The 60,000-nt window shown below is 49.4% G+C and overlaps 2 protein-coding genes across 4 annotated transcripts in view; one reads left to right on the top strand and one right to left on the bottom strand.

Moving 5' to 3' along the window:
- The first annotated feature begins 12,449 nt into the window (after positions 1-12,449).
- On the top strand, positions 12,450-48,848 carry LOC123743371 (tRNA-dihydrouridine(16/17) synthase [NAD(P)(+)]-like). The gene is made up of 14 exons (XM_045719609.2): positions 12,450-12,548; positions 13,852-14,113; positions 14,604-14,712; positions 14,853-14,903; positions 17,402-17,514; positions 19,174-19,256; positions 22,304-22,407; positions 22,615-22,762; positions 22,838-22,934; positions 42,401-42,489; positions 42,758-42,924; positions 43,494-43,531; positions 46,462-46,537; positions 46,629-48,848. Exons 2-14 carry the CDS (start codon positions 13,874-13,876, stop codon positions 46,784-46,786), a joined length of 1,473 nt encoding a protein of 490 aa, XP_045575565.2. The 5' UTR covers positions 12,450-12,548; positions 13,852-13,873; the 3' UTR covers positions 46,787-48,848.
- Positions 48,849-58,950: 10,102 nt separating this feature from the next.
- LOC106606204 (COP9 signalosome complex subunit 1) overlaps positions 58,951-60,000 on the bottom strand; it is a 30,095-nt gene continuing 29,045 nt past the window's right edge. For all 3 annotated transcript variants that reach the window (XM_045719607.2, XM_045719604.2, XM_045719606.2), the window contains exon 14: positions 58,951-59,815. In XM_045719607.2, coding sequence (XP_045575563.1) covers positions 59,738-59,815 — 78 coding nt within the window. In that variant the 3' untranslated portion in view covers positions 58,951-59,737. The remainder of the gene's footprint in view (positions 59,816-60,000) is intronic.

Raw genomic sequence — 60,000 nt, 5'->3', positions numbered from 1 at the left:
AGTAGTAGTAGTATTGGTAGTAGTAGTAGTAGTAGTAGTAGTAGTGGTAGTAGTAGTAGTAGTGGTAGTAGTCGTGGTGGTAGTAGTAGTAGTAGCAGTAGTAGTAGTAGTAGTAGCAGTAGTTGTAGTAGTAGTAGCAGTAGGGGTAGTAGCAGTAGTAGTAGCAGTAGTAGTAGTAGTAGTGGTAGTAGTGGTAGTGGTAGTAGTAGTAGTAGTAGTAGTAGTAGCAGTAGTAGCAATAGTAGCAGTAGCAGCAGCAGTAGTAGTATAAGTAGTAGTAGTAGTGGTAGTAGTTGTAGTGGTAGTAGTTGTAGTGGTAGTAGTTGTAGTGGTAGTAGTGGTAGTATTGGTAGTGGTAGTAGTAGTGGTAGATTTGGTAGTATTGGTAGTGGTAGCTGTAGTGGAAGTAGTGGTAGTGGTATTAAACTCAGCAATAAAAGAAACATCCTCTCACTGTCAACTGCGTTTATTTTAAGCAAATTTAACATGTGTAAATATTTGTATGAACATAAGATTCAACAACTGAGACATAAACTAAACAAGTTCCAAAATGGAATAATGTGTCCGTTGTCGTGTCTTTGGGGTACCATTAAACTGAAGACATGTTTATCAATTAACTCCCTGTAATTATTATCACGCGATTAAACTGATTAATCGTTTAATTGTAATTAACTAGGAGATCGGGGCACCAAGGAAAATATTCAGATTACAAAGTTATAATTTTCCTAATATAACTTTCCTATATTATAACATTATATATTATATTCTATTATAGTATAGGCCGATTATCTTCTGGTTTAAATGGTGTATTTTACCTCGCGTCCAGTCTCATTCCAAACGTCGTAAATTGTTGTATCTGCACGAACCCAGTCTTTACTAAGAGTCATCCATACATCAATTGTCTTAAAATCATTTATTTACTAAACTAAGTAATTCACATAAAGTATACAAACAGTAATTATCATCACAAAGAATTGGTAGAGTAATGTGCCCTAGTGGTCTAAAACAGGCATGGCTGGTGTCTTGTAGAACAATGGGTCATAAAATGTTCAGCTGAGGAGGTACACAGAGTTCATTAATATTAACAATTGACAATTGAACGCTCACTCATTCGGGAACAATTGCAATCAATATATATTTACGCTCAGTGTGTCGTCGGGATCCTTGTTGAAGCGTCGTTCGGTTGGAGAGTTCTCTCTCTCTCTCTCTCTCTCTCTCTCTCTCTCTCTCTCTCTCTCTCTCTCTCTCTCTCTCTCTCGGTTAGAATGGATCTTTCAAAGCGACATTCATTAATGTCGTCATAGAATGGATGTTTCGTTGGTCTTCACGTTCAATGATATAATTTACTTAGCTGCAGACTAATAATTAATATCAAAGACTTGTTCTTATTCTGTCAGTATCAATAGTCTAAAAGTTAACCACGTGGTATGGTTCACTTTCCGTAGAGTACTTGGATGGTCAAACCTATTGGCCAACTCACAATGGAGTGGAGGCCGGGTCTGAAGAAAGTAGCTCAGGCTATGGTTTTATAGTGAACATGTCACATGACGCCTGGTCCTGTCTGTGTCCCTGGGGGCGTGCCGATGACTGAGTTAAGCTTGGTACAGAAATATAATTCTATCACATTAACATCAGTACATAGCATCTCAATGTATTACAAATAGCTTTATCCTTATTAATACATTCTATACAACCATGTGGATGCAAGTCTCAAGGCTGAGGCTATTATATAAACCGTTTTATGGTAATATGGCTATATTCTCTCTTCTGAGTATCACAAAATTGTACCAAGCGGACCAGTTCGTAGCTGGATTCTTCCCCAATCTTTCATACCTTCTCCAGAACACAAATGTCGCTTGGCTCCCCAATTCTGTGAGTTGGAAGAATTTCCTGTGTCTCTCTATGGGTCATGTGGCAAGAGATTCTCCTCTTAGAGTTTTTACAACCCTTTCACACAGGGCCTGGGTGGGGGAAGGTAGGTTGGAGGATGGTGCAAGGGGGGGAGGGGGTCAACTGTCCTCCCTGTACTCAAAGAGGCCAACGTCATGACATACCCCCCCTGGTGGTTTGGATCTTGTTTATCCTGCAAGTTACAAATCAACATAAAATCATGACCACGTGATGTCCCGTTGGTAGATCATCGTTGCAGTCCCCTCTGGTGGTTGAACTGTTATAGGCTCTCTGGAAGCGGAGCAGTCCACCACAAGGATGGGCAGTTGATGTCCGGTTGGTGGTCGCCGTTGCGGTCTCCTCTAGTGGTGTACCTTGGTAGGTTCCCTGGAAGCTGCAAAGTACCCCAGGAAGGGCCAGGGGATGTCCTGGTTGGTGATCGCCGTTGCGGTCCCCCCCTCTGGTGGTTTACCTTGGTAGGCTCTCTGACAGCGGGCATGCCGCCACAAGGATAGGCCTTGGGTGTCCGGATTTGGTGTCGCCGTTCCGGACCCGTCGTCCAGACTGGAAGATCTGGGCAGTAACTTAGGCAGATGTTAACAACGCACACACACTCATGAAATATATATAATTACATTCATTCCCCAATGAGCGGCGTTGTGGCACTAAGTGATGGTTGTATGGGGACTTTGTTTATGGCTCTATCACTTCCTAAGTGTCAAAGGAACTGAACCGAAAAGGAATGAAAGCATAAACAAAACAAAAAATATACAAAATATAGTTCTCACACAAAAAAAATCATCTAATTGGACTGTATTCTATATACGTTCAATGTTCTGGCAAAATGATTATCATGGCATTGTCTCTAATGCCATATCTAGGGTTTTTCCTACTTGGTGTGTTACTTAGGCGCTATCCTAAGTTGATAACTATATGATAAGTCTACAGCTGTAATCCACCAGTTTTGGGCAGTCTACAGGGATGACCTATGGACTTCTGGGAAGAAAACTGGTGAGTGCTGTAGAGTCAAAGGCCTAGAAGTAAATGTTCAACTTTACTAAGGCTGGTATTTTGCTTGGGCCCTTAAGTGGTCCTAGCATAAATCCTAATTGGATGTTCCGTTGTGCATGTGCGCTTATGCTTACACAAGCGCGCATGTCAAGGGAAGAAAACCAAGTGTCCGGGCAGATTACAACTTGTTCAGAATGAGTCTGACGTAGTCAGGTAATTTTCAGGTCAATGCCTGGAGGTCAGTCAGAATTGGTGTCAAGGGAGTCTGTAGTGGTTTTACTACCAGTCACTGTCTTCCACTATTGTAGTGGCGATAGGTATGAAGTCTATTCCATAGCTATGTTATCCACGGAGGAGCTAACCTCATGACGGAAGTACTCTTTAAGTATTGGACCAGTCATACGTGGTGTGATCATGGTTCATGACTTCTAATAATTTTACTCCTGAATGGAGGGTCCTATTTATTAGTGACATGTGTGTTAACCATTGGAAGAGGGCACTGGAGATTCCCCTCCACGTGTTGCACTCTGAGTGACTCCTATGTCGCTGTTGTCAATGGTAATTTGATTGGTTAAATCTCTAACCTTCTTACTGATTGTAGCTGGACTGACTGTTGCTAGTATTGGTACTGGTACTCAAGGGGACCAGTTATCCGACCGATTTATTCAGAAATATTATCTACCGGAACACATGATTGGAGCATATTACAAGTTGTATTGTAGTTGAACCTACACATGGCAAAGAATGATTACTGATGCCATTTGTTTTGGAGGTGGACAAGTCCACTGGACTTCCTTTACGACCAGTGTGGTACACCTCAGTACTATCTTTGATGTGTTCTAAGATAATCCCCGTCTAGGGGCCTGTCTGCTCCTCACTGTTCTCATAGGGGAGTTTACAACTAGATTTGATTTATGCTCTGGCGGCCTCGTACGGTGTTGTCCGTAGTCTTGACCCCCCCACCGGCCTCGATGAGGCTCATCATGGGTCTGGGCTACTATTCCCCCCCTTTGTGCCTCGGGACCCCCCCACCAGCGGGTGGTGTTGGTGTCTGATGCGCAAACGAGAAGATCGGACCCTATGTACGAGTTGTCAGCGGCCGCGTTGTTATGAGAATGGCTGTAACCTTTCAACCAAATCTCCTGGTGTTTGTGCTTCAAAACGCTCAGTGGCTGTCGAGGCATGTCAGTCACCACCGCGTCCGTGTGTGGCAACCTCTTCATTACCTGCGAACTGAGACGAGGATATCGGTCTGTGATATCGCAAAGTGTTTCACCAGTGGGAGTCATCGGGTCAGTTGCTGGACTGATGCCATTAGTGTCATTGTAAGGGGTGACAGTCCCCAACAAAGCGGAAGGTGTATCATCGGAAGCAGAGTATACTCTGTGCATCAATGTTTTACTTGCTGAGACGGCCGCAGTGCTTGCGGAAGTGTCCGAAGGGCAAGAGAAGTTCATCTCAACTATCGTATTGCACAACTGTAAGGAGGAGGGAAGTTGCTTATTCACAGAGACAGCTGGCTCGAAATCATGAAAAGAATGGTCAATCAGGTTGGCTGATGGAATGTGTCGAGATATCGTACTATCTCCGTGGATCGGATTTTGTACCAAGAGGTTTCTAAACGTCTTTTTCCCAAGGGGTGCTTTCGACAGATACCTCTCGTGAAGGACTGCGTTGCAGCTAGCGTTAGGGGGAGACAGTGTGGTCAGTGGAGAAGGCACTGTGACCTGTGACCATACCTGGTTGGTTTTCCAATCCATCAATGGGAGTAACCGATCCATCAAGTCTGCTCCAAGTAGCAGGGTTACAGTTTTGAGGCTGGTAACATACACAGGGTGAACGAGCGATACGTCCTGGAAGTGTAGTTTCAGCATGACTCTCAATGTGAGAGGCGAGGTAGTCTGAGTGACCCCTCGAAGTGTAGTGTCGCATCGTTCCACTTTTAACCAACGTTTAGTTGGCTTCAAAGCCCTTTTGAGATCATCAAACAATGTTTGAGAGATGAGTCATATTGTCGCACCCGAATCAATTAGCACATGACAAGCTAAGCAGTCCTCCAGGACTGTTTCCAGGTATGGCCGTTTAGATTCGTGGTTAGTGGACATATTCCCCACAAAGTGGAGTGGTCGTTCGCAACGACGTGATGTGCCATGTCTGTTCAAGATGGAAGCAGATTGACTTTTCCGATTTTGAGTGGGCTTGGCTTTAACGAAGCGTTTGACCTTTTTCTTCGCAACTTTTGTATCAGAGTCTATAGACAAAGCCCGGGGGCTTGTTTCTTGATCAAGCGGGCCCTGGATAGGGTCTTGAATGAGAGCGGGAGAAATTTGAACTTTAACGTCCTTGCTATGGGTGTTAATTCCTGCGGACCTGGTGTCCGGTAATTCCCCGTCTAGTCCTTGTGACTTATCTTTTACCCTTTTCTCAAATTGTTCTCGCTTAAGTTCTTCCCGTAGTGGGACTTCTGGAGAACATTGGTCTACGTTTTGATCGTCCTTCAACCCTTTGTTACCCTTGTGCTCTGACACTTTTTGTGGGTTGGGTGCAGGAACGTAGCGAACGGGTCGATTGTAGCGGTAGTCATGTTGATGGCTACGTACTTTACAGTTATTTCGACCGCGGAGATTATTGGAACCATGGTTTCGTGGTAGAAAATGTTGTTGTTGTGCGTCATCTCTCGACGCTCCAATACCTGATAATGCACCCTCTAACTGGAGTGAGTGCTCCTGGTCAAACTTCAAAACCGAGTGGTCAGGGATCTTAGCATTGTGAACATTTGATGCCTCAAAAGCTGTGCTTGCAAGCTCTCTGAGTTGTAAGATAGGGAAGCCAACGTGGGCGGCAGGGCCCAAGTAGGTAATGAAGGTGGGATACATGTTCGACAGAAACATTTGTTTGAATGGTAACAGCTCTTCCATTCCTGTTTCTGTGAGTAGGCCAAAGTAAGCTGAACGAAGCCTATGATAGAAAGCTTGTGGGTGTTCGTTCCGAGCTTGTTTGACGGTGTTAGCCAGTGAGCTATCGTGTTTGCGAGTCGCAGAACCACTGAATTCTAATTTCAAAGCTGTGGCAAGTTTAGCGTAGTCATTTAGCACGTGTTGCTGTTGTAGACGAATGAACCTCGTCACATGTCTATTCGACGTTCGCTTCAACAGGTAAACCCTGTCAGAACCCGTAGCGTTCGGGTAGCCATCCAACGCGTCCTCTATGTCAGCTAGGAACGTCCCAGTATCGTTTGGCTGACCTGGAACGGGGTCAAAGGTGGGGAGATTCTTGACGAGTTTGTCAAGGTATTCCGCGCCAAGCGGGCGGAGAGGGTTGGCTTCATCCTGTGGAGAGATTGGGGCCGAAAGGCCAAGAGAAGAAGCCAAGCCTTGTTGTTGTTGGCCAAGAGGCGCCATATTACTCAGTGCCGAAGGGCCAAGAGGAGAAGACTGAGGGACACATGAGGGAGGCAAGGTCTGAAACCTATTGTCTTCACTCCTGTGAGTACAGGGCTCCGGTTGCTTGGATGGGTAGTCGCGCTGTAGAGCGTGACCATTCTGGATTTCCTCCAGATGGTACCTAAGGGTGGAATTCTGCTGCATTGCAGAGTCCACTTGAGCGCTTAGAGTACTGATTTTGGACACGTGAGTGTCACACCTGCTCCTTTCGGTCTCAAACTTATCTGTCATGGTTTGCAGATAGAGGTCTTGAGTACGGAGCGAGAGATTCAGTGATGAGATTTCCTTTGCTTGCTTAGAAATCAATATTTCCATCCTCATCACCTGAGTTCTCTCATCATTCATTTGGTCAGCGACTTCAATAAGTTCTGCTGATTTATCATCCAACTTTGTCATTGTGTTCATTAACTGATCGTCTTTGGTCTGCAGCGCTTTGAGGAGCACCGTGTTATTTTGAGTAACATTCAACAAAACAGCATGCATGTTGTCAAGTTGAGCGCCCCTGTTTTGTAGATAACTCTTCAGATTTATCTAATTTGGCGTGGACATCATCGTATTTAGTTTTGGCTAAATCGAGTTGTTCCTGTAGCATATGATTTTGTTCCTGTAGAAAACGATTTTGTTGAAGAGCTTGTGCTTGTTCATCGTCATACGGATTTGCAATTACATTTAATTGTTCCGTTTTCGAACGCAGTTCCATAGCTAGCAGAATTTTTCCCTTGTCTGCATTGGTCATTGGTTTCCCGGTTCTCTCCACCTGTCCCTTTATGTCTACCGTTACCTGCTCGTGCTTCAGCTGTGCACTGCGGTATTGGACAGATGGCAATCTCGGATGGCAAGACATCAGGGCTAGACTGGAGAGAACCTTTACGAGGCCTGCGCCCGATGGTTGATTTTGGAAAACATTGTTGTCTGCTTTTCCACTAATGGCATAATTAGGGTTGTTATCGCTGCTGAGGTCAGAGATCAATCCATTTACGGGTGGAGGTTCACTAATTAGTGGGCGAGTGGGGACCACCCCCTCTGATAGCTTGCACATTGTTAGAACATTTGAAAGGAAAAAATGTTTTTCCTAATTTTCCAAAATTTGGTTTTGGAATGTGGGGAGCTGCAAAGACGATTTTAATCTATTTATAGACGTTAATGAACCATCAGTACTGTACAGTACTGTGGAAGTTGGACGTGAATGAATTTGCAAAAGCAAATTGAATTAATCAATGCCAATGATTAATCCTACCTGTATAGGCTATCTGGGAATTAACTTTGAATTACCTGAGAGGTTGCTTCATCCAGGTTAATATGCAAAGTTTAAGTTGTCTCATTTAATTGGAGAACCTAGAAAGGTATGTTCGACAGTTTAACTTATTAAATTGAATGAGACGATAATCCATACAATCTCCATTGATTGGATATCATAAGTGTAAACCGTAGGTCAGATGTTGGGACCCTTCACCACTAGGGTACGCTCCTCCCTGGGGCTGAAGCCACATGGGATTCACTCCCGTGAGTAATGGGTTTTACTGAATGTGCTTTGCTAAAGCAGATTTTACTGATTAATCTATTTATGATAAATCAAACCCGTATAGGCTATCTGGGAATTAACTTTCAATTAACCTGAGAGCTTTGCTTCATCTAAGTTAAGTTTGGAAAAAGTTAATCATGTCTCATTGTAGAAACTCATCAATTTGGATATTATTTAAAAGATCCACTTGAAAAGGTAAATCTGGCAATTTCACTTGTTAGTTAAATTGAATGAGACGTCATATCCAGTCAATTGTGATTGTCTGGATATTTTACCGTGATCCACGTTTGGATTTCCCCTAGAGATGTACTGGCAATTCTTCACCACCAGGGTATAGAATGCTGGAATTAAACGTAAGTACAAAGGTCGGGACTTCCGTCGCGCTAGCGGACGTGGTACGGGGAGGGTAAAATGTTCCCTCTCTGTTAGCTTGCAGTAATGCTAAGCTCTTCCTAACTTTGTTCAGGAGTATCACTTCCAAGCACCAAAATAGGGTCCTCTCACAATGGAAAGGATGGGTTTTCTAGTGACGTCTCACCTTACCCCCATTCAGCATATTCTGCTGGCGTTTATGCTGACCGGAGCGACACGGTACTTAAATACAGATACGCATACGGTCTGCCCACACTGTCTTAGTGCGGTAGGCAAATTATTCGGCTCGGTTACCGGACAGTTAACTTCTAATTTCTAACCTTACTCTAGAAGTTAATATTGACCGACAGAAATAGTACCGTTTGGCCTAACGGACTAAATCTGGAATTTATCCCTCACTGCTATCGACATAAGACCGGAGCCACTGTAAATAGCTTCTCCCAATGGAAAATACACAATCACTTTGTTTAGATAGCAGGCTGTTTGTACAATTGATATATAGAATTTCACAGCAAAGTCTGTTTGCACAATTGATATATAGAATTTCACAGCAAAGTCTAATTCTATCTTAGATTCCTCGCACGGGGGCTCCATATATGTATTATCAAAATGACCCAACGTGCGTTTTAGTTTGAGTCCTCACAGGGGGCACCATATATGTCGTGTCTTTGGGGTACCATTAAACTGAAGATCATCATCATCATTAACTTGAAGACATGTTTATCAATTAACTCCCTGTAATTATTATCACGTGATTAAACTGATTAATCGTTTAATTGTAATTAACTAGGAGATCGGGGCACCAAGGAAAATATTCAGATTACAAAGTTATAATTTTCCTAATATAACTTTCCTATATTATAACATTATATATTATATTCTATTATTGTATAGGCCGATTATCTTCTGGTTTAAATGGTGTATTTTACCTCGCGTCCAGTCTCATTCCAAACGTCGTAAATTGTTGTATCTGCACGAACCCAGTCTTTACTAAGAGTCATCCATACATCAATTGTCTTAAAATCATTTATTTACTAAACTAAGTAATTCACATAAAGTATACTAACAGTAATTATCATCACAAAGAATTGGTAGAGTAATGTGCCCTAGTGGTCTAAAACAGGCATGGCTGGTGTCTTGTAGAACAATGGGTCATAAAATGTTCAGCTGAGGAGGTACACAGAGTTCATTAATATTAACAATTGACAATTGAACGCTCACTCATTCGGGAACAATTGCAATCAATATATATTTACGCTCAGTGTGTCGTCGGGATCCTTGTTGAAGCGTCGTTCGGTTGGAGAGTTCTCTCTCTCTCTCTCTCTCTCTCTCTCTCTCTCTCTCTCTCTCTCTCGGTTAGAATGGATCTTTCAAAGCGACATTCATTAATGTCGTCATAGAATGGATGTTTCGTTGGTCTTCACGTTCAATGATATAATTTACTTAGCTGCAGACTAATAATTAATATCAAAGACTTGTTCTTATTCTGTCGGTATCAATAGTCTAAAAGTTAACCACGTGGTATAGTTCACTTTCAGTAGAGTACTTGGATGGTCAAACCTATTGGCCAACTCGCAATGGAGTGGAGGCCGGGTCTGAAGAAAGTAGCTCAGGCTATGGTTTTATAGTGAACATGTCACATGACGCCTGGTCCTGTCTGTGTCCCTGGGGGCGTGCCGATGACTGAGTTAAGCTTGTTACAGAAATATAATTCTATCACATTAACATCAGTACATAGCATCTCAATGTATTACAAATAGCTTTATCCTTATTAATACATTCTATACAACCATGTGGATGCAAGTCTCAAGGCTGAGGCAATTATATAAACCGTTTTATGGTAATATGGCTATATTGTCTCTTCTGAGTATCACAAAATTGTACCAAGCGGACCAGTTCGTAGCTGGATTCTTCCCCAATCTTTCATACCTTCTCCAGAACACAAATGTCGCTTGGCTCCCCAATTCTGTGAGTTGGAAGAATTTCCTGTGTCTCTCTATGGGCCATGTGGCAAGAGATTCTCCTCTTAGAGTTTTTACAACCCTTTCACACAGGGCCTGGGTGGGGGAAGGTAGGTTGGGGGATGGTGCAAGGGGGGGAGGGGGTCAACTGTCCTCCCTGTACTCAAAGAGGCCAACGTCATGACACCGTGAACAAGGGGGAGGGGGGGGGGGGGGGGGGGGGGTGTAAAGCTCATTCATTCAATGATAAACGCGAATCTGACCATCACCTCTAGTGAGACAAAACCGCGACTCATCAGTGAAGAGCACTTTTTGCCAGTCCTGTCTGGTCCAGCGACGGTGGGTTTGTGCCCATAGGGCGACGTTGTTGCTGGTGATGTCTGGTGAGGACCTGCCTTACAACAGGCCTACAAGCCCTCAGTCCAGCCTCTCTCAGCCTATTGCGGACAGTCTGAGCACTGATGGAGGGATTGTGCGTTCCTGGTGTAACTCGGGCAGTTGTTGTTGCCATCCTGTACCTGTCCCACCGGTCTGATGTTCGGATGTACCGATCCTGAGCAGGTGTTGTTACACGTGGTCTGCCACTGTGAGGACGATCAGCTGTCTGTCCTGTCTCCCTGTAGCGCTGCCTTAAGCGTCTCACAGTACGGACATTGCATTTTATTGCCCTGGCCACATCTGCAGTCCTCATGCCTCCTTGCAACATGCCTAAGGCACGTTCATGCAGATGAGCAGGGACCCTGGGCATCTTTCTGTTGGGGTTTTTCAGTCAGTAGAAAGCCCTCTTTAGTGTCCTAAGTTTTCATAACTGTGACCTTAATTGCCTACCGTCTGTAAGCTGTTAGTGTCTTAACAACCGTTCCACAGGTGCATGTTCATTAATTGTTTATGGTTCATTGAACAAGCATGGGAAACAGCGGTTAAACCCTTCACAATTAAGATCTGTGAAGTTAATTGGATTTTTACAAATTATCTTTGAAAGACAGGGTCCTGAGTGTAGTAGTGTAGTAGTGGTGGTAGTAGTGGTAGTGGTGGTAGTAGTGGTGGTCGTTGTAGTAGTGGTGGTAGTAGTAGTGGTAGTGGTGGCAGTAGTAGTAGTAGTAGTGGTAGTGGTAGTGGTGGTAGTAGCGGTAGTAGTAGTGGTGGTAGTAGTAGTAGTAGTAGGGGTGGTAGTAGTAGTAGTGGTGGTGGTACTAGTAGTAGTAGTAGTAGTAGTAGTAGTAGGGGTGGTAGTAGTAGTAGTAGTGGTAGTAGTGGTGGTGGTACTAGTAGTAGTAGTAGTAGTAGTAGTAGTAGTAGTAGGGGTGGTAGTAGTAGTAGTGGTGGTGGTACTAGTAGTAGTAGTAGTAGTAGTAGTAGTAGTAGGGGTGGTAGTAGTAGTAGTAGTGGTAGTAGTGGTGGTGGTAGTAGTAGTAGTAGTAGTAGTAGTAGTAGTAGTAGTAGTAGTAGTAGTAGGGGTGGTAGTAGTAGTAGTGGTGGTGGTACTAGTAGTAGTAGTAGTAGTAGTAGTAGTAGTAGTAGGGGTGGTAGTAGTAGTAGTAGTGGTAGTAGTGGTGGTGGTACTAGTAGTAGTAGTAGTAGTAGTAGTAGTAGGGGTGGTAGTAGTAGTAGTAACAGTATTGGTAATAGTAGTAGTAGCAGTAGTGGTAATAGTAGTGGTAGTAGTGGGGGTGGTGGTAGTACTACTACTAGTAGTAGTGGGGGTGGTGGTAGTAGTGGTGGTGGTAGTAGTAGTAGTAGTAGTAGTAGTAGTAGCAGCAGTAGTGGTAATAGTAGTTGTAGTAGTGGTAGTAGTGAGGGTGGTGGTAGTAGTGGTGGTGGTACTAGTAGTTGTAGTAGTGGGGGTGGTGGTAGTAGTGGTGGTGGTACTAGTAGTAGTAGTAGGGGTGGTAGTAGTAGTAGTAGTAATAGTGGCAGTAGTAGTAGTAGCATTGACAAAACGTGGGTGAATGATGCATCTTGCCATAGAGATCTGTCATTTACAAAATTACACTGATTGGCCCAATGGGGGCTCTGCATCATTCGTGGGGGACAACATGTTTCCTGTTGCCTTGTTTTTTCTGGTATCGATTATTTCCTGCTTGATACACAATTATTATGCTAGTTGAGGAACTAATCCTGGGACTAACATCATTACAACTAACTATAGAGAGAGCTCACAACTCCAACAAGTAGCTTAAATGGAAATATGTGCTCAGCAATGTTCAAAAGCAGAGTTACTGAAACCAGGCGGAACCAACCGCCACTTATCGTTTCCCCTCGGTCATATTTGACTGTTACACTGGTTTGGCACATGAATCACTGTTGAGAACAGCCTGGAGTACATTTTACTAAGTGTTTCTCATACAGGTAAATGTTATTTTGTGTTATCAAGCATTTTGATGAAATGTTAGATATGTCTACTAGCGTGTCATCAACATGTTTTGTTTTGGACTCTATTTAAATGAAATCCACCGGAATTGTACTAGCTACTGTGCTAACGTTAGCTGGCTGGGTAACCAAGAGTCATGTGCACCCAGTGGCTGTATAACTAGCTAGAGTATGTGTGCACCACTTCTGACACGCGATCGCTAAAATTGGTGGATCTCGGGACTCTGCTGCTTTGTAAAGTGTTTTAGATATGTCCGTATTAACATTAATGAAATTGTCCTTGTCACATCCAGAGCATCATGCTTGCGGGGAGATGAGGACGTATATAATAACTACCATATGAAACTGTCCAGAGATTTAATCAGTTTTAATCAGTCCCATAAGTCCTACAGATATACTATCTCACTATAAGTCCTACAGATATACTATGTCGCTATAAGTCCTACAGATATACTATGTCACTATAAAGTCCTACAGATATACTATGTCGCTATAACTCCTACAGATATACTATGTCGCTATAACGCCTACAGATATACTATGTCGCTATAAGTCCTACAGATATACTATGTCGCTATAAGTCCTACAGATATACTATCTCGCTATAAGTCCTACAGATATACTATGTCGCTATAAGTCCTACAGATATACTATGTCTCTATAACTCCTACAGATATACTATGTCGCTATAACGCCTACAGATATACTATGTCGCTATAAGTCCTACAGATATACTATGTCGCTATAAGTCCTACAGATATACTATGTCGCTATAAGTCCTACAGATATACTATGTCGCTATAAGTCCTACAGATATACTATCTCGCTATAAGTCCTACAGATATACTATGTCGCTATAAGTCCTACAGAGATGGCTTTATTATTTATTTTATTTAATTTAACCTTTATTTAACTAGGCATGTCAGTTAAGAGCAAATTCTTATTTACAATGACGGCCACCCCGGTCAAACCCGGACGACGCTGGGCCAATTGTGTGCCGCCCTATGGGACTCCCAATCATGGCCGGATGTGATACAGCCTGGATTCGAACCAGGGACTGTGGTGACGCCTCTTGCATTGAGATGCAGTGCCTTAGACCACTCCTTCACTCGGGAGCCAGTTCATATCCAAGAAAGACCATGACCCATTTAGGTGCTCAGTGGCCCAACGGGAATCCTCTTCCTACTTTAGTTCTACCCAGTACCCTCTTATTTTGACAGTATTGGCCTCCTATGCTCAAAACAACTTAATTTTCTCTCTCATTCCCCTCTCCCTCTGTCAGGTCAAACTGCGAGGTTGCTGTGATGGCGGTGAAGCTGCAAGGCTTTGAGTTCTGGAAGACTACGCTGAGGGGAGCGCGTTACGTCGTTGCACCCATGGTGGACCAGAGCGAGCTGGCCTGGCGTCTACTGAGCCGTCGCCATGGCGCCGAGCTTTGCTACACGCCCATGCTGCACGCACAGGTGTTTGTGCGCGACGCCAACTACAGGAAAGATAACCTGTACAGCGAAGTCTGCCCCGAAGACAGGCCGCTTATTACACAGGTGAGAGAGAGAGACACACAAACACATGCTGACAGAGGAATGGAGTGTCACAGGTAGTATTATTCAACTACAGCTATTAGCAAACCTCTGTTTTACCATCACCTCTCACCCCGTTTCAGCTAGCCTCTGTGCTTTACCATCACCTCTCACCCCGTTTCAGCTAGCCTCTGTGTTTTACAATCACCTCACACCCCGTTTCAGCTAGCCTCTGTGTTTTACCATCACCTCACACCCCGTTTCAGCTAGCCTCTGTGTTTTACCATCACCTCACACCCCGTTTCAGCTAGCCTCTGTGTTTTACCATCACTTTACACCCCGTTTCAGCTAGCCTCTGTGTTTTACAGTCACCCCGATTCTTGTGTTATGGTCTCAGTTCTGTGCCAATAACTCAGAGGTGTTTGTAATGCACTTTCTCTGCTTTCTTTTTGTGTGTGTGTGTGTGTGTGTGTGTGTGTGTGTGTGTGTGTGTGTGTGTGTGTGTGTGTGTCAGTTCTGTGCCAACGACCCAGAGGTGTTTGTCCAGGCATGTCTACTGGCTCAGGACTACTGTGATGCTATCGATCTCAACCTGGGATGCCCACAGATGATCGCCAAGAGAGGTACTAACTAACAAACCCTGAAACCCCACTCAGAGAAAGAGAGAGAAACCCTGATTAAAAAAAACTGTGGTTTTCAATTAGGCTAAGCGTGCTGAATGTATGAGGTCAATTTGTTTCTAACTGGCTTATTTCTGACGAAGGGCACTACGGAGTCTTCCTACAGGATGAGTGGGAGCTGCTGGAGAAGATGGGTGAGTTTGAACAGATAGAGAAAAGAGGGAGAGAGTTGGAGAGGTAGAAATAAAATATAGTATGCTGTGTTTTACCTGTCTGGAATGGTGTCATGCTATGTTTTACCTGTCTGGAATGGTGTCATGCTATGTTTTACCTGTCTGGAATGGTGTCATACGGTGTTTACCTGTCTGGAATGGTGTCATGCTATGTTTTACCTGTCTGGAATGGTGTCATGCGGTGTTTACCTGTCTGGAATGGTGTCATGCTGCATTTTACCTGTCTGGAATGGTGTCATGCTATGTTTTACCTGTCTGGAATGGTGTCATGCTGCATTTTACCTGTCTGGAATGTTCTGTACATCATAAGCACTCAGTCTTTACTAGATAATTAGTAGAAACATTTTTGGGGGAGTTTAGGGTTCTATATGTTTTCAGAAGATGGGCAGGGACTCTGCTATCCTAGTTTCAGGGGGAAGTTTGTTCCACCATTGGGGTGCCAGGAGAGAGAAGAGCTTTGACTGGGCTGAGAGGGAGCTGTGGGGTGGGTAGGGTCAAGAGACCAGAGGTGGCAGAACGGAGTACTCCGGTTGGGGTGTAGAGTTTGAGCATAGCCTGAAGGTAGTGAGGGGCAGTTCCTCTTGCTGTTCCGTAGGCAAACACCAGGGTCTTGAAGAGAATGCGTGCTTCGACTGGAAGCCATTGGAGTGTGCGGAGGAGCGGGCTGCGGCATTCTGGAGAAGTTGCAGGGGTTTGATGGCACAAGCTGGGAGGCCAGCCAACAGAGAGTTGCAGTGGTCCAGACGGGAGATGACAAGTGCCTGGATTAGGACCTGTGCTATTTCCTGTGTGAGGAAGGGTTGTACTCTATAGAGCTTGACCCTGCAGGACAGAGTCACTGCTTTGATGTTTGCAGAAAACAACAGGGTGTTGTCTAGTGTCCTGCCAAGGTTCTTTGCACTCTGGGATGGGAACACCATGGAGTTGTCAAATGTGATGGAGAGGTCTTGGAGCAGGCAGGCCTTTCCCGGGAGGAAGAGCAGCTCCGTCTTGTTGAGCTTGAGGTGGTGGGCCGACATCCAAGCTGAGATATCTGCCAGGCATGCAGAGATGTGTGTCGCAAAATTAGTGTCAGAAGGGTGAAGGTGAAAAGTAGTTGAGTGTCATCCACATAGTATTGATAAGAGAGACCATGTGAGGATATGACGGAGCTGAGTGACTTGGTGTATAGAGAGAAGAGGAGAGGGCCTAGAACGGCGCCCTGGGGGACACCAGTAGTAAGAGTATATGGTGCAGACACAGATCCTCTCCACGTCACCTGGTCTCAATGTTTTTAGCTCTTAGGAAACTTTGCAGTATTTTATGTATTATTTCTTACATTGTTAGCCCAGAAAATGTTTTGTGTTATTACATACAGCCGGGCCATATATATTTTTTAATTGCTTTACTTAGATGTGTGTGTATTGGGTATATTTTGTGGAATTGTTAGATATTACTTGTTAGATATTACTGCACTGTCGGAGCTAGAAGCTCAAGCATTTCGCTACACCCGCAATAACATCTGCTAAACACGTGTATGTGACCAATAACATTTAATTTGATTTAAGCTAGCCAGACTTTTCTCTCTGTTTCTCCATCGTGAAGCTAGCCAGTATTTTGTCTGTTTCTCCATCGTGAAGCTAGCCAGTATTTTCTCTCTGTTTCTCCATCGTGAAGCTAGCCAGACTTTTCTCTCTGTTTCTCCATCGTGAAGCTAGCCAGTATTTTCTCTCTGTTTCTCCATCGTGAAGCTAGCCAGTATTCTCTCTGTTTCTCCATCGTGAAGCTAGCCAGTATTCTCTCTGTTTCTCCATCGTGAAGCTAGCCAGTATTTTCTCTCTGTTTCTCCATCGTGAAGCTAGCCAGACTTTTCTCTCTGTTTTTCCATCGTGAAGCTAGCCAGACTTTTCTCTCTGTTTCTCCATCGTGAAGCTAGCCAGTATTTTCTCTCTGTTTCTCCATCGTGAAGCTAGCCAGTATTTTCTCTCTGTTTCTCCATCGTGAAGCTAGCCAGTATTTTCTCTCTGTTTCTCCATCGTGAAGCTAGCCAGACCTTTCTCTCTGTTTCTCCATCGTGAAGCTAGCCAGTATTTTCTCTCTGTTTCTCCATCGTGAAGCTAGCCAGTATTCTCTCTGTTTCTCCATCGTGAAGCTAGCCAGTATTTTCTCTCTGTTTCTCCATCGTGAAGCTAGCCAGTATTTTCTCTCTGTTTCTCCATCGTGAAGCTAGCCAGACTTTTCTCTCTGTTTTTCCATCGTGAAGCTAGCCAGACTTTTCTCTCTGTTTCTCCATCGTGAAGCTAGCCAGTATTTTCTCTCTGTTTCTCCATCGTGAAGCTAGCCAGTATTTTCTCTCTGTTTCTCCATCGTGAAGCTAGCCAGTCTTTTCTCTCTGTTTCTCCTTAGTGAAGCTAGCCAGTATTTTCTCTCTGTTTCCCCTTAGTGAAGCTAGCCAGTATTTTCTCTCTGTTTCTCCTTAGTGAAGCTAGCCAATGAGAAGATCTCTGTTCCCATCACCTGTAAGATCCGTGTGTTTAACAAGATGGAGGAGACTGTTCAGTACGCTCAGATGCTGGAGAAGGCTGGCTGCCAGGTAGGAAACATCACACACAAGTATTTTATTTTGATCTTCTATGAAACATTACCTAAAATAAACCAGATTATATTTGGAGGTGCTTGGTCTATCTGGGTGATGTTTTCTCTCTCTCCTGAAATGATCTGAATCTAGGATTACAGGGACTCTCCGCAACTATATTCAATGTGCGGGACAAAATTGAGGCTATGATTAAGAAGTTGGAGCTCTTCTCTGTCTGCGTTAACAAGGACAACACACAGGTCTTTCCATCATTGTATGACATTTTTTTTTGTGTGTTCAAATGAACTCAAGCTTACGGACAATGTCAATTTTTATTATTTATTTATTTTCTTTTTATTTCACCTTTATTTAACCAGGTAGGCTAGTTGAGAACAAGTTCTCATTTACAACTGAGACCTGGCCAAGATAAAGCATAGCAGTGTGACACAAACAACAACACAGAGTTACACATGGAATAAACAATAAACAAGTCAATGACACAGTAGAGAGAAAAAATAAAGTCTATATACAGTGTGTGCAAAAGGCATGAGGAGGTAGGCAATAAATAGGCCATAGTAGCGAATAATTACAATTTAGCAGATTAACACTGGAGTGATAAATGAGCAGATGATGATGTGCAAGTAGTGATACTGGTGTGCAAAAGAGCAGAAAAGTTAATAAAAACAATATGGGGATGAAGTAGGTAGATTGGATGGGATATTTACAGATGGGCTATGTACAGCTGCAGCGATCGGTTAGCTGCTCAGATAGCTGATGTTTAAAATTGGTGAGGGAAATAAGTCTCCAGCTTCAGCGATTTTTTGCGATTCGTTCCGGTCACTGGCAGCAGAGAACTGGAAGGAAAGGCGGCCAAATGAGGTGTTGGCTTTGGGGATGACCAGTGAGATATACCTGCTGGAACATGTGCTATGGGTGGGTGTTGTTATGGTGAACTGAGATAAGGCGGAGCTTTACCTAGCATAGACTTATAGATGACCTGGAGCCAGTGGGTCTGGCGACGAATATGTAGCGAGGGCCAGCCGACTAGAGCATACAGGTCACAGTGGTGGGTGATATAAGGTGATTTGGTAACAAAACGGATGGCACTGTGGTAGACTGCATCCAGTTTGCTGAGTAGAGTATTTGAAGCTATTTTGTAGATGACATCGCCGAAGTCGAGGATCGGTAGGATGGTCAGTTTTACGAGGATAAGTTTGGCGGCGTGAGTGAAGGATGCTTTGTTGTGAAATAGAAAGCCGAGTCTAGATTTGATTTTGGATTGGAGATGTTTAACGTGAGTCTGGAAGGAGAGTTTACAGTCTAACCAGACACCTAGGTATTTGTAGTTGTCCACATATTCTAGGTCAGAACCGTCCAGGGTGGTGATGCTAGTCGGGCGGTGTGATATAGAGAAGCACCTGAGTGAGTTGAGTGTGTAATTACACAGGTACTTTCCCGAAACGGATGACAAACAACTGGATTGGTTATCCCTATTATGCCCTGCCTCCAGTCCACTTACCCATATCTGAACAAGAGAACCTCATCGAATGTTCCTCGTAGTACTGCAGTGTCACCCGTGCTGTCTCTCCATAGCAACACAGACACACTCATTTCATTTCATTTGAATTTAACCAGGTAGGCAGTCTTTTCATTCAGACCTCTCCATCTCTGTCTCAGCTGCTGACCGTTCACGGTCGGACCAAGGACCAGAAAGGACCCGCGACAGGCATCGCTAGCTGGGAACACATCAAGGCTGTACGGTACGCAGACTACACTGCAGTTCTCTACAGTTAAATAAAGACTACAGAGAAGAACCAATATTATGTTTCTCCAACAAACATTGAGATTGTCAGTTGGAGACTGACAACTGTTTGTGTAGACAGTTTGTGTAGTCTAGTAGGTCTCTGCTGGGTAGTTGGAGGTAGTTTGTGTAGTCTAGTAGTCTCTGCTGGGTAGTTGGAGGTAGTTTGTGTAGTCTAGTAGGTCTCTGCTGTGTAGTTGGAGGTAGTTTGTGTAGTCTAGTAGGTCTCTGCTGGGTAGTTGGAGGTAGTTTGTGTAGTCTAGTAGGTCTCTGCTGGGTAGTTGGAGGTAGTTTGTGTAGTCTAGTAGTCTCTGCTGGGTAGTTGGAGGTAGTTTGTGTAGTCTAGTAGGTCTCTGCTGGGTAGTTGGAGGTAGTTTGTGTAGTCTAGTAGGTCTCTGCTGGGTAGTTGGAGGTAGTTTGTGTAGTCTAGTAGGTCTCTGCTGTGTAGTTGGAGGTAGTTTGTGTAGTCTAGTAGGTCTCTGCTGGGTAGTTGGAGGTAGTTTGTGTAGTCTAGTAGGTCTCTGCTGGGTAGTTGGAGGTAGTTTGTGTAGTCTAGTAGGTCTCTGCTGGGTAGTTGGAGGTAGTTTGTGTAGTCTAGTAGGTCTCTGCTGGGTAGTTGGAGGTAGTTTGTGTAGTCTAGTAGGTCTCTGCTGGGTAGTTGGAGGTAGTTTGTGTAGTCTAGTAGGTCTCTGCTGGGTAGTTGGAGGTAGTTTGTGTAGTCTAGTAGGTCTCTGCTGGGTAGTTGGAGGTAGTTTGTGTAGTCTAGTAGGTCTCTGCTGGGTAGTTGGAGGTAGTTTGTGTAGTCTAGTAGGTCTCTGCTGTGTAGTTGGAGGTAGTTTGTGTAGTCTAGTAGGTCTCTGCTGGGTAGTTGGAGGTAGTTTGTGTAGTCTAGTAGGTCTCTGCTGTGTAGTTGGAGGTAGTTTGTGTAGTCTAGTAGGTCTCTGCTGTGTAGTTGGAGGTAGTTTGTGTAGTCTAGTAGGTCTCTGCTGTGTAGTTGGAGGTAGTTTGTGTAGTCTAGTAGGTCTCTGCTGGGTAGTTGGAGGTAGTTTGTGTAGTCTAGTAGGTCTCTGCTGTGTAGTTGGAGGTAGTTTGTGTAGTCTAGTAGGTCTCTGCTGTGTAGTTGGAGGTAGTTTGTGTAGTCTAGTAGGTCTCTGCTGGGTAGTTGGAGGTAGTTTGTGTAGTCTAGTAGGTCTCTGCTGGGTAGTTGGAGGTAGTTTGTGTAGTCTAGTAGGTCTCTGCTGGGTAGTTGGAGGTAGTTTGTGTAGTCTAGTAGGTCTCTGCTGTGTAGTTGGAGGTAGTTTGTGTAGTCTAGTAGTCTCTGCTGTGTAGTTGGAGGTAGTTTGTGTAGTCTAGTAGGTCTCTGCTGGGTAGTTGGAGGTAGTTTGTGTAGTCTAGTAGGTCTCTGCTGGGTAGTTGGAGGTAGTTTGTGTAGTCTAGTAGGTCTCTGCTGGGTAGTTGGAGGTAGTTTGTGTAGTCTAGTAGGTCTCTGCTGTGTAGTTGGAGGTAGTTTGTGTAGTCTAGTAGTCTCTGCTGTGTAGTTGGAGGTAGTTTGTGTAGTCTAGTAGGTCTCTGCTGGGTAGTTGGAGGTAGTTTGTGTAGTCTAGTAGGTCTCTGCTGGGTAGTTGGAGGTAGTTTGTGTAGTCTAGTAGGTCTCTGCTGGGTAGTTGGAGGTAGTTTGTGTAGTCTAGTAGGTCTCTGCTGTGTAGTTGGAGGTAGTTTGTGTAGTCTAGTAGGTCTCTGCTGGGTAGTTGGAGGTAGTTTGTGTAGTCTAGTAGGTCTCTGCTGGGTAGTTGGAGGTAGTTTGTGTAGTCTAGTAGGTCTCTGCTGTGTAGTTGGAGGTAGTTTGTGTAGTCTAGTAGTCTCTGCTGGGTAGTTGGAGGTAGTTTGTGTAGTCTAGTAGGTCTCTGCTGGGTAGTTGGAGGTAGTTTGTGTAGTCTAGTAGGTCTCTGCTGGGTAGTTGGAGGTAGTTTGTGTAGTCTAGTAGGTCTCTGCTGGGTAGTTGGAGGTAGTTTGTGTAGTCTAGTAGGTCTCTGCTGTGTAGTTGGAGGTAGTTTGTGTAGTCTAGTAGTCTCTGCTGGGTAGTTGGAGGTAGTTTGTGTAGTCTAGTAGGTCTCTGCTGGGTAGTTGGAGGTAGTTTGTGTAGTCTAGTAGGTCTCTGCTGGGTAGTTGGAGGTAGTTTGTGTAGTCTAGTAGGTCTCTGCTGGGTAGTTGGAGGTAGTTTGTGTAGTCTAGTAGGTCTCTGCTGTGTAGTTGGAGGTAGTTTGTGTAGTCTAGTAGGTCTCTGCTGGGTAGTTGGAGGTAGTTTGTGTAGTCTAGTAGGTCTCTGCTGGGTAGTTGGAGGTAGTTTGTGTAGTCTAGTAGGTCTCTGCTGTGTAGTTGGAGGTAGTTTGTGTAGTCTAGTAGTCTCTGCTGGGTAGTTGGAGGTAGTTTGTGTAGTCTAGTAGGTCTCTGCTGGGTAGTTGGAGGTAGTTTGTGTAGTCTAGTAGGTCTCTGCTGGGTAGTTGGAGGTAGTTTGTGTAGTCTAGTAGGTCTCTGCTGGGTAGTTGGAGGTAGTTTGTGTAGTCTAGTAGGTCTCTGCTGGGTAGTTGGAGGTAGTTTGTGTAGTCTAGTAGGTCTCTGCTGGGTAGTTGGAGGTAGTTTGTGTAGTCTAGTAGGTCTCTGCTGGGTAGTTGGAGGTAGTTTGTGTAGTCTAGTAGGTCTCTGCTGGGTAGTTGGAGGTAGTTTGTGTAGTCTAGTAGGTCTCTGCTGGGTAGTTGGAGGTAGTTTGTGTAGTCTAGTAGGTCTCTGCTGGGTAGTTGGAGGTAGTTTGTGTAGTCTAGTAGGTCTCTGCTGGGTAGTTGGAGGTAGTTTGTGTAGTCTAGTAGGTCTCCAAGAAGTTCCTTCACAGGAAAACATTCTATTATACTCTACTGTACAGTACTCTCTTCTGTTGTCACATAGCTGATCATGTGATTGTACTGGGTTTATTAAGTAGTCTCTCTCTCTTTCTGTTTGTTGTTGCTATAGGAACGCTGTTAACATCCCTGTGTTCGCTAACGGTAACATCCAACACCTGAGTGATGTGGAGCAGTGTATGGAGGAGACTGGAGTACAGGGGGTGATGAGTGCAGGTACACACACACACCTCCGCCGCACCTTGAGTAAATAGTCACCCAACAGTCATAACACCTACTAATTTGTGTTTATCACTTTCTCTCTCTCTCATGTGTCTGTGTGTATGGTTATCTCTGTGTGTGTGTGTGGTTCTTTCTGTGTGTGTGTGTGTGTGTGTGTGTGGTTCTGCGTGTTTCTCTCTTTCTCTGTGTGTGTGTTTCCAGAGGGGAACCTCCATAACCCAGCTCTGTTTGAGGGTCTCAGCCCTCCTGTATGGGAGATGGCTGAGGAGTATCTAGAGGTGGTCAGTCAGTACCCTCCCTGTACCCTGTCCTATGTCAGAGCACACCTCTTCAAGCTCTGGCACCACACGTATGTAACACACACACTCAGTACTTCACTATCGCCACAATCTGTGTGTGAGTTTATTTGTTAGTGTTTCTCCAGACTGCAGATCCACAAGGACCTGAGAGAGGAGCTGGCTAAGGTGAAGAACCTGCAGGGGCTGACAGAGGTCAGCAGACAACTCAGACTACGCTGCCAGGTACCAAGGGTTAGGGTTAGCTACACTGTCAGGTACCAAGGGTTAGGGTTAGCTACACTGTCAGGTACCAAGGGTTAGGGTTAGCTACACTGCCAGGTACCAAGGGTTAGGGTTAGCTACGCTGCCAGGTACCAAGGGTTAGGGTTAGCTACACTGTCAGGTACCAAGGGTTAGGGTTAGCTACGCTGTCAGGTATCAAGGGTTAGGGTTAGCTACACTGTCAGGTACCAAGGGTTAGGGTTAGCTACGCTGCCAGGTACCAAGGGTTAGGGTTAGCTACACTGTCAGGTACCAAGGGTTAGGGTTAGCTACACTGTCAGGTACCAAGGGTTAGGGTTAGCTACACTGTCAGGTACCAAGGGTTAGGGTTAGCTACACTGTCAGGTACCAAGGGTTAGGGTTAGCTACACTGTCAGGTACCAAGGGTTAGGGTTAGCTACACTGCCAGGTACCAAGGGTTAGGGTTAGCTACACTGTCAGGTACCAAGGGTTAGGGTTAGCTACACTGCCAGGTACCAAGGGTTAGGGTTAGCTACACTGCCAGGTACCAAGGGTTAGGGTTAGCTACGCTGTCAGGTACCAAGGGTTAGGGTTAGCTACGCTGCCAGGTACCAAGGGTTAGGGTTAGCTACGCTGTCAGGTACCAAGGGTTAGGGTTAGCTACGCTGTCAGGTACCAAGGGTTAGGGTTAGCTACACTGCCAGGTACCAAGGGTTAGGGTTAGCTACGCTGTCAGGTACCAAGGGTTAGGGTTAGCTACACTGCCAGGTACCAAGGGTTAGCTACACTGCCAGGTACCAAGGGTTAGGGTTAGCTACACTGTCAGGTACCAAGGGTTAGGGTTAGCTACACTGCCAGGTACCAAGGGTTAGGGTTAGCTACGCTGTCAGGTACCAAGGGTTAGGGTTAGCTACACTGCCAGGTACCAAGGGTTAGCTACACTGCCAGGTACCAAGGGTTAGGGTTAGCTACACTGTCAGGTACCAAGGGTTAGGGTTAGCTACACTGCCAGGTACCAAGGGTTAGGTTTAGCTACACTGCCAGGTACCAAGGGTTAGGGTTAGCTACACTGTCAGGTACCAAGGGTTAGGGTTAGCTACACTGCCAGGTACCAAGGGTTAGGGTTAGCTACACTGCCAGGTACCAAGGGTTAGGGTTAGCTACGCTGTCAGGTACCAAGGGTTAGGGTTAGCTACGCTGTCAGGTACCAAGGGTTAGGGTTAGCTACGCTGCCAGGTACCAAGGGTTAGGGTTAGCTACGCTGTCAGGTACCAAGGGTTAGGGTTAGCTACGCTGCCAGGTACCAAGGGTTAGGGTTAGCTACGCTGCCAGGTACCAAGGGTTAGGGTTAGCTACGCTGCCAGGTACCAAGGGTTAGGGTTAGCTACGCTGCCAGGTACCAAGGGTTAGGGTTAGCTACGCTGCCAGGTACCAAGGGTTAGGGTTAGCTACGCTGCCAGGTACCAAGGGTTAGGGTTAGCTACGCTGCCAGGTACCAAGGGTTAGGGTTAGCTACGCTGCCAGGTACCAAGGGTTAGGGTTAGCTACGCTGCCAGGTACCAAGGGTTAGGGTTAGCTACGCTGTCAGGTACCAAGGGTTAGGGTTAGCTACGCTGTCAGGTACCAAGGGTTAGGGTTAGCTACACTGCCAGGTACCAAGGGTTAGGGTTAGCTACACTGCCAGGTACCAAGGGTTAGGGTTAGCTACACTGCCAGGTACCAAGGGTTAGGGTTAGCTACACTGCCAGGTACCAAGGGTTAGGGTTAGCTACACTGCCAGGTACCAAGGGTTAGGGTTAGCTACACTGCCAGGTACCAAGGGTTAGGGTTAGCTACACTGCCAGGTACCAAGGGTTAGGGTTAGCTACACTGCCAGGTACCAAGGGTTAGCTACACTGCCAGGTACCAAGGGTTGGGGTTAGCTACGCTGCCAGGTACCAAGGGTTAGGGTTAGCTACACTGCCAGGTACCAAGGGTTAGGGTTAGCTACGCTGTCAGGTACCAAGGGTTAGGGTTAGCTACGCTGTCAGGTACCAAGGGTTAGGGTTAGCTACACTGCCAGGTACCAAGGGTTAGGGTTAGCTACACTGTCAGGTACCAAGGGTTAGGGTTAGCTACACTGCCAGGTACCAAGGGTTAGGGTTAGCTACACTGCCAGGTACCAAGGGTTAGGGTTAGCTACACTGCCAGGTACCAAGGGTTAGGGTTAGCTACACTGCCAGGTACCAAGGGTTAGGGTTAGCTACACTGTCAGGTACCAAGGGTTAGGGTTAGCTACGCTGCCAGGTACCAAGGGTTAGGGTTAGCTACGCTGTCAGGTACCAAGGGTTAGGGTTAGCGATGCTGTCAGGTACCAAGGGTTAGGGTTAGCTACGCTGTCAGGTACCAAGGGTTAGGGTTAGGGTTAGGGTTAGCTACGCTGTCAGGTACCAAGGGTTAGGGTTAGCTACACTGTCAGGTACCAAGGGTTAGGGTTAGCTACACTGCCAGGTACCAAGGGTTAGGGTTAGCTACGCTGTCAGGTACCAAGGGTTAGGGTTAGCTACACTGTCAGGTACCAAGGGTTAGGGTTAGCTACACTGTCAGGTACCAAGGGTTAGGGTTAGCTACGCTGTCAGGTACCAAGGGTTAGGGTTAGCTACACTGCCAGGTACCAAGGGTTAGCTACACTGCCAGGTACCAAGGGTTAGCTACACTGCCAGGTACCAAGGGTTAGCTACACTGCCAGGTACCAAGGGTTAGCTACACTGCCAGGTACCAAGGGTTAGCTACACTGCCAGGTACCAAGGGTTAGCTACACTGCCAGGTACCAAGGGTTAGCTACACTGCCAGGTACCAAGGGTTAGCTACACTGCCAGGTACCAAGGGTTAGCTACACTGCCAGGTACCAAGGGTTAGCTACACTGCCAGGTACCAAGGGTTAGCTACACTGCCAGGTACCAAGGGTTAGGGTTAGCTACACTGCCAGGTACCAAGGGTTAGGGTTAGCTACACTGCCAGGTACCAAGGGTTAGGGTTAGCTACACTGTCAGGTACCAAGGGTTAGCTACACTGCCAGGTACCAAGGGTTAGGGTTAGCTACACTGCCAGGTACCAAGGGTTGGGGTTAGCTACACTGTCAGGTACCAAGGGTTAGGGTTAGCTACACTGTCAGGTACCAAGGGTTAGGGTTAGCTACACTGCCAGGTACCAAGGGTTAGGGTTAGCTACGCTGCCAGGTACCAAGGGTTAGGGTTAGCTACACTGTCAGGTACCAAGGGTTAGGGTTAGCTACACTGTCAGGTACCAAGGGTTAGGGTTAGCTACACTGTCAGGTACCAAGGGTTAGGGTTAGCTACGCTGCCAGGTACCAAGGGTTAGGGTTAGCTACACTGTCAGGTACCAAGGGTTAGGGTTAGCTACACTGTCAGGTACCAAGGGTTAGGGTTAGCTACACTGTCAGGTACCAAGGGTTAGGGTTAGCTACACTGTCAGGTACCAAGGGTTAGGGTTAGCTACACTGTCAGGTACCAAGGGTTAGGGTTAGCTACACTGCCAGGTACCAAGGGTTAGGGTTAGCTACACTGCCAGGTACCAAGGGTTAGGGTTAGCTACACTGCCAGGTACCAAGGGTTAGGGTTAGCTACACTGCCAGGTACCAAGGGTTAGGGTTAGCTACGCTGTCAGGTACCAAGGGTTAGGGTTAGCTACGCTGCCAGGTACCAAGGGTTAGTGTTAGCTACACTGCCAGGTACCAAGGGTTAGGGTTAGCTACGCTGTCAGGTACCAAGGGTTAGGGTTAGCTACACTGCCAGGTACCAAGGGTTAGGGTTAGCTACACTGCCAGGTACCAAGGGTTAGCTACACTGCCAGGTACCAAGGGTTAGGGTTAGCTACACTGTCAGGTACCAAGGGTTAGGGTTAGCTACGCTGCCAGGTACCAAGGGTTAGGGTTAGCTACGCTGTCAGGTACCAAGGGTTAGGGTTAGCTACACTGCCAGGTACCAAGGGTTAGCTACACTGCCAGGTACCAAGGGTTAGGGTTAGCTACACTGTCAGGTACCAAGTGTTAGGGTTAGCTACACTGCCAGGTACCAAGGGTTAGGTTTAGCTACACTGCCAGGTACCAAGGGTTAGGGTTAGCTACACTGTCAGGTACCAAGGGTTAGGGTTAGCTACACTGCCAGGTACCAAGGGTTAGGGTTAGCTACGCTGTCAGGTACCAAGGGTTAGGGTTAGCTACACTGCCAGGTACCAAGGGTTAGGGTTAGCTACACTGCCAGGTACCAAGGGTTAGCTACACTGCCAGGTACCAAGGGTTAGGGTTAGCTACACTGTCAGGTACCAAGGGTTAGGGTTAGCTACGCTGCCAGGTACCAAGGGTTAGGGTTAGCTACGCTGTCAGGTACCAAGGGTTAGGGTTAGCTACACTGCCAGGTACCAAGGGTTAGCTACACTGCCAGGTACCAAGGGTTAGGGTTAGCTACACTGTCAGGTACCAAGTGTTAGGGTTAGCTACACTGCCAGGTACCAAGGGTTAGGTTTAGCTACACTGCCAGGTACCAAGGGTTAGGGTTAGCTACACTGTCAGGTACCAAGGGTTAGGGTTAGCTACACTGCCAGGTACCAAGGGTTAGGGTTAGCTACACTGCCAGGTACCAAGGGTTAGGGTTAGCTACGCTGCCAGGTACCAAGGGTTAGGGTTAGCTACGCTGTCAGGTACCAAGGGTTAGGGTTAGCTACGCTGTCAGGTACCAAGGGTTAGGGTTAGCTACGCTGCCAGGTACCAAGGGTTAGGGTTAGCTACGCTGCCAGGTAGCAAGGGTTAGGGTTAGCTACGCTGCCAGGTACCAAGGGTTAGGGTTAGCTACGCTGCCAGGTACCAAGGGTTAGGGTTAGCTACGCTGCCAGGTACCAAGGGTTAGGGTTAGCTACGCTGCCAGGTACCAAGGGTTAGGGTTAGCTACGCTGCCAGGTACCAAGGGTTAGGGTTAGCTACGCTGCCAGGTACCAAGGGTTAGGGTTAGCTACGCTGCCAGGTACCAAGGGTTAGGGTTAGCTACGCTGCCAGGTACCAAGGGTTAGGGTTAGCTACGCTGTCAGGTACCAAGGGTTAGGGTTAGCTACACTGCCAGGTACCAAGGGTTAGGGTTAGCTACACTGCCAGGTACCAAGGGTTAGGGTTAGCTACACTGCCAGGTACCAAGGGTTAGGGTTAGCTACACTGCCAGGTACCAAGGGTTAGGGTTAGCTACACTGCCAGGTACCAAGGGTTAGGGTTAGCTACACTGCCAGGTACCAAGGGTTAGGGTTAGCTACACTGCCAGGTACCAAGGGTTAGGGTTAGCTACACTGCCAGGTACCAAGGGTTAGGGTTAGCTACACTGTCAGGTACCAAGGGTTAGGGTTAGCTACGCTGCCAGGTACCAAGGGTTAGGGTTAGCTACGCTGTCAGGTACCAAGGGTTAGGGTTAGCGATGCTGTCAGGTACCAAGGGTTAGTGTTAGCTACACTGCCAGGTACCAAGGGTTAGGGTTAGCTACACTGTCAGGTACCAAGGGTTAGGGTTAGCTACACTGCCAGGTACCAAGGGTTAGCTACACTGCCAGGTACCAAGGGTTAGCTACACTGCCAGGTATCAAGGGTTAGCTACACTGCCAGGTAACAAGGGTTAGCTACACTGCCAGGTACCAAGGGTTAGCTACACTGCCAGGTACCAAGGGTTAGCTACACTGCCAGGTACCAAGGGTTAGCTACACTGCCAGGTACCAAGGGTTAGCTACACTGCCAGGTACCAAGGGTTAGCTACACTGCCAGGTACCAAGGGTTAGCTACACTGCCAGGTACCAAGGGTTAGCTACACTGCCAGGTACCAAGGGTTAGCTACACTGCCAGGTACCAAGGGTTAGCTACACTGCCAGGTACCAAGGGTTAGCTACACTGCCAGGTACCAAGGGTTAGCTACACTGCCAGGTACCAAGGGTTAGGGTTAGCTACACTGCCAGGTACCAAGGGTTAGGGTTAGCTACACTGCCAGGTACCAAGGGTTAGCTACACTGCCAGGTACCAAGGGTTGGGGTTAGCTACGCTGCCAGGTACCAAGGGTTGGGGTTAGCTACGCTGCCAGGTACCAAGGGTTGGGGTTAGCTACACTGCCAGGTACCAAGGGTTAGGGTTAGCTACACTGCCAGGTACCAAGGGTTAGGGTTAGCTACACTGCCAGGTACCAAGGGTTAGGGTTAGCTACACTGTCAGGTACCAAGGGTTAGGGTTAGCTACGCTGCCAGGTACCAAGGGTTAGGGTTAGCGATGCTGTCAGGTACCAAGGGTTAGTGTTAGCTACACTGCCAGGTACCAAGGGTTAGGGTTAGGTACACTGTCAGGTACCAAGGGTTAGGGTTAGCTACGCTGTCAGGTACCAAGGGTTAGGGTTAGCTACACTGCCAGGTACCAAGGGTTAGCTACACTGCCAGGTACCAAGGGTTAGCTACACTGCCAGGTATCAAGGGTTAGCTACACTGCCAGGTACCAAGGGTTAGCTACACTGCCAGGTACCAAGGGTTAGCTACACTGCCAGGTACCAAGGGTTAGCTACACTGCCAGGTACCAAGGGTTAGCTACACTGCCAGGTACCAAGGGTTAGCTACACTGCCAGGTACCAAGGGTTAGCTACACTGCCAGGTACCAAGGGTTAGCTACACTGCCAGGTACCAAGGGTTAGCTACACTGCCAGGTACCAAGGGTTAGCTACACTGCCAGGTACCAAGGGTTAGCTACACTGCCAGGTACCAAGGGTTAGCTACACTGCCAGGTACCAAGGGTTAGCTACACTGCCAGGTACCAAGGGTTAGGGTTAGCTACACTGCCAGGTACCAAGGGTTAGGGTTAGCTACACTGCCAGGTACCAAGGGTTAGCTACACTGCCAGGTACCAAGGGTTAGCTACACTGCCAGGTACCAAGGGTTGGGGTTAGCTACGCTGCCAGGTACCAAGGGTTAGGGTTAGCTACACTGCCAGGTACCAAGGGTTAGGGTTAGCTACGCTGTCAGGTACCAAGGGTTAGGGTTAGCTACGCTGTCAGGTACCAAGGGTTAGGGTTAGCTACGCTGCCAGGTACCAAGGGTTAGGGTTAGCTACGCTGTCAGGTACCAAGGGTTAGGGTTAGCTACACTGCCAGGTACCAAGGGTTAGGGTTAGCTACACTGCCAGGTACAAAGGGTTAGGGTTAGCTACACTGCCAGGTACCAAGGGTTAGGGTTAGCTACACTGCCAGGTACCAAGGGTTAGGGTTAGCTACACTGTCAGGTACCAAGGGTTAGGGTTAGCTACGCTGCCAGGTACCAAGGGTTAGGGTTAGCTACGCTGTCAGGTACCAAGGGTTAGGGTTAGCGATGCTGTCAGGTACCAAGGGTTAGGGTTAGCTACGCTGTCAGGTACCAAGGGTTAGGGTTAGGGTTAGGGTTAGCTACGCTGTCAGGTACCAAGGGTTAGGGTTAGCTACACTGTCAGGTACCAAGGGTTAGGGTTAGCTACACTGCCAGGTACCAAGGGTTAGGGTTAGCTACGCTGTCAGGTACCAAGGGTTAGGGTTAGCTACGCTGCCAGGTACCAAGGGTTAGGGTTAGCTACACTGCCAGGTACCAAGGGTTAGGGTTAGCTACACTGCCAGGTACCAAGGGTTAGGGTTAGCTACACTGTCAGGTACCAAGGGTTAGGGTTAGCTACGCTGTCAGGTACCAAGGGTTAGGGTTAGCTACACTGCCAGGTACCAAGGGTTAGGGTTAGCTACACTGCCAGGTACCAAGGGTTAGCTACACTGCCAGGTACCAAGGGTTAGCTACACTGCCAGGTACCAAGGGTTAGCTACACTGCCAGGTACCAAGGGTTAGCTACACTGCCAGGTACCAAGGGTTAGCTACACTGCCAGGTACCAAGGGTTAGCTACACTGCCAGGTACCAAGGGTTAGCTACACTGCCAGGTACCAAGGGTTAGCTACACTGCCAGGTACCAAGGGTTAGCTACACTGCCAGGTACCAAGGGTTAGCTACACTGCCAGGTACCAAGGGTTAGCTACACTGCCAGGTACAAAGGGTTAGCTACACTGCCAGGTACCAAGGGTTAGCTACACTGCCAGGTACCAAGGGTTAGCTACACTGCCAGGTACCAAGGGTTAGGGTTAGCTACACTGCCAGGTACCAAGGGTTAGGGTTAGCTACACTGCCAGGTACCAAGGGTTAGGGTTAGCTACACTGCCAGGTACCAAGGGTTAGGGTTAGCTACACTGCCAGGTACCAAGGGTTAGGGTTAGCTACACTGTTAGGTACCAAGGGTTAGGGTTAGCTACACTGCCAGGTACCAAGGGTTAGGGTTAGCTACACTGCCAGGTACCAAGGGTTAGGGTTAGCTACACTGCCAGGTACCAAGGGTTAGGGTTAGCTACACTGTTAGGTACCAAGGGTTAGGGTTAGCTACACTGCCAGGTACCAAGGGTTAGGGTTAGCTACACTGCCAGGTACCAAGGGTTAGGGTTAGCTACACTGTCAGGTACCAAGGGTTAGCTACACTGCCAGGTACCAAGGGTTAGGGTTAGCTACACTGCCAGGTACCAAGGGTTAGGGTTAGCTACACTGCCAGGTACCAAGGGTTAGGGTTAGCTACACTGCCAGGTACCAAGGGTTAGGGTTAGCTACACTGCCAGGTACCAAGGGTTAGGGTTAGCTACACTGCCAGGTACCAAGGGTTAGGGTTAGCTACACTGTCAGGTACCAAGGGTTAGGGTTAGCTACACTGCCAAGTACCAAGGGTTAGGGTTAGCTACGCTGCCAGGTACCAAGGGTTAGGGTTAGCTACGCTGCCAGGTACCAAGAGTTAGGGTTAGCTACGCTGCCAGGTACCAAGGGTTAGGGTTAGCTACGCTGCCAGGTACCAAGGGTTAGGGTTAGCTACGCTGCCAGGTACCAAGGGTTAGGGTTAGCTACGCTGCCAGGTACCACGGGTTAGCTACACTTTCAGGTACCAAGGGTTAGGGTTAGCTACACTGCCAAGTACCAAGGGTTAGGTTTAGCTACACTGCCAGGTACCAAGGGTTAGGGTTAGCTACACTGCCAGGTACCAAGGGTTAGGGTTAGCTACGCTGTCAGGTACCAAGGGTTAGGGTTAGCTACGCTGCCAGGTACCAAGGGTTAGGGTTAGCTACACTGTCAGGTACCAAGGGTTAGCTACGCTGCCAGGTACCAAGGGTTAGGGTTAGCTACGCTGCCAGGTACCAAGGGTTAGGGTTAGCTACGTTGCCAGGTACCAAGGGTTAGGGTTAGCTACGCTGCCAGGTACCAAGTGTTAGGGTTAGCTACACTGCCAGGTACCAAGGGTTAGGGTTAGCTACGCTGTCAGGTACCAAGGGTTAGGGTTAGCTACACTGCCAGGTACCAAGGGTTAGTGTTAGCTACACTGCCAGGTACCAAGGGTTAGGGTTAGCTACACTGCCAGGTACCAAGGGTTAGCTACACTGCCAGGTACCAAGGGTTAGCTACACTGCCAGGTACCAAGGGTTAGCTACACTGCCAGGTACCAAGGGTTAGCTACACTGCCAGGTACCAAGGGTTAGCTACACTGCCAGGTACCAAGGGTTAGCTACACTGCCAGGTACCAAGGGTTAGCTACACTGCCAGGTACCAAGGGTTAGCTACACTGCCAGGTACCAAGGGTTAGGGTTAGCTACACTGCCAGGTACCAAGGGTTAGGGTTAGCTACACTGCCAGGTACCAAGGGTTAGGGTTAGCTACGCTGTCAGGTACCAAGGGTTAGGGTTAGCTACGCTGCCAGGTACCAAGGGTTAGGGTTAGCTACGCTGCCAGGTACCAAGGGTTAGGGTTAGCTACGCTGCCAGGTACCAAGAGTTAGGGTTAGCTACGCTGCCAGGTACCAAGGGTTAGGGTTAGCTACGCTGCCAGGTACCAAGGGTTAGGGTTAGCTACGCTGCCAGGTACCACGGGTTAGGGTTAGCTACGCTGCCAGGTACCACGGGTTAGCTACACTTTCAGGTACCAAGGGTTAGGGTTAGCTACACTGCCAGGTACCAAGGGTTAGGGTTAGCTACACTGCCAGGTACCAAGGGTTAGGGTTAGCTACGCTGTCAGGTACCAAGGGTTAGCTACGCTGCCAGGTACCAAGGGTTAGGGTTAGCTACACTGTCAGGTACCAAGGGTTAGCTACGCTGCCAGGTACCAAGGGTTAGGGTTAGCTACGCTGCCAGGTACCAAGGGTTAGGGTTAGCTACGCTGCCAGGTACCTAGGGTTAGCTACGCTGCCAGGTACCAAGTGTTAGGGTTAGCTACGCTGCCAGGTACCAAGGGTTAGGGTTAGCTACGCTGCCAGGTACCAAGGGTTAGGGTTAGCTACGCTGTCAGGTACCAAGGGTTAGGGTTAGCTACACTGCCAGGTACCAAGGGTTGGGGTTAGCTACACTGCCAGGTACCAAGGGTTAGGGTTAGCTACGCTGCCAGGTACCAAGGGTTAGGGTTAGCTACGCTGCCAGGTACCAAGGGTTAGGGTTAGCTACGCTGCCAGGTACCAAGGGTTAGGGTTAGCTACGCTGCCAGGTACCAAGGGTTAGGGTTAGCTACGCTGTCAGGTACCAAGGGTTAGGGTTAGCTACACTGCCAGGTACCAAGGGTTAGGGTTAGCTACACTGCCAGGTACCAAGGGTTAGGGTTAGCTACACTGCCAGGTACCAAGGGTTAGGGTTAGCTACACTGCCAGGTACCAAGGGTTAGGGTTAGCTACACTGCCAGGTACCAAGGGTTAGGGTTAGCTACACTGCCAGGTACCAAGGGTTAGGGTTAGCTACACTGCCAGGTACCAAGGGTTAGGGTTAGCTACACTGCCAGGTACCAAGGGTTAGGGTTAGCTACACTGTCAGGTACCAAGGGTTAGGGTTAGCTACGCTGCCAGGTACCAAGGGTTAGGGTTAGCTACGCTGTCAGGTACCAAGGGTTAGGGTTAGCGATGCTGTCAGGTACCAAGGGTTAGTGTTAGCTACACTGCCAGGTACCAAGGGTTAGGGTTAGCTACACTGTCAGGTACCAAGGGTTAGGGTTAGCTACACTGCCAGGTACCAAGGGTTAGCTACACTGCCAGGTACCAAGGGTTAGCTACACTGCCAGGTATCAAGGGTTAGCTACACTGCCAGGTAACAAGGGTTAGCTACACTGCCAGGTACCAAGGGTTAGCTACACTGCCAGGTACCAAGGGTTAGCTACACTGCCAGGTACCAAGGGTTAGCTACACTGCCAGGTACCAAGGGTTAGCTACACTGCCAGGTACCAAGGGTTAGCTACACTGCCAGGTACCAAGGGTTAGCTACACTGCCAGGTACCAAGGGTTAGCTACACTGCCAGGTACCAAGGGTTAGCTACACTGCCAGGTACCAAGGGTTAGCTACACTGCCAGGTACCAAGGGTTAGCTACACTGCCAGGTACCAAGGGTTAGCTACACTGCCAGGTACCAAGGGTTAGGGTTAGCTACACTGCCAGGTACCAAGGGTTAGGGTTAGCTACACTGCCAGGTACCAAGGGTTAGCTACACTGCCAGGTACCAAGGGTTGGGGTTAGCTACGCTGCCAGGTACCAAGGGTTGGGGTTAGCTACGCTGCCAGGTACCAAGGGTTGGGGTTAGCTACACTGCCAGGTACCAAGGGTTAGGGTTAGCTACACTGCCAGGTACCAAGGGTTAGGGTTAGCTACACTGCCAGGTACCAAGGGTTAGGGTTAGCTACACTGTCAGGTACCAAGGGTTAGGGTTAGCTACGCTGCCAGGTACCAAGGGTTAGGGTTAGCGATGCTGTCAGGTACCAAGGGTTAGTGTTAGCTACACTGCCAGGTACCAAGGGTTAGGGTTAGGTACACTGTCAGGTACCAAGGGTTAGGGTTAGCTACGCTGTCAGGTACCAAGGGTTAGGGTTAGCTACACTGCCAGGTACCAAGGGTTAGCTACACTGCCAGGTACCAAGGGTTAGCTACACTGCCAGGTATCAAGGGTTAGCTACACTGCCAGGTACCAAGGGTTAGCTACACTGCCAGGTACCAAGGGTTAGCTACACTGCCAGGTACCAAGGGTTAGCTACACTGCCAGGTACCAAGGGTTAGCTACACTGCCAGGTACCAAGGGTTAGCTACACTGCCAGGTACCAAGGGTTAGCTACACTGCCAGGTACCAAGGGTTAGCTACACTGCCAGGTACCAAGGGTTAGCTACACTGCCAGGTACCAAGGGTTAGCTACACTGCCAGGTACCAAGGGTTAGCTACACTGCCAGGTACCAAGGGTTAGCTACACTGCCAGGTACCAAGGGTTAGCTACACTGCCAGGTACCAAGGGTTAGGGTTAGCTACACTGCCAGGTACCAAGGGTTAGGGTTAGCTACACTGCCAGGTACCAAGGGTTAGCTACACTGCCAGGTACCAAGGGTTAGCTACACTGCCAGGTACCAAGGGTTGGGGTTAGCTACGCTGCCAGGTACCAAGGGTTAGGGTTAGCTACACTGCCAGGTACCAAGGGTTAGGGTTAGCTACGCTGTCAGGTACCAAGGGTTAGGGTTAGCTACGCTGTCAGGTACCAAGGGTTAGGGTTAGCTACGCTGCCAGGTACCAAGGGTTAGGGTTAGCTACGCTGTCAGGTACCAAGGGTTAGGGTTAGCTACACTGCCAGGTACCAAGGGTTAGGGTTAGCTACACTGCCAGGTACAAAGGGTTAGGGTTAGCTACACTGCCAGGTACCAAGGGTTAGGGTTAGCTACACTGCCAGGTACCAAGGGTTAGGGTTAGCTACACTGTCAGGTACCAAGGGTTAGGGTTAGCTACGCTGCCAGGTACCAAGGGTTAGGGTTAGCTACGCTGTCAGGTACCAAGGGTTAGGGTTAGCGATGCTGTCAGGTACCAAGGGTTAGGGTTAGCTACGCTGTCAGGTACCAAGGGTTAGGGTTAGGGTTAGGGTTAGCTACGCTGTCAGGTACCAAGGGTTAGGGTTAGCTACACTGTCAGGTACCAAGGGTTAGGGTTAGCTACACTGCCAGGTACCAAGGGTTAGGGTTAGCTACGCTGTCAGGTACCAAGGGTTAGGGTTAGCTACGCTGCCAGGTACCAAGGGTTAGGGTTAGCTACACTGCCAGGTACCAAGGGTTAGGGTTAGCTACACTGCCAGGTACCAAGGGTTAGGGTTAGCTACACTGTCAGGTACCAAGGGTTAGGGTTAGCTACGCTGTCAGGTACCAAGGGTTAGGGTTAGCTACACTGCCAGGTACCAAGGGTTAGGGTTAGCTACACTGCCAGGTACCAAGGGTTAGCTACACTGCCAGGTACCAAGGGTTAGCTACACTGCCAGGTACCAAGGGTTAGCTACACTGCCAGGTACCAAGGGTTAGCTACACTGCCAGGTACCAAGGGTTAGCTACACTGCCAGGTACCAAGGGTTAGCTACACTGCCAGGTACCAAGGGTTAGCTACACTGCCAGGTACCAAGGGTTAGCTACACTGCCAGGTACCAAGGGTTAGCTACACTGCCAGGTACCAAGGGTTAGCTACACTGCCAGGTACCAAGGGTTAGCTACACTGCCAGGTACCAAGGGTTAGCTACACTGCCAGGTACAAAGGGTTAGCTACACTGCCAGGTACCAAGGGTTAGCTACACTGCCAGGTACCAAGGGTTAGCTACACTGCCAGGTACCAAGGGTTAGGGTTAGCTACACTGCCAGGTACCAAGGGTTAGGGTTAGCTACACTGCCAGGTACCAAGGGTTAGGGTTAGCTACACTGCCAGGTACCAAGGGTTAGGGTTAGCTACACTGCCAGGTACCAAGGGTTAGGGTTAGCTACACTGTTAGGTACCAAGGGTTAGGGTTAGCTACACTGCCAGGTACCAAGGGTTAGGGTTAGCTACACTGCCAGGTACCAAGGGTTAGGGTTAGCTACACTGCCAGGTACCAAGGGTTAGGGTTAGCTACACTGTTAGGTACCAAGGGTTAGGGTTAGCTACACTGCCAGGTACCAAGGGTTAGGGTTAGCTACACTGCCAGGTACCAAGGGTTAGGGTTAGCTACACTGTCAGGTACCAAGGGTTAGCTACACTGCCAGGTACCAAGGGTTAGGGTTAGCTACACTGCCAGGTACCAAGGGTTAGGGTTAGCTACACTGCCAGGTACCAAGGGTTAGGGTTAGCTACACTGCCAGGTACCAAGGGTTAGGGTTAGCTACACTGCCAGGTACCAAGGGTTAGGGTTAGCTACACTGCCAGGTACCAAGGGTTAGGGTTAGCTACACTGTCAGGTACCAAGGGTTAGGGTTAGCTACACTGCCAAGTACCAAGGGTTAGGGTTAGCTACGCTGCCAGGTACCAAGGGTTAGGGTTAGCTACGCTGCCAGGTACCAAGAGTTAGGGTTAGCTACGCTGCCAGGTACCACGGGTTAGCTACACTTTCAGGTACCAAGGGTTAGGGTTAGCTACACTGCCAAGTACCAAGGGTTAGGTTTAGCTACACTGCCAGGTACCAAGGGTTAGGGTTAGCTACACTGCCAGGTACCAAGGGTTAGGGTTAGCTACGCTGTCAGGTACCAAGGGTTAGGGTTAGCTACGCTGCCAGGTACCAAGGGTTAGGGTTAGCTACACTGTCAGGTACCAAGGGTTAGCTACGCTGCCAGGTACCAAGGGTTAGGGTTAGCTACGCTGCCAGGTACCAAGGGTTAGGGTTAGCTACGTTGCCAGGTACCAAGGGTTAGGGTTAGCTACGCTGCCAGGTACCAAGTGTTAGGGTTAGCTACACTGCCAGGTACCAAGGGTTAGGGTTAGCTACGCTGTCAGGTACCAAGGGTTAGGGTTAGCTACACTGCCAGGTACCAAGGGTTAGGGTTAGCTACACTGCCAGGTACCAAGGGTTAGCTACACTGCCAGGTACCAAGGGTTAGCTACACTGCCAGGTACCAAGGGTTAGCTACACTGCCAGGTACCAAGGGTTAGCTACACTGCCAGGTACCAAGGGTTAGCTACACTGCCAGGTACCAAGGGTTAGCTACACTGCCAGGTACCAAGGGTTAGCTACACTGCCAGGTACCAAGGGTTAGCTACACTGCCAGGTACCAAGGGTTAGCTACACTGCCAGGTACCAAGGGTTAGGGTTAGCTACACTGCCAGGTACCAAGGGTTAGGGTTAGCTACACTGCCAGGTACCAAGGGTTAGGGTTAGCTACGCTGTCAGGTACCAAGGGTTAGGGTTAGCTACGCTGCCAGGTACCAAGGGTTAGGGTTAGCTACGCTGCCAGGTACCAAGGGTTAGGGTTAGCTACGCTGCCAGGTACCAAGAGTTAGGGTTAGCTACGCTGCCAGGTACCAAGGGTTAGGGTTAGCTACGCTGCCAGGTACCAAGGGTTAGGGTTAGCTACGCTGCCAGGTACCACGGGTTAGGGTTAGCTACGCTGCCAGGTACCACGGGTTAGCTACACTTTCAGGTACCAAGGGTTAGGGTTAGCTACACTGCCAGGTACCAAGGGTTAGGGTTAGCTACACTGCCAGGTACCAAGGGTTAGGGTTAGCTACGCTGTCAGGTACCAAGGGTTAGCTACGCTGCCAGGTACCAAGGGTTAGGGTTAGCTACACTGTCAGGTACCAAGGGTTAGCTACGCTGCCAGGTACCAAGGGTTAGGGTTAGCTACGCTGCCAGGTACCAAGGGTTAGGGTTAGCTACGCTGCCAGGTACCTAGGGTTAGCTACGCTGCCAGGTACCAAGTGTTAGGGTTAGCTACGCTGCCAGGTACCAAGGGTTAGGGTTAGCTACGCTGCCAGGTACCAAGGGTTAGGGTTAGCTACGCTGTCAGGTACCAAGGGTTAGGGTTAGCTACACTGCCAGGTACCAAGGGTTGGGGTTAGCTACACTGCCAGGTACCAAGGGTTAGGGTTAGCTACACTGCCAGGTACCAAGGGTTAGGGTTAGCTACACTGCCAGGTACCAAGGGTTAGCTACACTGCCAGGTACCAAGGGTTAGCTACACTGCCAGGTACCAAGGGTTAGCTACACTGCCAGGTACCAAGGGTTAGCTACACTGCCAGGTACCAAGGGTTAGCTACACTGCCAGGTACCAAGGGTTAGCTACACTGCCAGGTACCAAGGGTTAGCTACACTGCCAGGTACCAAGGGTTAGCTACACTGCCAGGTACCAAGGGTTAGCTACGCTGCCAGGTACCAAGGGTTAGCTACGCTTCCAGGTACCAAGGGTTAGGGTTAGCTACGCTGCCAGGTACCAAGGGTTAGGGTTAGCTACGCTGCCAGGTACCAAGGGTTAGGGTTAGCTACGCTGCCAGGTACCAAGGGTTAGGGTTAGCTACGCTGCCAGGTACCAAGGGTTAGGGTTAGCTACGCTGCCAGGTACCAAGGGTTAGGGTTAGCTACGCTGCCAGGTACCAAGGGTTAGCTACACTGCCAGGTACCAAGGGTTAGGGTTAGCTACGCTGTCAGGTACCAAGGGTTAGGGTTAGCTACACTGCCAGGTACCAAGGGTTAGGGTTAGCTACACTGCCAGGTACCAAGGGTTAGCTACACTGCCAGGTACCAAGGGTTAGCTACACTGCCAGGTACCAAGGGTTAGCTACACTGCCAGGTACCAAGGGTTAGCTACACTGCCAGGTACCAAGGGTTAGCTACACTGCCAGGTACCAAGGGTTAGCTACACTGCCAGGTACCAAGGGTTAGCTACACTGCCAGGTACCAAGGGTTAGCTACACTGCCAGGTACCAAGGGTTAGCTACACTGCCAGGTACCAAGGGTTAGCTACACTGCCAGGTACCAAGGGTTAGCTACACTGCCAGGTACCAAGGGTTAGGGTTAGCTACACTGCCAGGTACCAAGGGTTAGGGTTAGCTACACTGCCAGGTACCAAGGGTTAGGGTTAGCTACGCTGTCAGGTACCAAGGGTTAGGGTTAGCTACGCTGCCAGGTACCAAGGGTTAGGGTTAGCTACGCTGCCAGGTACCAAGGGTTAGGGTTAGCTACGCTGCCAGGTACCAAGAGTTAGGGTTAGCTACGCTGCCAGGTACCAAGGGTTAGGGTTAGCTACGCTGCCAGGTACCAAGGGTTAGGGTTAGCTACGCTGCCAGGTACCAAGGGTTAGGGTTAGCTACGCTGCCAGGTACCACGGGTTAGCTACACTTTCAGGTACCAAGGGTTAGGGTTAGCTACACTGCCAAGTACCAAGGGTTAGGGTTAGCTACACTGCCAGGTACCAAGGGTTAGGGTTAGCTACGCTGCCAGGTACCAAGGGTTAGGGTTAGCTACGCTGTCAGGTACCAAGGGTTAGGGTTAGCTACGCTGCCAGGTACCAAGGGTTAGGGTTAGCTACACTGTCAGGTACCAAGGGTTAGCTACGCTGCCAGGTACCAAGGGTTAGGGTTAGCTACGCTGCCAGGTACCAAGGGTTAGGGTTAGCTACGTTGCCAGGTACCAAGTGTTAGGGTTAGCTACGCTGCCAGGTACCAAGGGTTAGGGTTAGCTACGCTGCCAGGTACCAAGGGTTAGGGTTAGCTACGCTGCCAGGTACCAAGGGTTAGGGTTAGCTACACTGCCAGGTACCAAGGGTTAGGGTTAGCTACGCTGTCAGGTACCAAGGGTTAGGGTTAGCTACACTGCCAGGTACCAAGGGTTGGGGTTAGCTACACTGCCAGGTACCAAGGGTTAGGGTTAGCTACACTGCCAGGTACCAAGGGTTAGGGTTAGCTACACTGCCAGGTACCAAGGGTTAGCTACACTGCCAGGTACCAAGGGTTAGCTACACTGCCAGGTACCAAGGGTTAGCTACACTGCCAGGTACCAAGGGTTAGCTACACTGCCAGGTACCAAGGGTTAGCTACACTGCCAGGTACCAAGGGTTAGCTACACTGCCAGGTACCAAGGGTTAGCTACACTGCCAGGTACCAAGGGTTAGGGTTAGCTACACTGCCAGGTACCAAGGGTTAGGGTTAGCTACACTGCCAGGTACCAAGGGTTAGGGTTAGCTACACTGCCAGGTACCAAGGGTTAGGGTTAGCTACGCTGTCAGGTACCAAGGGTTAGGGTTAGCTACGCTGCCAGGTACCAAGGGTTAGGGTTAGCTACGCTGCCAGGTACCAAGGGTTAGGGTTAGCTACGCTGCCAGGTACCAAGGTTTAGGGTTAGCTACGCTGCCAGGTACCAAGGGTTAGGGTTAGCTACGCTGCCAGGTACCAAGGGTTAGGGTTAGCTACGCTGCCAGGTACCAAGGGTTAGGGTTAGCTACGCTGCCAGGTACCAAGGGTTAGGGTTAGCTACGCTGCCAGGTACCAAGGGTTAGGGTTAGCTACGCTGCCAGGTACCAAGGGTTAGGGTTTGCTACGCTGTCAGGTACCAAGGGTTAGGGTTTGCTACGCTGCCAGGTACCAAGGGTTAGGGTTAGCTACACTGCCAGGTACCAAGGGTTAGGGTTAGCTACACTGCCAGGTACCAAGGGTTAGGGTTAGCTACACTGCCAGGTACCAAGGGTTAGAGTTAGCTACTCTGTCAGGTACCAAGGGTTAGGGTTAGCTACGCTGTCAGGTACCAAGGGTTAGGGTTAGCTACACTGTCAGGTACCAAGGGTTAGGGTTAGCTACACTGCCAGGTACCAAGGGTTAGGGTTAGCTACGCTGCCAGGTACCAAGGGTTAGGGTTAGCTACGCTGCCAGGTACCAAGGGTTAGGGTTAGCTACGCTGCCAGGTACCAAGGGTTAGGGTTAGCTACGCTGCCAGGTACCAAGGGTTAGGGTTAGCTACACTGCCAGGTACCTAGGGTTAGCTACACTGCCAGGTACCAAGGGTTAGGGTTAGCTACGCTGCCAGGTACCAAGGGTTAGGGTTAGCTACACTGTCAGGTACCAAGGGTTAGGGTTAGCTACACTGCCAGGTACCAAGGGTTAGGGTTAGCTACACTGCCAGGTACCAAGGGTTAGGGTTAGCTACGCTGCCAGGTACCAAGGGTTAGGGTTAGCTACACTGCCAGGTACCAAGGGTTAGGGTTAGCTACGCTGCCAGGTACCAAGGGTTAGGCTTAGCTACACTGCCAGGTACCAAGGGTTAGGGTTAGCTACACTGCCAGGTACCAAGGGTTAGGGTTAGCTACACTGCCAGGTACCAAGGGTTAGGGTTAGCTACACTGCCAGGTACCAAGGGTTAGGGTTAGCTATGCTGCCAGGTACCAAGGGTTAGGGTTAGCTACACTGTCAGGTACCAAGGGTTAGGGTTAGCTACACTGCCAGGTACCAAGGGATAATTTTGTTTTTCACCTTTCCTTCCCTCCTCCCCAAAATGTTTTACTCCTTTTTAGTTTCTCTTCCTCACCAATTGCTCCTCCTCTTTTTCCCCTCTTCTCCCCCCTCCCCCTCTTCTCCCCCTTTTCTCCCTCCTCCCAACACAGCTAGATGATGACACTGGTTCTTTTCTCATTTGTTTAACCTCTGCAGGAGGAGATAACCAATGGAGGAGAGGAGGCGGGGCAGGTGGTTGGGCTGCCATTCCCTCATTGGATCTGCCAGCCGTACGTCAGACCAGTGTGAGTGACAATTTCCTGTTGAGAATCCTAACTTGAGATCTGTGTACATTCCTTTACTTAGATTTGTGTGTATTAGGTAGTTGTTGTTCGATTACTGGTTAGATATTACTGCACTGTCGGAACTAGAAGCACAAGCATTTCACTACACTCGCATTAACATCTGCTGACCATGTGACCAATACAATTTAATGTGATTAGAAGATCAGTCATCAGTCCACACATAGAAACCGTAACATGTTGACTTGAGGATGAACATTGTTCCTGCCAGGCCGAAGGATCTGGTTGCTAACAGCAACGGTACGGAGGTGAAGGCAGTGCGTCACAAGAGGGCGTTGTCACTAGAGGACTCGGACGGGGCGAGCGACGCCCTCTCCAAAAACAAACAGAAGAAGAAAGCCAGAAACCCCCACAAGAACTTCTGTCCCGAGCAGAAACGTGAGTCATTTTTCCTCGTAGTATTGCAGTCACCTATGCTCTCTCTCTCTCTCTCCAGTCTAATGAAGCAATAAGGCCCTTAGCCGTGGGATATTAGCCATATACCACAAACCCCCAAGGTGTCTTATTGCTATTATAAACTGGTTACCAACGTAATTAGGGCAGTGAAACTAAATGTTTTGTCATACCCGTGGTGTACGGTCTGATAAACCACAGCTGTCAGCCAATCAGCATTCAGGGCTCGAACCACCCAGTGTATGACAAAACATTTGTTTTAACTGCTCTAATTACGTTGGTAACCAGTTTATAATAGCAATAAGACACCTCGGGATATATGGCCAATACACCACGGCTAAGGGCTGTGTCCAGACACTCAGCGTTGCGTCGTGCTTAAGAACAGCCCTTAGCCGGGGTATATTGGTATATGTTTTGTCATACCCGTCGTATACCACGGCTGTCAGCCAATCAGCATTCAGGGCTGGAACCACCCAGTTTCTAATGCTACAGAGCCTCAGCCTACACAAACAGTACAGTAGATAACCTCTGTTTTACCTCTGTTTTCTCTGCAGCAAAGTACATCAAGTGTGAGCAGTGTGGAAATCCAAAGGTGAGTGTAGAGACCTCTTCACCCTGTTCCTCATTACCATGTGTAGCGACCTCTTCACCCTGTTCCTCATTACCATGTGTAGCGACCTCTTCACCCTGTTCCTCATTACCATGTGTAGCGACCTCTTCACCCTGTTCCTCATTAGCATGTGTAGGATGAGAGGGCATCAGATGAAGTTTAGCCCTGGCCTAAGAAACGTTCAACCTCTCTCCCAGTCCCTGTCCTAACTGACTGTGTATAGTAGTGTTACATATGCAGGTCAGATTCTTAGGAGCAAGAAGCAGAACTGCCACGTCTGTTGGCGCAATTTTGTACTTCTAGGTCCCTAACCTGTCTCTCCCCCCTCTCCAGGGCCCTAACCTGTCTCTCCCCCCTCTCCAGGGCCCTAACCTGTCTCTCCCCCCTCTCCAGGGCCCTAACCTGTCTCTCCCCCCTCTCCAGGTCCCTAACCCGTCTCTCCCCCCTCTCCAGGTCCCTAACCCGTCTCTCCCCCCTCTCCAGGTCCCTAACCCGTCTCTCCCCCTCTCCAGGTCCCTAACCCGTCTCTCCCCCTCTCCAGGTCCCTAACCCGTCTCTCCCCCTCTCCAGGTCCCTAACCCGTCTCTCCCCCTCTCCAGGTCCCTAACCCGTCTCTCCCCCTCTCCAGGGCCCTAACCCGTCTCTCCCCCTCTCCAGGGCCCTAACCCGTCTCTCCCCCTCTCCAGGTCCCTAACCCCCTCTCTCTCTCCAGGTCCCTAACCCCCTCTCTCTCTCCAGGTCCCTAACCCCCTCTCTCTCTCCAGGTCCCTAACCCCCTCTCTCTCCCCAGGTCCCTAACCCCCTCTCTCTCCCCAGGTCCCTAACCCCCTCTCCCTCTCCCGGTCCCTAACCCATCTCTCCCCAGGTCCCTAACCCCCTCTCTCTCTCCAGGTCCCTAACCCTCTCTCTCTCTCCCCAGGTCCCTAACCCCCTCACTCTCTCCCGGTCCCTAACCCGTCTCTCCCCAGGTCCCTAACCCCCTCTCTCTCTCCAGGTCCCTAACCCCCTCTCTCTCTCCAGGTCCCTAACCCCCTCTCTCTCTCCAGGTCCCTAACCCCCTCTCTCTCTCCAGGTCCCTAACCCCCTCTCTCTCTCCAGGTCCCTAACCCCCTCTCTCTCTCCAGGTCCCTAACCCCCTCTCTCTCTCCAGGTCCCTAACCCCCTCCAGGTCCCTAACCCCCTCTCTCTCTCCAGGTCCCTAACCCCCTCTCTCTCTCCAGGTCCCTAACCCCCTCCAGGTCCCTAACCCCCTCTCTCTCTCCAGGTCCCTAACCCCCTCTCTCTCTCCAGGGCCCTAACCCCCTCGCTCTCTCCAGGTCCCTAACCCCCTCTCTCTCTCCAGGTCCCTAACTCCCTCCAGGGCCCTAACCCCCTCGCTCTCTCCAGGTCCCTAACCCCCTCTCTCTCTCCAGGTCCCTAACTCCCTCCAGGGCCCTAACCCCCTCTCTCTCTCTCCAGGTCCCTAACTCTCTCCAGGTCCCTAACCCCCTCTCTCTCTCCAGGTCCCTAACCCCCTCTCTCTCTCCAGGTCCCTAACCCCCTCTCTCTCTCCAGGTCCCTAACCCCCTCTCTCTCTCTCCAGGTCCCTAACCCCCTCCAGGTCCCTAACCCCCTCTCTCTCTCCAGGTCCCTAACCCCCTCTCTCTCTCCAGGTCCCTAACTCCCTCCAGGTCCCTAACTCCCTCCAGGGCCCTAACCCCCTCGCTCTCTCCAGGTCCCTAACCCCCTCTCTCTCTCCAGGTCCCTAACTCCCTCCAGGGCCCTAACCCCCTCGCTCTCTCCAGGTCCCTAACCCCCTCTCTCTCTCCAGGTCCCTAACTCCCTCCAGGGCCCTAACCCCCTCTCTCTCTCCAGGTCCCTAACTCTCTCCAGGTCCCTAACTCCCTCCAGGGCCCTAACCCCCTCTCTCTCTCCAGGTCCCTAACTCTCTCCAGGTCCCTAACCCCCTCGCTCTCTCCAGGTCCCTAACCCCCTCTCTCTCTCCAGGTCCCTAACTCTCTCCAGGTCCCTAACCCCCTCGCTCTCTCCAGGTCCCTAACCCCCTCTCTCTCTCCAGGTCCCTAACCCCCTCTCTCTCTCCAGGTCCCTAACTCCCTCCAGGGCCCTAACCCCCTCTCTCTCTCCAGGTCCCTAACTCTCTCCAGGTCCCTAACCCCCTCTCTCTCTCCAGGTCCCTAACTCCCTCCAGGGCCCTAACCCCCTCGCTCTCTCCAGGTCCCTAACCCCCTCTCTCTCTCTCCAGGTCCCTAACCCCCTCTCTCTCTCCAGGTCCCTAACTCTCTCTCTCTCTCCAGGTCCCTAACTCTCTCCAGGTCCCTAACCCCCTCGCTCTCTCCAGGTCCCTAACCCCCTCTCTCTCTCCAGGTCCCTAACCCCCTCTCTCTCTCCAGGTCCCTAACTCTCTCCAGGTCCCTAACCCCCTCGCTCTCTCCAGGTCCCTAACCCCCTCTCTCTCTCCAGGTCCCTAACTCTCTCCAGGTCCCTAACCCCCTCTCTCTCTCCAGGTCCCTAACTCCCTCCAGGGCCCTAACCCCCTCTCTCTCTCCAGGTCCCTAACCCCCTCGCTCTCTCCAGGTCCCTAACCCCCTCTCTCTCTCCAGGTCCCTAACCCCCTCTCTCTCTCCAGGTCCCTAACCCCCTCGCTCTCTCCAGGTCCCTAACCCCCTCTCTCTCTCCAGGTCCCTAACTCTCTCCAGGTCCCTAACCCCCTCTCTCTCTCCAGGTCCCTAACTCCCTCCAGGGCCCTAACCCCCTCTCTCTCTCTCCAGGTCCCTAACTCTCTCCAGGTCCCTAACCCCCTCGCTCTCTCCAGGTCCCTAACCCCCTCTCTCTCTCCAGGTCCCTAACCCCCTCGCTCTCTCCAGGTCCCTAACTCTCTCCAGGTCCCTAACCCCCTCTCTCTCTTTTTGTAGGGTAATCAGTGTGTATTCAACCTGTGTCGAAGCTGCTGTAAAAAGAAGGCCTACAAGGAGGTGGCAGACTGCCCAAGTGAGTCCACACACACACACACACACACACACACACACACACAGCTATCTTTCTCAGATATATCATGTATTTCCTCTCGTCTGGTTTACAGGTCATGGGCTGAAGTTCAAGACCAAGGCAGAGAAACAGAAGTCAGAGCGGGAAGAAGAGGGAAAGAGCAGAGGATTACAGGAGGAAGAGGAGGGAGGGTTGTTGAACGGGACCCCCAGCACCCCAACAGACCCCCACAGAGGACAGACTGTGGCCTGAGACATGGACAAACAGGGACATAGACATCCATTAATACGTAGAGCAGTACACACACACCAGGATGTGAGAAACTCCATCCATCAACAGTATACAGAGACAAGAACGTGTTGTAAGGAACACACGTGTCCATCCATACAGTCTCATACTCACCACTGTCCTCCATTGCTGCTGTGCTGATCTGGCTTTGTTGGGGTTTCACCACTACGCCCTCCTCCTACCTGACTGACTGGAGGAGTCTTCCTGGACTAGCTCCACTGGGACTGATGTAATGGACAGCCTCCTCCTACCTGACTGACTGGAGGAGTCTTCCTGGACTAGCTCCACTGGGACTGATGTAATGGACAGCCTCCTCCTACCTGACTGACTGGAGGAGACTTCCTGGACTAGCTCCACTGGGACTAACGTAATGGACAGCCTCCTCCTACCTGACTGACTGGAGGAGTCTTCCTGGACTAGCTCCACTGGGACTGATGTAATGGGGAGTCTTCCTGGACTAGCTCCACTGGGACTGATGTAATGGACAGCCTCCTCCTACCTGACTGACTGGAGGAGACTTCCTGGACTAGCTCCACTGGGACTGATGTAATGGGGAGTCTTCCTGGACTAGCTCCACTGGGACTGATGTAATGGACGGACTAATTTCTCTCTTGGACTTTAGCATAACAAGTTAGCTTTGAAGTCAATGGGAGATTCACCCCAAAACGTCCAGTTACATGTGGGGCTTTCTAGTTGGTCTACAGCTGTTTCTGGAAGGAGGAAAAACTCATGGAGTCGTAACAGTACTATCCCAGTGCTGCTCAATCTCTACATGTATTAGTCTTTTGGTTGTGGTCAATAATGGGACTATTTCCTGGTGATCTTTGTCATGTTTTCCCCTGAACTAGAATGATATTTTATCACCTGACTGTTAGAATGGTGACTGTCCAACATAGTCAGTCCGTTTTTCTTTTTAGATCAATTTTCATCAACCTATCAAGCTCCTAGTCTTAATGTGTACCTGTGTGATGTGTAGGGCTTGGAGTTTGTTTTCTAGGCCTGTCTCCAGAAAGTATTTTAGGGTAGGGATGCTGATCTGAGATCTGTTCATCATTGTTGGGGCGGCAGTGGTTAGAGGGGCGGTAGGTAGCCTAGTGGTTAGAGCGTTGGGCCAGTAACCGAAGGGTTGCTAGATTGAATCCCTGAGCTGACAAGGTAAAACATCTGTCGTTCTGCCCCTGAACAAGGCAGTTAACCCACTGTTCCCCCGGTAGGCCGTCATTGTAAATAAGAATTTGTTCTTAACTGACTTGCCTAGTTAAATAAAATAAAAAATGATCTGAGATCTGTCCATATAGGTCTTATTCATTATGATCTGAAAGGCTAAACTGATCCTAGATCAGCACTCCTACTCCTACTCTGAGGCGCTTGGTGGATACGGGCCCTGTGGTAAAACTCCTGGTCATTCTGATGTCATGTGTTTACAAGTCGGGAACTTTTTAAACTTCGAGTTAAAATTAACGTAAGTTATTTGCGTACTTTCCAAGTGGGAAACCTGGGGCCTCATCTTTCTTCAAGTTTCCAAGTTGTCTTGAACACACCATTACTGGGAACCAAACAGGGGGGGGGGGGGGCCTACCTGAATTTGTCCAATAGAAACTCTTGTTTTTGTTGCAAAACATTTTCCATTATGAAATTGTTTTGCTATGGTTTGCACAAATCAATAAACCCCAGGTGAGAAGTCAATGCCAAATCACACTGGAAACTATTTTTTCATCACTTCAAATAATTGTAAATCATTTATATGAGTCATATATTTGGTTTTAATTTCTCTTTGTGATGGTTTTATTTATTTTCTGGTGGTTGGGGGTTGCTTGCATTGAGTTCAGTGCCTTCTGGTAGACATAACACTTGGCCTATCCAGTCATATATGAACTAGAGGTTAAATAAATGGATGTGACAAGTGAGAAATGGTGTATTTGATATTTTTCTCTTATCTATGATTTCTCCATTCATACATTTTGGGCCAAAATGAGCCCTTTTGTCAACTTTTGGATTTTCTGCTGAATATAAAACTGACACGTCATCTTGTCTTTTTACTGTGGTTTGTGGATTTAATTTTTTTTTAATTAATCCCCATCTGTATCGCAAGTAGTAGTAGATTCAATTACCATCTTGCATATAAGTCTTTGCTAGGTAAAGCCCCACCTTATCTCAGCTCACTGGTCACCACAGCAACACCCACCCGTAAAGCCAACACTTCCTTTGGCCACTTTTCCTTCCAGTTCTCTGCTGCCAATGACTGGAATTAATTGCAAAAATCTCTGAAGCTGGAGACTTAATCTCCCTCTCTAACTTTAAGCATCAGCTGTCAGAGCAGCTTACCTTTATATTTGTATTTTCTTTTGTGTTATTGACTGCATGTTTGTTTATGTGTAACTCGATGTTGTCGTTTTTGTCGCACTGCTTTGCTTTATCTTGGCCAGGTCGCAGTTGTAAATGAGAACTTGTTCTCAACTGGCCTACCTGGTTAAATAAATGTAAAATAAGAGGACTTTTATTTTTAAAGTCGTGAATATCAGACGAGACGTCATTCCGAAAAAGAAGCTGAAATCCCACGCTCGTAGCGTTTTTAATCAACGTAAATTCAGGCAAATTAGAGCAGAAAGTTTTGGTCGACTTTTGGCTAAACATTCTAGTAAAGAAAGTAAAACGCATCCAAATGGATAAAACGAACTGTCCGACGTTTATTGCCCCCGAAATGTCCAAACTACAGTGGTTAACCTCTTCCTCGCGGAGCGGCTAACCGCGGCTGCTATAGAGATCTTTGGGGCCGTGGAAAAAACGATACTCGAGTATCAGGAAGACGGGGTGACCATATTTTAGTTTTCAAAAAAAGAGGACAGCGGGAGCGGGAGGCAGACGGACACAGTGGGCGCTAAATACAAATGCGTTCACAACCATGCAACTATGTTATTTAACTTTAATACATAAAGTAATACATCCTTTACATTCAACTGTTGGCCCTCAACAATAGAATAACAAAAAAATAGTTTAGCTTTTAACACCTTTCTTTTCATGGCCATAGGTTAAAATAAAATAAACAGTTATAAAAAAATCCACTATTTCAGTCAAAAATAATGTCAGTCCTCCTGATGCTCTCTGGTATACTTTCCCGAAGATCGAATCTTTCCCAACAGTCCTTGATTACCAATCAAGTAGGCATGAAAGTCTTTGCAAGACATGTTTTTAAAGTTGTATTGTGTACACAGAAGCCCCTTCAGTGACTCAACAGACAAGTGATTCCTTTCCTTTGTCCACTGGCTTTGCATCAGTGAAAAAAACTCTCTACATTTGCATTGTGAGAAGGAATAGCAAAGAAAAACTGTGCAATCTTCAGTAGCTCTGAATGAAAATCTATGCTTTTGGACCTTTCAAAATATTTGGTCCACTTCTTGTGTGCTTGCAGATTACTGAACTCTCCATCACTGTTACACCTTTCTGTGAATTTCTTCAGGTTGGTGACCTGATCAAAGCACTTTGCATCATCAATTGGCACCCCCTTTTCTCCCAGGTGTTTTATACAGGCTTCTATGTCATTCCAGTCAGGTGTCTCACTCAGATCCATCCACATGAAAGAGGAGAACTCCTCCATGGGTGCCATCCATTTCTCCAGGCATGAACTGTACAGACCCTGTACTTGAGCATTGAAATGGTCACAATTCTTACCAAGTCCATCCTTGTGCTTTTGTGCCGATAGTCCCTTAACCTTAAGGGACATGAAGTTATTTGTCTTGCGTTCAAGAAGCATGGTGTGGACTTTATTCAAAAGGTTCTTCACTTCCACAATTGAATTACTCTCCCTTTCCATCTCCTGAATGTGTGAATGAAACACACACGAGTGAGTGCATGTGCCAGAGGTACATTTCACTGAACTCTTCTTGATCAAGGAGGGCGTTTTTTCCTGTGACAAAAATAATGCTTTCAAGGCTGGAAACATCTGCAGCAGCCTCTCAATACCTGGGAATAATGACAGCCATCGCGTCTTGCTGTGAGAAAGGAGACTTCTGTATTCAACATCAACAAATTCACAGTACTCCTTCAGATCCTCTGTGCGCACAGTGTAGATGTGAAAGTATTGACATATTTTGAAGATGATGTTCTCAATATCGACATCTAGTGTGTCTGCACCGTAATGAACACAATTGTTCAAGACGTGTGCTGGGCAGCCCACACCGATTAAAGACTTGTTCTGCAATGACTTCTTTAAGTTTGCGAAAACATTCTTTCCTTCTTCACGCCGGATTCCCCCGAACATTGTATTGCAGTTGTCACCTGTAAATACAATACATTTGGAAAAAATCCCATTATTTCCCAGTGTTTCTGCGATCGTATCAGCTGTCTCATTTGGAGTGTTTTTAACTTCGACTAATTTACTTTGCACGCCACCATTCTTCCAATCAAAATACTGAATAAGCAGAGGGAATATTTTCACAGCACCGTGATTGCTCCCATCAGTAGAAACACCACAGTAAGGTATGTCTTCTAGTGCTTTCTGAGCTATGTCGACAGAATGTGGCGCTTTCACAGCGTTAACAGTCGCTTCGGTCTTAGTACGAGCGCTTGAACATTTTGGCGCAGTCTCGGAATCAGGGAAAGCCGTTTTTAACAAGGCAGACGTGCAGTCAGTCCATTGATCTGTAGCTATTGTGATACTTCGTGTTGTGGAATGCAAAAACTCCCTCCGCAGCAGTAACAGCATCTTCTGTTTTACCTGCTCTCACAAAATAGTCAGTTAATTTACCTGACCAACTCTCTCCTTTAGCTGCAATTTTGTGTTTTGCGGAGCTTACGTGGGCTTCTAGGTCGCTAGCACCTTTATTTGACACTGACACGTACGTGCCAGCTTTGCAGGTCATACATGCATTCTGCTTCACACGGATCCCGACCAAGACGAAAACACGGGAATTTTCTCTGGAAATCGTCTGTGAATTTACATTTGCGTTTGGGCATTTTTACGCTGTTCTGGAGCCATGTGCCACTGTTGACAAGCAAGCTGCTGCTCTGTCGCTTGGCTGTTGCCATGGTGAGGGTAATGATTGAGATGCAGTTTGACCAATGTTTGCGTAGGCCTACATGACCCACCAATGGTGGCGTGTGAGAAGGCGGGACCTAAAGAGAAAGGTCAAAGCAATGCAAAACCCCAAAAACGCACACAATGAATGGCGACTGTAGAAAGCAAAAGCCGAATCACGGACATTTTGGGTGATTTAGAAATCCCGGCCGGACGCATTTTTTTAGGTCCAAAAAGAGGACGTATGGTCACCCTAAGTAAGAGATCATCCGTTTGAGACAGGAGAACAGTCGCCTACTGCGTAATAACGCGGTGATCCAACCAGAGAAGTTACCAGACCCCCAGCAGCAGCAGCTCACGTTCTCCGTCTCTGAAGAGGTTCTCCTGGACTTGGAGGAGCAGCACTGTGGGCAGAGCCAGAGGTGGAGCTCCAGTCTGGGGAAAGAGGCCCCAGAACCCACACAGTCAGACAGAGAAGGAACAAGATTGCATGACCAGTCAGGAGGAAGCACAGCTTCAACAACTGGAGTTTGCTATCAAATTGACTCCTGTCTATTGTGTGGAAAATGACTGTATCAGGACCAACCTCAGCCCTGACACCATGACCAGCCACAGACTGTATCAGTACACCATGACCAGCCACAGACTGTATCAGTACACCATGACCAGCCACAGACTGTATCAGTACACCATGACCAGCCACAGACTGTATCAGGACCAACCTCAGCCCTGACACCATGACCAGCCACAGACTGTATCAGGACCAACCTCAGCCCTGACACCATGACCAGCCACAGACTGTATCAGGACCAACCTCAGCCCTGACACCATGACCAGCCACAGACTGTATCAGTACACCATGACCAGCCACAGACTGTATCAGGACCAACCTCAGCCCTGACACCATGACCAGCCACAGACTGTATCAGGACCAACCTCAGCCCTGACACCATGACCAGCCACAGACTGTATCAGGACCAACCTCAGCCCTGACACCATGACCAGCCACAGACTGTATCAGTACACCATGACCAGCCACAGACTGTATCAGGACCAACCTCAGCCCTGACACCATGACCAGCCACAGACTGTATCAGGACCAACCTCAGCCCTGACACCATGACCAGCCACAGACTGTATCAGGACCAACCTCAGCCCTGACACCATGACCAGCCACAGACTGTATCAGGACCAACCTCAGCCCTGACACCATGACCAGCTACAGACTGTATCAGGACCAACCTCAGCCCTGACACCATGACCAGCCACAGACTGTATCAGGACCAACCTCAGCCCTGACACCATGACCAGCCACAGACTGTATCAGTACACCATGACCAGCCACAGACTGTATCAGGACCAACCTCAGCCCTGACACCATGACCAGCCACAGACTGTATCAGGACCAACCTCAGCCCTGACACCATGACCAGCTACAGACTGTATCAGGACCAACCTCAGCCCTGACACCATGACCAGCTACAGACTGTATCAGGACCAACCTCAGCCCTGACACCATGACCAGCTACAGACTGTATCAGGACCAACCTCAGCCCTGACACCATGACCAGCTACAGACTGTATCAGGACCAACCTCAGCCCTGACACCATGACCAGCTACAGACTGTATCAGGACCAACCTCAGCCCTGACACCATGACCAGCCACAGACTGTATCAGGACCAACCTCAGCCCTGACACCATGACCAGCTACAGACTGTATCAGGACCAACCTCAGCCCTGACACCATGACCAGCTACAGACTGTATCAGGACCAACCTCAGCCCTGACACCATGACCAGCCACAGACTGTATCAGTACACCATGACCAGCCACAGACTGTATCAGTACACCATGACCAGCCACAGACTGTATCAGTACACCATGACCAGCCACAGACTGTATCAGTACACCATGACCAGCCACAGACTGTATCAGTACACCATGACCAGCCACAGACTGTATCAGGACCAACCTCAGCCCTGACACCATGACCAGCCACAGACTGTATCAGGACCAACCTCAGCCCTGACACCATGACCAGCTACAGACTGTATCAGTACACCATGACCAGCCACAGACTGTATCAGTACACCATGACCAGCCACAGACTGTATCAGTACACCATGACCAGCCACAAACTGTATCAGTACACCATGACCAGCCACAGACTGTATCAGGACCAACCTCAGCCCTGACACCATGACCAGCCACAGACTGTATCAGGACCAACCTCAGCCCTGACACCATGACCAGCCACAGACTGTATCAGGACCAACCTCAGCCCTGACACCATGACCAGCTACAGACTGTATCAGGACCAACCTCAGCCCTGACACCATGACCAGCCACAGACTGTATCAGTACACCATGACCAGCCACAGACTGTATCAGTACACCATGACCAGCTACAGACTGTATCAGGACCAACCTCAGCCCTGACACCATGACCAGCCACAGACTGTATCAGTACACCATGACCAGCCACAGACTGTATCAGGACCAACCTCAGCCCTGACACCATGACCAGCTACGGACTGTATCAGTACACCATGACCAGCCACAGACTGTATCAGTACACCATGACCAGCCACAGACTGTATCAGTACACCATGACCAGCCACAGACTGTATCAGGACCAACCTCAGCCCTGACACCATGACCAGCCACAGACTGTGGAGCTTCTGTCTCAGATCAAACCACAAGCTAATGAAGTAAAATGACTGCACTTCATGGGAGAAACTAGGCCAAGATGGGTATAAATATCCTATCACCCAGCCACACACAACAATTCCACCAGCTCACCATGTTGACAACCCAGCAGCTACACCAGCTGAGGTATCAAACATCCAGACCTACAGAGCTGTCAAGAATCTGAGCCAAATGACAGCTCAGGTGAAAGATGACTTGAACTGTGTGGTTGGAGGACTGAAAGAAGAAATAGGTCTGAAAGAACACGTTGTCTCACTGAGAGACTCTCTGGAAGGTGATGCTCATCAGCTTGGCCCGGTACCGGCTAAGTGAAAGCGGGCCAGAAGCTCACTAGTAGCAGAAACGGTGAGGCGGCTCCATAATTCCGTGGGTAATCTGATACAGATACCAGCCTAAGGATAAACTCCCCACACAACAAGGTGGTCACCACCTATCTGATTAGAGAAGCATCCAAGGAAAGTTTAAGTGTGACTCACGACGTGCTCAGAGCTGCCAGTGTGACCTACTATGAAACAGTCCGGCGGAACTTCCTGATGCAGTTGCCAGAGAACCGTAAGAAGAGTTAAGATACACGCGTCGACAAGCAATGGCGATCGAGGAGGAAGCGGCTGCTGGATTCCAGAACCGGGATGCTCCAGAGTCACGAGGAGAAGGATCTGTGGGAAGGAGTGACATGGGAGTTGATGTCAGATGAGGAAGACACCATGGTGGATGATAAACTGGTATGGCTGGTGAAGCCTCCAGCGTTCCCGAGCATGGAGCTGAGTAAGCTGTGTGCAGTGCTCCAGAAAAGGCACTGCCACGCACCCCACACCTCCCCAGTGGATTCATGTCTATGAGGGAGCCTCCAAGGATCTTCCACCAGGACAGACATGGACAGGTGGATTTAATGGCACAACACACTCCCCTGATGCAGTCTGTTGGAGACCATCAGCGATTCGATAGCCCTGGAGTGACCCTCTTAACTGTCAAAGAGGAAGAGATGGACTGAAACAGACAGAGATTAAAGACGTCCCCCAGGGGTTTAACTTTTCCTGTTAAAGCGATATCCCAAGCATAACTATAACACACAATCAATAGAGAACACAAGACACCTCCAGAAGTTGTTTTTGCTGATAGTTGCTTTATTGAGCAACGTTTTTACATGATATGTGGTTGTTTTATCTACCTTAGTTGATTGGACTGACTAAGTCGCTTTGGATAAAAGCATCTGCTAATTCAGTACCCCCAGCCGTGGTCCTCCAGTACCCCCAGCCGTGGTCCTCCAGTACCCCCAGCCGTGGTCCTCCAGTACCCCCAACAGTGTTTCCCAACCCTGGTCCTCCAGTACCCCCAACAGTGTTTCCCAACCCTGGTCCTCCAGTACCCCCAACAGTGTTTCCCAACCCTGGTCCTCCAGTATCCCCAACAGTGTTTCCCAACCCTGGTCCTCCAGTATCCCCAACAGTGCAGTTTAGTTGTATCCCTGGTCCTCCAGTACCCCAACAGTACAGTTTAGTTGTATCCCTGGTCCTCCAGTACCCCAACAGTACAGTTTAGTTGTATCCCTGGTCCTCCAGTACCCCAACAGTACAGTTTAGTTGTATCCCTGGTCCTCCAGTACCCCAACAGTACAGTTTAGTTGTATCCCTGGTCCTCCAGTACCGCAACAGTACAGTTTAGTTGTATCCCTGGTCCTCCAGTACAGTTTAGTTGTATCCCTGGTCCTCCAGTACAGTTTAGTTGTATCCCTGGTCCTCCAGTACCCCAACAGTACAGTTTAGTTGTATCCCTGGACAAACACCTCATTCAACTCATTGAGGCTTGATGATTAGTTGACCAGTTGAATCAGATGTGCTTGTCCAGGGTTACAATAACAATGTGTTCTGTTGGTGGTACTGGAGGACCAGGGTTGGGCTGTTGGTGGTACTGGAGGACCAGGGTTGGTGGTACTGGAGGACCAGGGTTGGTGGTACTGGAGGACCAGGGTTGGTGGTACTGGAGGACCAGGGTTGGTGGTACTGGAGGACCAGGGTTGGTGGTACTGGAGGACCAGGGTTGGTGGTACTGGAGGACCAGGGTTGGTGGTACTGGAGGAACAGGGTTGGTGGTACTGGAGGACCAGGGTTGGTGGTACTGGAGGACCAGGGTTGGTGGTACTGGAGGACCAGGGTTGGTGGTACTGGAGGACCAGGGTTGGTGGTACTGGAGGACCAGGGTTGGTGGTACTGGAGGACCAGGGTTGGTGGTACTGGAGGACCAGGGTTGGTGGTACTGGAGGACCAGGGTTGGTGGTACTGGAGGACCAGGGTTGGTGGTACTGGAGGACCAGGGTTGGTGGTACTGGAGGACCAGGGTTGGTGGTACTGGAGGACCAGGGTTGGGCTGTTGGTGGTACTGGAGGACCAGGGTTGGGCTGTTGGTGGTACTGGAGGACCAGGGTTGGGCTGTTGGTGGTACTGGAGGACCAGGGTTGGGCTGTTGGTGGTACTGGAGGACCAGGGTTGGGCTGTTGGTGGTACTGGAGGACCAGGGTTGGGCTGTTGGTGGTACTGGAGGACCAGGGTTGGGCTGTTGGTGGTACTGGAGGACCAGGGTTGGGCTGTTGGTGGTACTGGAGGACCAGGGTTGGGCTGTTGGTGGTACTGGAGGACCAGGGTTGGGCTGTTGGTGGTACTGGAGGACCAGGGTTGGGCTGTTGGTGGTACTGGAGGACCAGGGTTGGGCTGTTGGTGGTACTGGAGGACCAGGGTTGAGCTGTTGGGGGTACTGGAGGACCAGGGTTGAGCTGTTGGGGGTACTGGAGGACCAGGGTTGAGCTGTTGGGGGTACTGGAGGACCAGGGTTGGGCTGTTGGGGGTACTGGAGGACCAGGGTTGGGCTGTTGGTGGTACTGGAGGACCAGGGTTGGGCTGTTGGTGGTACTGGAGGACCAGGGTTGGTGGTACTGGAGGACCAGGGTTGGGCTGTTGGGGGTACTGGAGGACCAGGGTTGAGCTGTTGGGGGTACTGGAGGACCAGGGTTGGTGGTACTGGAGGACCAGGGTTGAGCTGTTGGGGGTACTGGAGGACCAGGGTTGGTGTTACTGGAGGACCAGGGTTGAGCTGTTGGGGGTACTGGAGGACCAGGGTTGGGAACCACTGTTGGAAATACTGGAGGACCAGGGTTGGTGGTACTGGAGGACCAGGGTTGGTGGTACTGGAGGACCAGGGTTGGGCTGTTGGTGGTACTGGAGGACCAGGGTTGGGCTGTTGGTGGTACTGGAGGACCAGGGTTGGGCTGTTGGTGGTACTGGAGGACCAGGGTTGGGCTGTTGTTGGTACTGGAGGACCAGGGTTGGGCTGTTGGGGGTACTGGAGGACCAGGGTTGAGCTGTTGGGGGTACTGGAGGACCAGGGTTGGTGGTACTGGAGGACCAGGGTTGAGCTGTTGGGGGTACTGGAGGACCAGGGTTGGTGATACTGGAGGACCAGGGTTGGGAACCACTGTTGGAAATACTGGAGGACCAGGGTTGAGCTGTTGGGGGTACTGGAGGACCAGGGTTGGTGGTACTGGAGGACCAGGGTTGGGAACCATTGTTGGGAATACTGGAGGACCAGGGTTGAGCTGTTGGGGGTACTGGAGGACCAGGGTTGGTGGTACTGGAGGACCAGGGTTGGGAACCACTGTTGGGAATACTGGAGGACCAGGGTTGAGCTGTTGGGGGTACTGGAGGACCAGGGTTGGTGGTACTGGAGGACCAGGGTTGGGAACCACTGTTGGGAATACTGGAGGACCAGGGTTGAGCTGTTGGGGGTACTGGAGGACCAGGGTTGGGAACCACTGTTGGGAATACTGGAGGACCAGGGTTGAGCGGTTGGTGGTACTGGAGGACCAGGGTTGGTGGTACTGGAGGACCAGGGTTGGGAACCACTGTTGGGAATACTGGAGGACCAGGGTTGGGAACCACTGTTGGGAATACTGGAGGACCAGGGTTGAGCTGTTGGGGGTACTGGAGGACCAGGGTTGGGAACCACTGTTGGGAATACTGGAGGACCAGGGTTGGGAACCACTGTTGGGAATACTGGAGGACCAGGGTTGGGAACCACTGTTGGGGGTACTGGAGGACCAGGGTTGGGAAACACTGTTGGGGATACTGGAGGACCAGGGTTGGGAAACACTGTTGGGGGTACTGGAGGACCAGGGTTGGGAAACACTGTTGGGGGTACTGGAGGACCAGGGTTGGGAAACACTGTTGGGGATACTGGAGGACCAGGGTTGGGAACCACTGTTGGGAATACTGGAGGACCAGGGTTGAGCCGTTGGGGGTACTGGAGGACCAGGGCTGGGATCCACTGCGCTAGATTACCTTAACGTAATTGTGGAATCAGGAATCTGTGGCTGTATTGGAAACTTATCTAAACACCAGCAAAGAAAGAGTCAGTTTCATTTTGTATGTATCTTTATTGAAGGCTTGTTGTGTTTCCCTCCCAATGTGTAATCAATGTTTGTCACCAGGTACAGAGCAAAGTGCATCTCTTTACAAAGAACCAGCCAGCTACAGCTGGAAGTACCTTGTCTCTCCCAAAATGTTCATTTCTTTTAACTTCATTTGAGTAACAAGTTGTTGTTGGGTCTCGTGTGTCAGACATCATATTTTCATTGTGTTTCTTCTCGTCTTCTCTCCCACCAGGAAACGTAGGCCCTGGTAAAAAGTAGCGCAGGGGGCCGTCTGAGGGGACAGGGGGCCGTCTGAGGGGACAGGGGGGCCGTCTGAGGGGACAGGGGGGCCGTCTGAGGGGACAGGGGGGCCGTCTGAGGGGACAGGGGGGCCGTCTGAGGGGACAGGGGGGCCGTCTGAGGGGACAGGGGGGCCGTCTGAGGGGACAGGGGGCCGTCTGAGGGGACAGGTGTTTGTTTTGCTAATGTTGGGGCCATGTCATAGGCTGCTTCTCAAATGACACCATGTGCCCTACTTTTGGCCAGACTCCAGCTTAGCAGTTGTAGCTTTGACTTGGCCAAAAGAAGGGCACTACCTGAGGGCTGTTGTGGACAGGCACCCCACACTCCCTCTGTTCATTCAGAGGCACCAGGCATTGTCTGTGTACCAAATGGCACCCTATTCCCTACATAGAGCTCTACTTTTGACCAGGGCCCCATATGGTAGTGCACTATATAGGGAGCAGAGTGCCAGACACAGCCAGCGATGGTGTCATGATGGGACGTCCCTGTCACATGGTGCTGCTCATCCTGGTTGTTTGGCTGTTGGCTGTTGTTAGCTCCCCCTGGCTGCCTTCTCTAGGAGGGGACTGAGGGAGGAAGAGGAGGAGGAGGGAGAGAGAGGGGGGAAGGGAGGGAAGGGAGGGAGAGAGAGGGGAAGGGAGGGAGAGAGAGGGGAAGGGAGGGAGGAAGGAAGGGAGAGAGAGAGGGGGGAAGGGAGAGGAGGAGGGGGGGAAGGGTGAGAGGGAAGTGAACAGATGTAGACTAACAGTGA

The sequence above is a fragment of the Salmo salar genome, chromosome 06 (assembly GCF_965601325.2).
Source record: "Salmo salar chromosome 06, fSalSal1, whole genome shotgun sequence".
NCBI lineage: Eukaryota > Metazoa > Chordata > Actinopteri > Salmoniformes > Salmonidae > Salmo > Salmo salar.
This window is presented reverse-complemented; position numbering and strand designations above follow the sequence as displayed.

Excerpts from the sequence above, each read along its gene's own strand:
- LOC123743371 (XM_045719609.2), top strand. The coding sequence starts at position 13,874 with ATGGCGGTGAAGCTGCAAGGCTTTGAGTTCTGGAAGACTACGCTGAGG. Across the intron at positions 22,763-22,837 it reads TTCAAGCTCTGGCACCACAC|ACTGCAGATCCACAAGGACC; the intron begins GTATGTAACACA and ends GTGTTTCTCCAG. Across the intron at positions 46,538-46,628 it reads GGAGGTGGCAGACTGCCCAA|GTCATGGGCTGAAGTTCAAG; the intron begins GTGAGTCCACAC and ends TCTGGTTTACAG.